Source organism: Balaenoptera acutorostrata, chromosome X (genome assembly GCF_949987535.1).
Source record: "Balaenoptera acutorostrata chromosome X, mBalAcu1.1, whole genome shotgun sequence".
Lineage (NCBI taxonomy): Eukaryota > Metazoa > Chordata > Mammalia > Artiodactyla > Balaenopteridae > Balaenoptera > Balaenoptera acutorostrata.
The window spans coordinates 76,557,814-76,629,902 of record NC_080085.1 but is presented as its reverse complement, the minus strand read 5'-3'; positions in this window follow the sequence as shown (position 1 = coordinate 76,629,902).

The window sequence follows — 72,089 nt, the reverse complement described above, 5'->3', positions numbered from 1 at the left end:
ATGACTATATGTTGCCTATGTCCTATTTTATTCTTTTGCCAGCACCTGAATCCATCTCCAAATTGTCAGTTGAGATTTTTCCAAACGGTGCGGTACCCATGTTATCAATTATTCCTTGAAAAGTGTTTCATCACCAAATATAATTTGGAAATGCTAAGTTAAATATAGTTTTTTGATTACAGTAATTATTGGCTCATTTAATAAAACTATTATGTATTTTGAATCTGCAATATAAGGGAATCATATTCAGTTTTTTTCCATTGTTTTTTTTAACAATGGGATAATTTGTTTTTCTCAGAAAAATGATTAACTCCTCATGAGAAACAAGTTCTACAGAGCACACTTTGAGAAATACTGCTGTATCTTTATAGTTCTTAGCCTTACATTCAAATGGTATTTTTAAACACTTATGTAGGCCTAAGGTGACATGTTTGAAAGCCAGATGTGCACTGCGGGTCATCTGTTAGAAACACCTGCTTTAAATTATTAGAGTATAGACTCTCACAATCACTCTACTCCTTACTTTTCCTAAACAATGATTTGGCTGCAGCGACTACAGATTTTAGGCCCTCTGTATGTATGTTGGTCCTTTCACATTTATGGCCCTTGAATAGAGGGATTTGGGACTAGTTTCCTAAGGGCTAGGTCAGGGGACATTTGAGATACATCCAGTGATGCCCTGAAATCTGTTTTTACTTGCTGATATCATCCAATACTTGAACCTAGGAATGTGGAATTTTGTTCGCTCCTACTTAAAAGTGAGTTCCTTGCTTCCCTGGAGATCCAAGGTGATTTCTGATATAAAGTTCCAGATGCCTCTTTGATATACCAGAGTTCCCAATGTGGATACAAAGGTTAAGTACCTATAGCAATCTATGCTCAGTTAGTCTCTGAAAGAACATAATAATAGTCTTTTATTCCACCTAGTACACACCTTGATTCGATGATGGAAGTACATGATATGAAAGGGAAAAATTAACATTTATGGAACACGTATTATGACCTAGACCCTTTCACAAGCATTATCTCATTTAATACAAACTATTTGTGAGGTGATCCAATTGCACAGATGAGAAAACTGAAACTTAAAGAATTTAGTTTTTGCATCCAAAGTTACTTAGCTGCTATTTGGTACAAGTAATCTGTGCTTTTTCTATAATTACATCATGTTTAATCAACATATTCACAATTGCCCTAATACATAGTGCTTATTTCTTCTTATTTCTGTTTAGATTTTTATTTCTGTTGGCTTAGAATTTACACGAGAACAGAAAATCTTTCTGGATTTAATTGAATAGTGTTGGAATCAAAAGAAAGCTTGAAAGGGTGAAATTGTGTAGAAAATTCTGTTAGTGAAAAGCAACTGAGGTGTAAATAATGTAAAGAAAATTTCTAATTGATTCTAGCATGTAGTTTCTGTCTTTCCATGATAATTTAAATTTCTAATAACTGATTTCAAATCTACTATTGAAATAACATTGTAAAAGCTTGATTTAGAGGGTTCTAAAAAACAGTTTATCCAGTTTTCCCACTCAAATTCTCCCTATGATATTACCTACAAGATATTTAAAGATGGAAATAAAGTGTTGCTATTTTAGACTCATGTTAAATACCACTCATAGTGTAGATGTACCTTCTCTGAAGTCATCCTTGACATCATGGAAGTGTTAATATACACATTGCAAAGGATTTCCCTTCTAGACTCCACAAAGCTTTCATATTTTGAGGATGCTAACACAACAGACAATTCCAAAGGGTAGACACTGACCACAAACAATTGGAGAAGATATATCACAGATACATCTCAATGGGTATAATTGATATTTATCTGGAATACTGCCCCTAAAATACAGCTTTACCTAATTCTCAAATCCAAAACAAGATATTTTGACTAGTATTGTTTCTACATCTAAATGGAGACTATGAGACTATTAAGTTCTACATTAAAAACAAAACAAAACAAAAAAAAACTTTACTCGTTTTCTGTCTGGTAAGGCCCTAGGAGTTTCTATATCTCCTTTCTTCCTTTCTTTCCATAGGCTCAAAGGATCCAATTTACCTCAACAATAGAAAAGTGTGGTAAAAGGCTTTGAATTCAAGCCTCTTGGATTCTACCTCTGCTATTTATGAGCTATGTGTTTTTTTGGGAAGCCCCATAACTTCTGCAAACTTAATTTTCCTAAATATAAAACAAATATATTATTTCCAACATTGTTGTTATAATTAAATGAAATCATTTTTGTAAATGTTTAGCATACTACCTGACACATGGATGCTATGCAATCAATGTTAGGTCAACACTTTTTAAAGCTGCAACTATCTACTCTTTTTCTTAGGGCTCTTCACTTTCTCCTAGACACCCCTTCTTGCTTCTGTCCTAGAAAGTTTTATTACTTTGCCTGTTTTACCAAGCTTCTGTGTGCTGCCAGAGACTCCTCCCCTGTGATTCAGAATATCCCATCCTAAGTAGTTTTTGTCATCTTCATACTTTCTAGAAACCTTTTATATCTTGTCTCTGAAAGATCCATCCTTTCTCCTGGCCCACAGATTCATGTACTCAGTTGATGGCTGGCAGCTTATATACCAGGCTATTTCTACCTATGAGTGAAGCTCAACTTCTTATTATTAATTTAAGTTTGAGCTTAAACTCTTTGGAAGTTGCATGGCTGTAATAACTAACTTTCATCTTTCCTGGAAACCACTTAGGTCAAATCACATTTCTTTTACATGGCTTATTCAAATGTATTTTTCTGATTTAAATAACTGTACTTTTATTTCTGAAGTGAAAGTCAATGGTAGTTTACATCCTATTTGCAAAGACTAAATGGTTGACAAAATTTGAGAAGAATGAGTGAGCTAACCTCTATGGTTTTGTTTTATTATTGAGTGACTCATTGAATGATTCTATATCCTTCAGGCAAGTGAAAATTAGCATTATAATTTTGTAACTAAAAATAGCTTGAACATAAAGAAGCATCAATATGCAGAATATCCATCAAAGTAAAAAAAAAAATTCTGTCACAAACCCATAGATAAGAGCAACAATACACAAACATTGTTTTAAAATAAGTAAGGCATCTCCATCTCTCCTGTTCTTTGAGGAAAAACTATAAAAGATTACCTTAAAATATTGACAGTAGCTGCTTTTGGAATTGAATATTTATGTTTAAATATGTTAGAGAATTGAGGAATTGAGTGCCAGAGAATTATGATATTGTGCTTAAGTTTTCTCATTTGCAAATAGACACCCTAAGATATTAAGTAGATAAATGTTTGAACTACAGATGTTTTAGTGAGTAATGCTCTTAACAATCAACTTGTTATGGTACTGTTTAATAATTTTCTATCAAACTGAATTTAACAAAAATTAAATGATTTTCAAGATGCCTCAATACAATTTCCATGGTTAGTAACAAAGTTATGACTCAAACTCAGGTCTCTTCACCTTATCCCAAATTTTTTTCTGACATACCACACTGCCTATTTATAGAATTTTGATAAATGAAGACAATGGTTAGGTACAGATAGGGCTACTCACTTTGGCATTAGTGCCAAATATGATCTATTGATAAGCCAAAAAATAATAATATACTAAACAAATCTTCAAGAAACAGTACTACAGGGCTTCCCTGGTGGCGCAGTGGTTGAGAATCTGCCTGCCAATGCAGGTGACACGGGTTCGAGCCCTGGTCTGGGAAGATCCCACATGCCGCAGAGCAACTAGGCCCGTGAGCCACAACTACTGAGCCTGCGCGTCTGCAACAAGAGAGGCCGAGATAGTGAGAGGCCCGCGCACCGTGATGAAGAGTGGCCCCCGCTTGCTGCAACTATAGAAAGCCCTCGCACAGAAACGAAGACCCAACACAGCCAAAAATAAATAAATAAATAAATATTTAAAATAGTGTGAAAAAAAAAACAGTACTACAAATCTCTGTCTCAGTAGATACATTAAATTTGGTTGCAATAGCTAGATAAGACTTTGAAAGATAGCAATCAATGAACTAATACACTTTAAATGTACACGTTCTTTATCAAAAGACTAGCTTAAATAATTGATATTTTGGGAAATTTTCTGTTGTAGTCTGTCTGTTCTTCTCCAAATGTTTAAAATTTTATTCTTGGAGTAAACTAATACATCAGAAGACTATATAGCAACATTATATAATGTGACTCCTCTCCCAATCACCACAAATTACTTTCAGTGAGTTGTATTTTTATGTCAAGCTCCTGAAATTTCTCAAAGTATTACAAAAGAAATAGGCATATGAAATATTTTAATGTACTTTCCATAATAGACAAGTTCTCCACCAACACTTCTGTACAAATTAATTAATGTATTTAAATATTTGTATTAGGGAAAGCTGTGCTTCTCCAGAGGTTCAGATCAAATAGATCTATAAAGAGACTTGCAACCTATCAATTTTCAGTCTGCACCCCACTCCCACTTTCCATAATATCTGGTGCTTCCAAGGGCTAAAACTCTGAAGAGTTCTACTGGGCAGTTTGGCATGTGTCTTGCCAGTATCCCTCTCTGCAGGAAATTGAGTTTTTCCACTGATAGGTCAGTTGTCACTGTTTAAATCACATGTCTTCTATATGTTTGATGAAATCTCTTGCCCATTATTTTCTGTCTCCCTTACTCATTGTCCTGTACACAAGTACAGTTTTTTCCTATAATTTTAGATATGTTTTGTAAGGCAAGAAAGCAAGATGTGTGATCAACTATGTTCAACAGAAAGTCTAGTCTAGACATTCCATTCTTTAAATTTAAATGATCATAATTCTTGAGCAACCTGGGAGGGTGGCCAAAATGGCAGAGTAGGAAGACCCTAAGCTCAATTCCTCCCACAGGCACACCAAAATTACAACTATTTACAGAGTAACTATTTATGAGAATGACCTGAAGACTAACAGAAAAGATTTTCTACAACTAAAGATATAAAGAAGTAACCATAACAAGACAGATAGAAAGGGTAGAGATGTGGTATAGTCAAGACCCACTGCCCTGGGTAGGCAGCACACAAAAAGGAGAATAGTCACAATTGCAGAGGTTCTTTCCAAGGAGCAAAGTGTCTGAAACCCATATTGATATGCACAGCCCAGGGAGCCCCAAAAATGTCAGGCTTTGAAGTCCAGCCTGGTTTGGGTACTGAGGAGCTGGAGGCCTGTAGGAAATAGAGACTTTGTTTTTAAAAGACATGTCCCAAATCTCACAAGCTCTGAGTCCTAAGGCAGGGACAGTAATTTGAAAGTGACCCGGGTCAGACTCACTTGCTGATCTTGGAGAGCCTCCTGAAGAGGCAAGAGGCAACTGGAACTTCTCCTCAGGACATAGAAACTGGCAGCAGCCATTTTTGGGAGCTCGTTCTACCAACAGGACACTGGTGCTAGCAAGCACTGTTTTGGAGTCCTCCTTCTCACTTATTAGCACCAGGGACTTACTTGTCCACAAGCAGGCTGGCACAGTTCCAAGATTCCCAGGACCATGAAGCCAGCCACTTGGTGACTCAGCAGGTTGGCACCAGCTTCAGGTCCCTTCAGTCCTGGCACCCAGGTGCTCTGGACACAGCTACTCCAACCAGTGAGCCAGTACCAGCCTTGGCCCCCTCAGACCCAAGCCGGCCATCCCTGGACCAAGCCCTGCCACTAGCACTCAGAGTCCAGCCCCTGGTCCCCCCTGGGCCCACAGCCAGACAACCCAAGACCTGGCCCCACTCAACAGCAGGCCAGCACCAGCCCCAGGACAATCCAGGCCCTGCAGCCACCTGTGTGGGGAATTGGCTCTGCTCACCTGTGGGTCAACACCAGCCCTGGGACAACCCAGGTGGCATCATAAAGAATAAAATACTTAGGAATAAACTTACCTAAGACAAAAGAGACCTATACTGGAAAAATATAAGACACTGATGAAGGAAATTGAAGAGGACATCAATAAGTAGAAAATTATACTGTGCTCATGGATTAGAATTAATACTGTTAAAATGACCATACTCCCTAAGGCAATCTATAGATTCAATGCAATCCCTATCAAAATGCCAATGGCATTGTAACAGAACTAGAACAAATAATTCTAAAATTTGTATGGATGCACTTCCCTGGTGGTGCAGTGGTTAAGAATGCCCCTGCCAATGCAGGGGACAAGAGTTCAATCCCTGGTCCGGGATGATCCCACATGTCGTGGAGCAGCAAAGCCCATGTGCCACAACTACTGAGCCTGTGCTCTAGAACCCGCGAGCCACAACTACTGAGCCTGTGATCCACAACTACTGAAGCCCACTCACCTAGAGCCCATGCTCCGCAACAAGAGAAGCCACTGCAATGAGAAGCCCACGCACCACAACAAAGAGTAGCCCTTGCTTGCCGCAACTAGAGAAAGCCCGTGGGCAGCAACAAAGAACCAAAGCAGCCAAAAATAAATTAAGTAAATTAATTTAAAAAAGAAATGGACTAAAATTATAAAACAATAAATAAATAAAATAAAATTTCTATGGAAACACAAAAGACCCAAAACAATCTTGGAAAACAACAAAGCTGGAGGTATCACACTCCCTGATTTCAAACTACACTACAAATCTACAATAATCAAAATAGTATGATACTGGCACAGAAACAAATAGACACACAGATCAATGGAAGAGAATAGAGTCCAGAAATGCACCCACACTTATATGGTCAATTAATCTATGACAAAGGAGGCAAGAATGTACAATGGAGAAAAGATAGCCTTTTCAATAAATGGTGTTGGGAAAATTGGACTGTTACATGCAAAACAATCAAACTAGACTACTTTCTTACACCTTTTACAAGAATAAACTCAAAATGGATTAAAGCCTTAAATGTAAGACCTGCAACAATAAAGCTCATAGAAGAAAACATAGACAGTGTGCTCTTTGACATCAGTCTTAGCAAAATTTTTTTGGATATGTCTCCTCAGGCAAGGGAAACAAAAGCAAAAATAAACTAACAGGACTAGATCAAACTGAAAAGTTTTTGCACAGCAAAGGAAGCTATCAAGAAAAAAAAGAAAAAAGGTAGCATACTGAATGGGAGAAGATATCTGCAAATGATATATCTGATAGGAGGGTTAATATCCAAAATATACAAAGAACTTGTACAACACAACATCAAAAAAAGAAACCCATTTAACAAATGGGCAGAATACCTGAATAGACATTTTTCCAAAGAAGACATACAGATGACCAACAGGCACATGAAAATATGCTCAACATTACTAATTGTCCAGGAAATTCAAATCAAAACCACAATGAGATACCATTTCACACCTGTCAGAATGGCTATCATCAAAAAGACAATAAATAACAAGTGTTGGCAAGAATATGGAGAAAAGTGTGCCCTTGTGCACTGATGGTAGGATTGTAAAATGGTGGATCCACTATGGAAGAGAATTCCTCAAAAATTTTTAAAATAGAATTTCCATATGATTCATCAATTTTACCTCTGGGTATTTGCTCAAAGAAAACAAAAACACTAATCCAAAAAGATACCTGCACTCTAATGTTCAGCATCATTTACAATAGCTAAGATACGGAAGCAATCTAAATGTTCATTGGTAGACAAATGGATAAAGAAGATGTGATATATATATATATATATATATATATATATATATATATACACACACACACACATAAAAATAATTAAATCTTGCCATTTGTGACAACATGGATGGATCTAGAGCATATTATACTAAGTGAAATGTTAGACAGAGAAAGACAAATAGCACAACATCTCACTTATATGTGGAATCTAAGAAACAAAACAAAACAAAAACTGACTCAGATACAGACAACAAATGGATATTTGACAGAAGGGAGGGGTTAGAGTGGGAGAAATAGATGCAGGGGATTAAGAGTTACAAACCTTTAGCTTTATAAGATATAAGTCATGGGGGTGTAATATGCCTAAGGCATATGGTCAATAATATTGTAATAACTTTTCATGGGGGGAGATGGTTACTAGAGTTATTGTGGTGATCATTTCTTAATATATGCAAATGTGAAATCATTATGTAGTACACTTGAAACTAACAATATTGTACATCAACTATATTTCAATAATAAATAATTGTGATTCTTTACTATTATTGATAACATCATTTTATTATACATGTTCTAAGTAATTTTGGAATAAAGTAAGTAATATGTTTTGAAATAAACATTACCACCACCTTTATACTCTTACTTTAGCAGTAGTTAAATGATAAATATTTCCCTCACTTTCACTGATTGATTTTATTTCATTTATATTGATTTATTTCCCTGATTGATTTTATCAATCAATGATAAAACCCCAATCTTCTGATATTGGATATTGGGGAATGTCACACCTCATTAGTCAGGAGAGTCTTTGGTAGTTATATGACCTTGAGGTGCTTAAATTTTTTGAATCTCAATTTCCCCATCTATAAAATTAGGATTACAATTATAATAGTGCTGACCTCAAAGGGTTGCTGTAATAATTTAATGCATACATTCATGTGAAATGCTTAAAACATGGTCCATTGCATAAAAATTGATTAATGTTAACTATTATTATGAGAAAATTAAGTTGCAAAACATTATGCATAGTATGATCTTTGAAAGCCATAAAGGTCTTCTGCTCAGATCTCCCTTCAAAAATACCTTCTGTTATAAGCCCAGCTGACTTACAGCTTTCAGATGCCAAACTTTTGGATTCACTGTGGTGCTCATGCAGAGACTTCACTTTCCCTAGCATGCTCTCAGGCAATGACTGACATGATTTGAGGGGGCTTGTAAATTTAGCCATTTCTAATCCGTGACTCCTCTAATAGGCTACTCTTGTTTGGAAAATCCCCTCTCAGTCTAGCTGATAAATTTTCAGAACTGTGCTGTGTGGTTGGAAACTCTTCCTTCCCAATCTTTCTTTCTTCCTTCTTTATTTCAGAGGTATCAGATGTACATTTCAGGATAAAGGCTCTCCTTGACTACTCTTTCTCTGTCTCCGTTCTTGGTTCACAGTTTTTTTCCCCAATAAATCTATTTCATATGTAGTACCATCTTTGCATTGGTTTCTCCCAAGATTCAAACTGATACAGATCTGATATATATCAGGAAAACAAAAGAATACATGTTTGGAAAAATTCTGAAGAGTTAAACAAGAAACTGATCAATTGCTTCTAAGAAGTAAAAATGTGAGTTGGAGAATTTGGGTTTTTCTAATTTTTGGTTTATATCCTATTTGAAGTTTGTTTGAAAGAACTACCATAGGACCCAGCAATCCCACTACTGCGCATATACCCTGAGAAAACCATAATTCAGAAAGAGTCATGTACCACAATGTTTGTTGCAGCTCTATTTACAATACCCAGGACATGGAAGCAACTTAAGTGTCTATCAACAGATGAATGGCTAAAGAAGATGTGGCACATATATACAATGGAATATTACTCAGTCATAAAAGGAAACGAAATTGAGTTATTTGTAGTGAGGTGGATGGACTTTGAGTCTGTCATGCAGAGTGAAGTAAGTCAGAAAGAGAAAAACAAATATCATATGCTAACACATATATATGGAATCTAAAAAAAAAAAAAAAAGGTTATGAAGAACCTAGGGGCAGGATGGGAATAAAGACACAGACCTACTAGAGAATGGACTTGAGGACACAGGGAGGGGGAAGGGTAAGCTGGGGCAAAGTAAGAGAGTGGCATGGACATATATCCTCTACAAAATGTAAAATGGATAGCTAGTCGGAAGCAGCTGCATAGCACAGGGAGATCAACTCGGTGCTTTGTGACCCCCTAGAGGTGTGGGATAGGGAGGGTGGGAAGGAGGTGCAAGAGGGAGGGGATATATGTATACATATAGCTGATTCACTTTGTTATACAGCAGAAAATAACATACCATTGTAAAGCAATTATACCCCAATAAAGATGTTAAAAATAATAATAATAATTAAGTAAATAAAAGAACTAAATGCAATCAGAAGCAGCATGATATAATGAAAATACATGGATTTAGAAACATTGTAATTGGGTACTCGCTCTTATATTTTTAAACTGAACAAACTATTTAAATTCTCAGCCTTACTGTTTTCATATGGAAAAATAAGGATAATGATCAGTACTTGACGCTGTGTCTAATATAGAATGCAACAGTTATTTACACCAATTACATCCATTGTCAAAATGACCACTTTTCACTATTTAACCCCCAGATTAACTTTGTACAGAGACAGAATAAACGAGTGCCTATATAACATGATCTAAGTATGTTGAAGGGCCTTATCTCCCCAATAATATCACCTCCATCAGTTTTCCATGATTTGAAGTGCCTGAAAGGAGGAGGGATGTTGAATACTGCCTTATAGCCACGTTATACGGTGTTCGTGCTCTCTTAATGCTCTACCATTTTACATCATCCATAAAATTAGCACTTGAATGACCAAAGTTCACTAAGAGCTTGTTTGATGGGAGTGAGTTATAGAGAATCTCATTCCCAAAGATTAATAGTAGTCCCATTTGTAGAAGCCTATTTTTTCCTTATACCAGAATGCTTTTGTAACTTTGTGGTTTCTGTTATTAACTCTTAGCTAACAGTAAACAAATTATCACAAATTATCTTTTCATCACAGGTACATACTCAACTAGGGGCTCCATTTGTATGGGTTTTACTAAGTATCTGATGAAATAAAATAATGATTTCAATGACTAGTTAAAAGAAAGTTGGACAAATAAAATGCTATTCCTTAAGGTTAAATTCTTGCTTTTAAATTCAACCATTAGAATAACAAATTTTTAGTCTGGGTGTAAATTGTTTCTAAAATGTGGTCCAACTTTAGTCACAGGCAGACATTGACATGCACATTCCATAGGTACCAACAGTTGACAGTCAGACCTTCATTTCTAACAACCTCACTGCCATGGAAAACAAAACTATTCCAAAAATCCTTTCATAAAATGTGAAAGTTCAAAAATGGTGTAGTAGAAAGAAAAGGAATAGATCCTTTACCTCCACATACAACCATCCTCTTTTCTTCCATATTAAGAAAACAAAATAAAAACAGAAATTTAAAAAACAATAAAGCAGAGGGGGTAGCTTCAAGGTGGCGGAAGAGTAAGACGTGGAGATCACCTTGCTCCCCACAAACACATCAGAAATACATCTACATGTGGAACAACTCCTACAGAACACCTACTGAACGCTGGCAGAAGACCTCAGACCTCCCAAAAGGCAAGAAACTCCCCACGTACCTGGGTAGGGCAAAATAAAAAAGAAAAAACAGAGACAAAAGAATAGAGACCAGGGGCTTCCCTGGTGGCACAGTGGTTGAGAGTCTGCCTGCCAATGCAGGGGACATGGGTTCGAGCCCTGGTCTGGGAGGATCCCACATGCCGCGGAGCAACTGGGCCCGTGAGCCACAACTACTGAGCCTGAGCGTCTGGAGCCTCTGCTCCGCAACAAGAGAGGCCGCGATAGTGAGAGGCCCACGCACCGCGATGAAGAGTGGCCCCCACTCGCCGCAACTGGAGAAAGCCCTCACACAGAAACGAAGACCCAATGCAGCCAAAAATAAAAATAATAAATAAATAATAAATTAAAAAATTTAAAAAAACAAAACCAAAATCATAGAATCTGGAAAAAAGTTGAACACCTATATACCCACTGCAGACTTTACAATTAGTATAAAAATAAAAATAAAAATAAAAAAGAATAGAGACCAGACCTGCACCAATGGGAGGGAGCTGTGAAGGAGGAAAACTTTCTGCACACTAGGAAGCCCCGTCACAGGCGGAGACTGCGGGTGGTGGCAGGGGGTCGGGTTAGCTTCATTGCCACGGATCAGAGTGCAGCAACCGGGGTGAGGAGGGCAAAGAGGAGAGATTCCGCAAAGAGAATTGGTGCCGACCGGCACTCACCAGCCCAAGAGACTTGTCTGCTCTCCCGCTGGGATGGGTGGGGGCTGGGAGCTGAGGCTCGGGCTTCGGAGGTCGGATCCCAGGGAGACGACTGGGGTTGGCTGCGTAAACACAGCCTGAAGGGTGCTAGTGCACCACGGCTAGCCAGGAGGGAGTCCGGGAAAAGGTCTGGAACTGCCGTAGAGGCAAGAGACTTTTTCTTGCCTCTTTGTTTCCTGTTGCACCAGGAGAGGGGATTAAGAGCACTGCTTAAAGGCGCTCCAGAGACGGTCGCAAACCACGGTTCTCAACGCGGACCCCAGAGACGGGCATGAGACCCTAAGGCTGCCGCTGCAGCCACCAAGAAGCCTGTGTGCAAGCACAGGTCACTACCCACACCTCCCCTCTCAGGAGCCTGTACAGCCCGCAACTTCCAGGGTCCCGTGGTCCAGGGACAACTTCCCCGGGAGAAGACAGGGTATGCCTCAGGCTGTTCCAACATCACGCCAGCCTCTGTCGCCACAGACTCCCCTTGCATTCTGTACCCCTCCTTCCACACGGCCTGAGTGAGCCACAGCCCCTTAATCAGCTGCACCTTTAACCCCATCCTGTCTGAGCAAAGAACAGATGCCCTCAGGCAACCTACAGGCAGAGGTGGGTCCAAATCCAAAGCTGGAGCTCAGGAGCTGTGTGAACAAAGAAGAGAAAGGGAAATCTCTCCCAGCAGCCTCAGGAGCAGCAGATTAAATCTCCACAATCAACTTGATGCTCTTGGCGCTCCACCCAGGCATCAGGGCTCTGCCATTGAGGTGGGAGAACCAAGTTCAGGACACTGGTCCATAAGATACCTCCCAGCTCCATGTAATATCAAATGGTGATAACTTCCCAGAGATCTCCATCTCAATGCCAAGACACAGCTCCACTCAACGACCAGCAAGTTACAGTGCTGGACACCCTATGCCAAACAACTAGCAAGACAGGAACACAACCCCATCCATTAGCAGAGAGGCTGCCTAAACTCATAATAAGGCCACAAATACCCCAAAACAAACCACCAGACGTGGACCTGCCCACCAGAAAGACAAGGTCCAGCCTCATCTGCCAGAACACAAGCATTAGTCCCGTCCAACAGGAAGCCTACACAACCCACTGAACCAAACTTAGCCACTGGAGACAGACAACAAAAGCAACGGGAACTACGAACCTGCAACCTGTGAAAAGGAAACTCCAAACTCAGTAAGTTAAAAAAAATGAGAACACAGAGAAACACACAACAGATGAAGGAGCAAGGCAAAAACTCACCAGATCTAACAAATGAAGAGGAAATAGGCAATCTACGTGAAAAAGAATTCAGAATAATGGTAGTAAAGATGATCCAAAATGCTGGAAATAGAATGGAGAAAATACAAGAGCAAACAAACAGTGATGAACAACACAATAAATGAAATTAAAAATTCTCTAGAAGGGATCAATAGCAGAATAACTGAGGCAGAAGCACGGATAAGTAACCTGGAAGATAAAATAGTGGAAATAACTACTGCAGAGCAAAATAAAGAAAAAAGAATGAAAAGAATTGAGGACAGTCTCAGAGGCCTCTGGGACAACATTAAACACACCAACAATTGAATTATAGTGGCCCCAGAAGAAGAAGAGAAAACGAAAGGGACTGAGAAAATATTTGAAGAGATTATAGTTGAAAATTTCCCTAATATGGGAAAGGAAATAGTTAATCAAGTCCAGGAAGCACAAAGAGTCTCATACATGATAAATCCAAGGAAAAACATGCCAAGACACATATTAATCAAACTATCAAAAATTAAATACTAAGAAAAAAAATTAAAAGCAGCAAGGGAAAAACAACAAATAACACACAGGGGAATCCCCATAAGGTTAACAGCTGATCTTCCAAAACAAACTCTGCAAGCCAGAGGGAGTGGCAGGACATATTTAAAGTGATGTAGGAAAAAAACCTAGAACCAAGATTACTCTACACAGCAAGGATCTCATTCAGATTTGAGGGAGAAATTAAAAGCTGTACACACACGCAAAAGCTGAGAGAATTCAGCACCACCAAACCAGCTTTACAACAAATGCTAAAGGAACTTCTGTAGGCAGGAAACACAAGAGATGGAAAAGACCTACAATAGCAAACCCCCCCAAAATTAAGAAAATGGTAATAGGAACATACATATCAATAATTATTTTAAAAGTAAAATGATTAAATGCTCCAACCAAAAGACATAGACTGGCTGAATGGATACAAAGGCAACACCCGTGTATATACTGTCTACAAGAGAGCAATCACAGACCTAGGGACACATACAGACTGAAAGTGAGAGGATGGAAAAAGATATTCCATGCAAATGCAAATCAAAAGAAAGCTGGAGTAACAATTCTCATATCAGACAAAATAGACTTTAAAACAAAGACTATTACAAGAGACAAAGAAGGACACTACATAATGATCAAGGGATCAATCCAAGAAGAAGATATAAAAATTGTAAATATTTATGCAACCAACATAGGAGCACCACAGTACGTAAGGCAAACACTAACAGACATAAAAGGGGAAATCAACAGTAACACAATCATAGTAGGGGATTTTATCACCCCACTTTCACCAATGGACAGATCATCCAAAATGAAAATAAATAAGGAAACACGAACTTTAAATGATACATTAAACAAGATGGACTTAATTGATATTTATAGGACATTACACTCAAAAACAACAGAATACACTTTCTTCTCAAGTGCTCATGGAACTTTCTGTAGGATAGATCATGTCTTGGGTCACAAATAAAACCTTGGTAAATTTAAGAAAATTGAAATCGTCTCAGGTATCTTTTTCAATGACAACGCTATGAGACTAGATACCAATTACAGGAAAAAATCTGTAAAAAATACAAACACATGGAGGCTAACAATACACTAATTAAAAACCAAGAGACCAGTGAAGAAATCAAAGAGGAAATCAAAAATTACATAGAAACAAATGATAATGAAAACACAATGACCCAAATCCTATGGGATGCAGGAAAAGCAGTTCTAAGAGGGAAGTTTATAGTAATAAAATCCTAACTTAAGAAACAAGAAACAGCTCAGATAAACAACTTAACCTTACACCTAAAACAATTAGAGAAAGAAGAACAAAAAAACCCCAAAGTTAGGAGAAGGAAAGAAATCATAAAGATCAGATCAGAAATAAATGAAAAAGAAATGAAGAAAACGATAGCAAAGATCAATAAAACTAAACGCTGTTTCTTTGAGAAGATAAACAAAATTGATAAACCATTAGCCAGACAAATCAAGAATAAAAGGGAGAGGACTCAAATCAAAAGAATTAGAAATGAAAAAGGAGAAGGAACAATGGACACTGCAGAAATACAAAGGATCATGAGAGATTACTACAAGCAACTCTATGCCAATAAAATGGACAACCTGGAAGAAATGGACAAATTCTTAGAAATGCACAACCTTCTGAGACTGAAGCAGGAAGAAAAAGAAAATATGAATAGAACAATCACAAGCACGGAAATTGAAAATGTGATTAAAAATCTTCCAACAAACAAAGCCCAGGACCAGATGGCTTCACAGGCGAATTCTATCAAACATTTAGAGAAGAGCTAACACCTATCCTTCTCAAACTTTTCCAAAATATAGCAGAGGGAGGAACACTCCCAAACTAATTCTAAGAGGCCACCATCACTCTGATACCAAACCAGACAATGATGTCACAAAGAAAGATATGTACAGGCCAATATCACTGATGAACATAGATGCAAAAATACTCAACACAATACTAGCAAAAAGAATCCAACAGCACATTAAAAGGATCATACATCATGATCAATTGGGGTTTATCCCTGGAATCAAGGATTCTTCAATATATGCAAATAAATCAACGTGATACACCATATTAACAAATTGAAGGAGAAAAACCATATGATCATCTCAGCAGATGCAGAGAAAGCTTTCAACAAAATTCAACACCCATTTATGATAAAAACCTTACAGAAAATTGCTTAGAGGGAACTTTTCTCAACATAAAAAGTCCATATATGACAAACCCACAGCCAACGTCATCCTCAATGGTGAAGAAGTGAAACCATTTCCACTAAGATCAGGAACAAGACAAGGTTTCCCACTCTCACCACTAATATTCAACACAGTTTTGGAAGTTTTACCACAGCAATCAGAGAAGAAAAAGAAATTTAAAGAATCCAGATCGGAAAAGAAGAAGTAAGGCTGTCACTGTTTGCAGATGACATGATACTATACATAGAGAATCCTAAAGATGCTACCAGAAAACTACTAGAGCTACTCAATGAATTTGGTAAAGTAGCAGGATGCAAAATTAATCCACAGAAATCTCTTGCATTCCAATACACTAATGATGAAACATCTGAAAATGAAATTAAGAAAACACTCCCATTTACCAATGCAACAAAAAGAATAACATATCCAGGTATAAACCTACCTAAGGAGACAAAAGACCTGTATGCAGAAAATTATGACACTGATGAAAGTAATTAAAGATGATACAAATAGATGGAGTCATATACCATGTTCTTGGATTGGAAGAATCAACATTGTGAAAATGACTCTACTACCCAAACAATCTACAGATTCAATGCAATCCCTATCAACATACCACTAGCATTTTCCACAGAACTAGAACAAAAGTTTATAATTTGTATGGAAACACAAAAGACCCTGAATAGCCAAAGCAGTCTTGCAAAAGAAAAACAGAGCTGGAGGAATCAGGCTCCCTGACTTCAGACTATATTACAAAGCTACAGTAATCAAGGCAGTATGGTACTGGCACCAAACCAGAAACATAGATCAATGGAACAGGATAGAAGGCCCAGAGATAAACCCACGCACATATGGTCACCTTATCTTTGATATAGGAGGCAAGCATATACAGTGGAGAAAAGACAGCCTCTTCAATAAGTGGTGCTGGGAAAACTGGACAGGTACATGTAAAAGTATGAAATTAGGACACTCCCTAACACCATACACAAAAATAAACTCAAAATGGATTAAAGACCTAAATGTAAGGCCAGACACTATCAAACTCTTAGAGGAAAACATAGGCAGAACACTCTATGACGTAAATCACAGCAAGATCCTTTTTGAGCTACCTCCAAGTGAAATGGAAATAAAAACAAATATAAACAAATAGGACCTAATGAAACTTAAAAGATTTTGCACAGCAAAGGAAACCATAAACAAGACGAGAAGACAACCCTCAGAATGGGAGAAAATATTTGCAAATGAAGCAGCTGACAAAGGATTAATCTCCAAAATTTACAAGCAGCTCATGCAGCTCAATATCATAAAACAGGAGAGGAGGAGCCAGGATGGCAGAGTGGAGGGACATGCTCTCACTTCTGTTGTGAGAACGCCAGAGTCACGGCTGGCTCCTGGACAGTCGTCAGCAGGAGGACACTGGAGTTCATCAAAAATACACCCCACATCCAAAGACAAAGAAGAAGCCACAATGAGATGGTAGGAGGGGCGCAATCACAGTAAAATCAAATCCCATAACTGGTGGGTGGGTGACTCACAGACTGGAGAACACTTATACCACAGAAGTCCACCAACTGGAGTGAAGGTTCTGAGCCCCACGTCAGGCTTCCCAACCTGGGCATCCAGCAACAGGAGCAGGAATTCCTAGAGAATCAGACTTTGAAGCCTAGTGGGAATTGACTGCAGGACTTTGACAGGACTGGGGGAAACAGAGACTCCACTCTTGGAGGGCACACACAAAGGAGTGTGCGCATCAGGACCCAGGGGAAGGAGCAGTGACCCTGGGGGAGACTGAACAAGACCTACCTGCTAGTGTTGGAGGGTCTCCTGCAGAGGCGGGGGTTGGCTCTGTTTGACCATGGGGATGGGGACACTGGCAGCGGAGGTTCTGGAGGGTGCTCCTTGGCATGGGCCCTGCCAGAGTCTGTCAATGGCCCTGCCAGGGAGCCCAGGTGGGCTCTGGTGTTGGGTTGCCTCAGGCCGAGCAGCCAGCAGGGAGGAAGCCCAGCCCCACCCATCAACAGTCAAGTGGAATGTAGTTTTGGTGAGCTCTGCCCACCAGAGCAACAGTCAGCTCTACCACAGCCAGTCCCTCCCATCAAGCCTCTTGGATAGACTCATCCACCAGAGGGCAGACAGCAGAAGCAAGAAGAACTACAATCCTGCAGCCTGTGGAACAAAAACCACATTCACAGAAAGATAGACAAGATGAAAAGGCAGAGGGCTATATACCAGATGAAGGAACAAGATAAAACCCAAGAAAAACAACTAAATGAAGTGGAGATAGGCAACGTTCCAGAAAAAGAACTCAGAATAATGATAGTGAAGATGATCCAAGACTTCAGAAAAAGAATGGAGGCAAAGATTGAGAGGATACAAGAAATGTTTAACAAAGACCTAGAAGAATTAAAGAACAAACAAACAGAAATGAACAATACAATAACTGAAATGAAAACTACACTAGAAGGAATCAATAGCAGAATAACTGAGGCAGAAGAACGGATAAGTGACCTGGAAGACAGAATGGTGGAATTCACTGCTGTGGAACAGACTAAAGAAAAAAGAATGAAAGAAATGAAGACAGCCTAAGAGACCTCTGGGACAACATTAAACACAACAACATTCACATTGTAGGAGTCCCAGAAAGAGAAGAGAGAGAGAAAGGACCAGAGAAAATATTTGAAGAGATTATAGTTGAAAATTTCCCTAACATGGGAAAGGAATTAGCCACCCAAGTCCAGGAGGGGCAGCGAGTCCCATGCCGGAAGGACCCAGGGAGAAGCACACTGAGACACGTGGTGATCGGACTGGCGAAAATTGAAGACAAGGGGGGATTGTTGAGGGCAGCAGGGGAGGGGCGACAGATGGCATGCAGGGGAACTCCCATAAGGTTGGCAGCTGATTTCTTGGCAGAGACTCTGCAGGCTACGGGGGAGTTGCATGATATACTTAAAGTGATGAAAGGGAAGAACCTAAAACCAAGGTTACTCTACCCAGCAAGGATCTCATACAGATTCGATGGATAAATCGAATGCTTTACAGACAAGAAAAAGCTAAGAGAATTTAGCACCACCAAACCAGCTCTACGACAAACGCTAAAGGAACTTCTCTAAGTGGGAAACACAAGAGAAAAAAAGGACCTCCAAAAACAAACCCAAAACAATTAAGAAAATGGTCATAGAAACATACATATTGATAATTACCTTAAATGTGAATGGATTAAATGCTCCAACCAAAAGACACAGGCTTGCTAAATGGATACGAAAGCAAGACCCATATATATGCTGTCTACAAGAGACCCACTTCAGACCTAGGGACACATACAGACAGAAAGTGAGGGGATGGAAAAAGATATTCCATGCAAATGGAAATCAAAAGAAAGCTGGAGTAGCTATACTCATATCAGATAAAATGGACTTTAAAATAAAGAATGTTACAAGAGACAAGGAAGGACACTACATAATGATCAAGGGATCAATCCAAAAAGAAGATATAACAATTATAAATTTATATGCACCCAACATAGGAGCACCTCAATACATAAGGCAACTGCTAACAGCTCTAAAAGAGGAAATCGACAGTAACACAATAATAGTGGGGGACTTTAACACCTCACTTACACCAATGGACAGATCATCCAAAATGAAAATAAATAAGGAAACAGAAGCTTTAAATGACACAATAGACTAGATAGATTTAACTGATATTTATAGGACATTCCATCCAAAAACAGCAGATAACACTTTCTTCTCAAGGATGCTCTGCACATTCTCCAGGATAGACCATATAGTGGGTCACAAATCAAGCCTCAGTAAATTTAAGAAAATTGAAATCATATCAAGCATCTTTTCTGACCACAACGCTATGAGATTAGAAATGAATTACAGGGAAAAATACTTAAAAAACACAAACACATGGAGGCTAAACACTACGTTACTAAATAACCAAGAGATCACTGAAGAAATCAGAGAGGAAATCAAAAAATACCTAGGGACAAATGACAATGAAAATACGATAATACAAAATCTATGGTATGCAGCAAAAGCAGTTCTAAGAGGGAAGTTTAGAGCTATACAAGCCTACCTCAAGAAAGAAGAAAAACCTCAAGTAAACAATCTAACCTTACACCTAAAGGAACTAGAGAAAGAAGAACAAACAAAACCCAAAGTTAGCAGAAGGAAAGAAATCATAAAGATCAGAGCAGAAATAAATGAAATAGAAACAAAGAAAACAATAGAAAAGATCAATAAAACTAAAAGCTGGTTCTTTGAGGAGATAAAAAAATAGATAAACCATTAGCCAGACTCATCAAGAAAAAGAGGGAGAGGACTCAAATCAATAAAATTAGAAATGAAACAGGAGAAGTTACAACAGACACTGCAGAAATACAAAGCATCCTAAGAGACTACTACAAGCAACTCTATGCCAATAAAATGGACAACCTGGAAGAAACAGACAGAATCTTAGAAAAGTATAATCTTCCAAGACTGAACCAGGAAGAAACAGAAAATATGAACACACCAATCACATGTAATGAAATTGAAGCTGTAATTAAAAATCTTCCAACAAACAAAAGTCCAGGACCAGATGGCTTCACAGGTGAATTCTATCAAACATTTAGAGAAGAGCTAACACCCATCCTTCTCAAACTCTTCCAAAAAATTGCAGAGGAAGGAACACTCCCAAACTGATTCTATGAGGCCACCATCACCCTGATACCAAAACCAGACAAAGATACTACAAAAAAAAGAAAATTACAGACCAATATCACTGATGAATATAGATGCAAACATCCTCAACAAAATACTGGCAAACAGAATGCAACAACACATTAAAAGGATCATACACCACGATCAAGTGGGGCTTATCCCAGGGATGCAAGGATTCTTCAATATACGCAAATCAATCAATGTGATATGCCATATTAACAAATTGAAGAATAAAAACCATATGATCATCTCAATAGATGCAGAAAAAGCTTTTGACAAAATTCAACACCCATTTATGATAAAAACTCTCCAGAATGTGGGCATAGAGGGAACCTACCTCAACATAATAAAGGCCATATACGACAAACCCATAGCAAACATCATTCTCAACGGTGAAAAACTGAAAACATTTCCTCTAAGATCAGGAATGAGACAAGGATGTCCACTCTCACCACTATTATTCAACATAGTTTTGGAAGTCCTAGCCACAGCAATCAGAGAAGAAAAAGAAATAAAAGGAATACAAATTGGAAAAGAATAAGTCAAACTGTCACTCTTTGCAGATGACATGATACTATGCATAGAGAATCCTTAAAATGCCACCAGAAAACTACTAGAGCCAATCAGTGAATTTGGTAAAGTTGCAGGATACAAAATTAATGCACAGAAATCTCTTGCATTCCTATACACTAGTGATGAAAAATCTGAAAGAGAAATTAAGGAAACACTCCCATTTACCACTGCAACAAAAAGAATAAAACAGGTAGGAATAAACCTACCTAGTGAGGCAAAAGATCTGTATGCAGAAAACTATAAGACACTTATGAAATAAATTAAAGATGATACCAACAGATGGAGAGATATACCATGCTCTTGGATTGGAAGAATCAATACTGTGAAAATGAGTATACTACCCAAAGCAATCTACAGATTCAATGCAATCCCTATCAAATTACCAATGGCATTTTTTAAGGAACTAGAACAAATCATCTTAAAATTTGTATGGATACACAAAAGACCCTGAATAGCCAAAGCAGTCTTGAGGGAAACAAATGGAGCTGTAGGAATCAGACTGCCTGACTTTAGCCTATACTACAAAGCTACAGTAATCAAGACAATATGGTACTGGCACAAAAACAGAAACATAGATCAATGGAACAAGATAGAAAGCCCAGAGTTAAACCCACACACCTATGGTCAACTAATCTATGACAAAGGAGGCAAAGATATACAATGGAGAAAAGACAGTCTCTTCAATAAGTGGTGCTGGGAAAATTGGACAGCTACATGTAAAAGAATGAAATTAGAATACTCCCTAACACCATACACAAAGATAAACTCAAAATGGATTAGAGACCTAAATGTAAGACCGGATACTATAAAACTCTTAGAGGAAAACATTGGAAGAACACTCTTTGATGTAAATCACAGCAAGATCGTTTTTGATCCACCTCCTAGAATAATGGAAATAAAAACAAAAATAAACAAATGGGACCTAATGAAACTTCAAAGCTTTTGCACAGCAAAGGAAACGATAAAAAAGAGGAAAAGACATCCCTCAGAATTGGAGAAAATATTTGCAAATGAATCAATGGACAGAGGATTAAACACCAAAATATATAAACAGCCCATGCAGCTCAGTATTAAAGAAGCAAACAACCCAATCCAAAAATGGGCAGAAGACCTAAATAGACATTTCTCCAAAGAAGACATACAGATGGCCAAGAAGCACACGAAAAGCTGCTCAACATCACTAATTATTAGAGAAATGCAAATCAAAACTACAATGAGGTATCACCTCACACCAGTTAGAATGGGCATCATCAGAAAATCTACAAACAACAAATGCTGGAGAGGGTGTGGAGAAAAGGGAACCCTCTTGCACTGTTGGTGGGAATGTAAATGGATACAGCCAGTATGGAGAACAGTATGGATGTTCCTTAAAAAACTAAAAATAGAATTACTATATGGTCCAGCAATCCCACTATTGGCCATATAACCAGGGAAACCATAATTTAAAAAGACACATGCACCCTAATGTTCATTGCAGCACTACTTACAATAGCCACGTCATGGAAGCAATCTAAATGCCCATCGACAGACGAATGGATAAAGATGTGGTACATATATACAATGGAATATTACTCAGCCATAAAAAGGAACGAAATTGAGTCATTTGTTGAGACATGGTTGGATCTAGAGACTGCCATACAGAGTGAAGTAAGTCAGAAAGAGAAAAACAGATATCGTATACTAACATATATATGTGGAACCTAGAAAAATGGTACAGATGAACCGGTTTGCAGGGCAGAAGTTGAGACACAGATGTAGAGAATAAAGATATGGACACCAAGGGGGGAAAACGGCAGTGGGGTGGGGATGGTGGTGTGCTGAATTGGCGATTGGGATTGACATGTATACACTGATGTGTATAAAATTGATGACTAATAAGAACCTGCAGTATAAAAAAACAAACAAGCAAACAAAAAACAACTAATACTAAACTTTCTTTGGGTTATTTGTATGGAAATATGTTAATATAAATGTTTCAGACATTACATGAAATTTCTAAAAATCTTATATGTCCTGGTATAATGTTATAAGTCATAATTCTAGCTATTAATTTAAAATGTATATATCAGAAATAACTAAATATCCTTGTCAATTGCATTATTATTAACTTTCATCAAATCTTTAACCGTGGTCATTTTAAGTCTTTTGTCATTTACAGACAGTTCTGGGTGTACTCTGATGCTTTTGTAAAAATATTCCTATAAAAGGGTTTCATCTTCAAGGAATTCATGGAAAAGACTCTGACAAGTACAGGTTTCTGGTAACTGACTATACTGCTGAACTGAATGAATAAGCATTTTCAGAACTCTAATGAAAAACTGATGAATTCATAAAAGTGCTAACAAAAGATCAAGATGAAAAAATAATTAATTACATAGGACTGAGTGAACTGATGAGGATGATTATAATTTTTGTGACTTTCAGTTTGAATAAAAAAAAATCCCACAAGGACTCAGAGGCAAAAAATATACAAATCAACTTTCACTGCAAAGTAAAGGAGCTGTTACAGTGGAGGACTACTGGACTGAATGTCAATATTATGACATAGTATGAGTGTGTTTCGTGTTTGGTAATTGCAATCATTGTTGCTTTTGTTGTCATCATCCATTTACAATGCTTAGTATTAGTTTATTTATCTCTTGTAAAAATTATATACAGTGTGCGTGTGTGTGTGAAAAACAAAACAAAACAAACAAACAAAAAAAAAACAACCCAATCCAAAAATGGGTAGAAGACCTAAATAGACATTTCTCCAAAGAAGATATACAGATTGCCAACAAACACATGAAAGAATGCTCAACATCATTAATCATTAGAGAAATGCAAATCAAAACTACAATGAGATATCATCTCACAGCGGTCAGAATGGCCAACATCAAAAAATCTACAAACAATAAATGCTGGAGAGGGTGTGGAGAAAAGGGAACCCTCTTACACTGTTGGTGGGAATGTAAATTGATACAGCCACTATGGAGAACAGTATGGAGGTTCCTTAAAAAACTAAAAATAGAACTACCATATGATGCAGCAATCCCACTACTCGGCATATACCCTGAGAAAACCATAATTCACAAAGTGTCATGTACCAAAATATTCATTGCAGCTCTATTTACAATAGCCAGGACATGGAAACAACCTAAGTGTCCATCAACAGATGAATGGATAAAGAAGATGTGGCACATATATACAATGGAATATTACTCAGCCATAAAAAGAAATGAAATTGAGCTATTTGTAGTGAGGTGGATGGACCTAGAGTCTGTCATACAGAGTGAAGTAAGTCAGAAAGAAGAAAACAAATACCGTATGCTAAAACACATATATATATGGAATCTAAAAAAAAAAAAACAAAACATGGTCATGAAGATCCTAGGGGCAAGATGGGAATAAAGAGACAGTCCTACTAGAAAATGGACTGAGGATACGGGGAAGGGGAAAGGTAAGCTGGGAGAAAGTGAGAGAGTGGCATGGACATATATACACTACCAAACGTAAAACAGATAGCTAGTGGGAAGCAGCCGCATAGCACAGGGAGATCAGCTCGGTGCTTGTGACCACCTACAGGGGTGGGATAGGGAAGATGGGAGGGAGGGAGATGCAAGAGGGAAGAGTTATCGGGACATATGTATATATATAACTGATCCACTTTGTTATAAAGCAGAAACTAACACACCATTGTAAAACAATTATACTCCAATAAAGATGTTTTAAAAAACAAAACAAAACAAAACAATAAATCATTCTTTGATATCACAGCCATACTTATAAAATATTATTAAATTGTCTCTCCTTTGTCACCTCCCACTTATTCCTCAATTCATTGCAATCTGCCTTTATCTGCATGGTTTCCCCATTTCAGTGAATGATAACAATCTACCCAGTTACTAAAACCAGATATTTTGAGCTATTATTTTCCCTTTTACTCCAATGTTCATCCAACCACTTGGATTTCTAATTGACATTTCAAAGTTAATGTATCAAAACTGAATCTTTTATCACCAATCCCCAAAACCTGATTTACTTACTGTTTTCTCCATCTCAGTTAGTAGCAACTCCATCCTTCAAGCTACTTAAGCCAAAAGCATCAGGCTTTTTGTTGACTGCTTTCTTTATCTTTCTGATACAATACATCAGGAAATGCTGTGTATATGCCTTTAATAATATATTCAGAATCTGATGACTTCCAGAGCCATTCCTTGCATGAGTTATTTTATAGCTTCATAACTTGGCCTCTCTGCTCCCACCTTTGCTTCTCTATAGTTTATTCTCCACCAATGGCCAGAGTGATCCTTTTGAAATATAAATCAGATATTTCTCTGCTCTAAGCCCTCCAATGGCTCCTCAATTCAACCAGAATAAAAACTAAAAATCCTTATTATGCTCTACCAAGGTCCTACAAAATTTGATCCCCATTCCCTCTCTAACCTTATCTTCTACTTCTCTATCCTTCTCTCATTTCATTACAGTCAATCTGGCCTTCTTGTTTCTTGAACATATCGGGAAAACTCTACCCAAGGTGTTTACACTATCACTTATGTCTGGAAAATTCTTTCCCCAGGTATCTTCCTTCGTCATTCTTTCTATTCTCAGTGAGGCCTATCCCTGACCAATTCCACTACTACCCTGTCACTCTCATTCTTTTTGCCTTCTCTATTTTTTTCTTTTATAGTACTTCTCATCTTCCAGTATACTATAAAATTTCTGACACTATAGCAGAATGTTTACTTCTTACAAAAATTAAACTGATTATGGTACCTAAGAGACACCAACAACTAAGAGATGTGGTGAACTGTGCCGTTCTGAGGTAGTTTCATGACATATTATTTTGTCCACAGTAAGGACTTAAAATGGGGCTCTCAGAACAGGAACTTGGATCTGAGGAGGCAAATAGATGACCATCTCAGAAGGAGCTAAAAGCCAAAAATCAAGAGGCCTTTAAGGAATGAAGTGCAAGTTTCAATTGAGCAATATTTTCTGGAATTCATGCTACATTTTAGACAGTGCTAGTCCCCATAGACAGACTCAAGTTCAGATAGTGGGAGGATAGAAGAATGTTCATTAGTCTGATAAGTAATGAGACCAAAGAAACTTCCAATCGCTATATTTGGTAACAAAATCGAGAGGAGTTGAAGCAAAGTATGCTTCTGAAGAGCAACCTGGAATATTGGTTCTCTTGTTTTACTGGGCATCATTATCATGTGAGAAATATCCTGGGACCATTGAGAATACAGTCCTGGGAACGCTGATAATGAGAATGCTCAAAATAAGGAGCCCTCAAAATTTGTAATTTAAAAAGCTCTTTAAGATGCTTCAAATGGAGTCAATCCTCTGACCTGTTATTCATTTCATTTTGGCTTGCCCACTACAAGATTTGTATATAATCCTGGGGAGAGTTGGGACCTGAAAGAAAGAGTCAAATAGCTTCTGCAATAGGGAAATACAGAATGTGAAGGGTAAATCGACACAGTGTTAACAAAGAAAAGGGCTCAACATTTTCATCCCCTTTACCTTGTAAGCACCAGGAGGGAAATTTTTAGCTGTTTCTTTGCCATCATCTATCCAGTGTCAATCACTTTGTCTGCCATATTGTAGGTGTTTCATAAATATTTATGGAATTGAGCACATAATATTAAAGCACAGGTGATAGGTGTTTTGTGGTTTTTCCCTCTAAGTATTTTGACACTCACTTTTTAACTTACTTTGTAATGGAAGCTCTCTAAGACAGCATCTATTCTTTCAACATAGTCATTAATATGCACTGATAAAATTCAAGAACTTTACTTCTAAATAAGACAAACACTGGTAATCAGAACTGGGTATTTTACCAATTTCCATAGAGAACAATTTGTTGCCCTTTTTCTTGATAAAGAAAAGATCACTGTCTGTCCAGATAATTAAAAGTCTGTGTTCAGATCTTCCATTAGTAAAGAAATTCATACTTGCATGTCCTGTAGTTAGTGCAGGTTGCTTCTGCTCTCCATTCTTTGTTCTTTTTGAGTGAGGAATCTTAAACCATCCAATTTTCAACTAGGTCTCTAAACTGGAAAAGTAATGATACATACAAATACATTATAGTTAATGACAGAAAGCACTTAACTGATAATTAGGCCATTGATATTCCTTTTTGGTCACTAGCTGCTTCTGTGAGCTCTGAAATTGCTGCCTGTCCAATAGTGTTACTATACCACTTTAAGGCAGTCTAGTTCACACCAATGTAAAGTTATACAGACTACTACAATTTGTAACTTTTGCAGATTTCTGATTAGGTTGAGATTTCCTTCTATTGTTTAAATAGTATGAAGTGCTTTAATAGAGTGCATTTTATGTTTTCTAGGACCAACAAGCATTGGAGTGAAAGAGTGTGACAATCATCACCATAATCTATTTATCTAAATCTATCTCTATGTGTTTTTTGAAAACTTCAGTCTCCCTCAGATTCCTCCCAGAGTTCTAACAGTCCCCTAGATTTGTGGCCTGTATGTTAAGTCAAATGTCTTCCCAGGTACAATGTAGTGCCTGTAGTTGTCCTTCTCTCCAGCATTGTTCTGTTGTTTCAGTGACTCTTGTTGTTACTAGTGTCAAAAGTGGAACCTATTTCACAGATGCCAATTTCCACTAAATGTGCAAATGCTGCTGCTGTTTTTGCCTGCTGTAACATCTAGACAACGAGGTGAGATACTTAGCCTGATGACAGTGACATTAGTGCTATGGACACAAATTCCCATTATAGCTAATGCTACTCTCAGAGCCCCATGTCTTCTCATTTTTCCTGTATTCTTTGTGTCCAAGTAGATCCTCATGGGACATTAAGCAGCCATAATAGGTGCCATATTAGTCCCAGGATATCCAGAGATGGGTGAACCCAAGCCTGGTGAGAATTCAAGCAAGCATTCTTGATAACTTACATTGTTGTCCTTATCTACATTACATAATATGATGGACGCTAATTGTAGTGGCAACATAGATTATTAAAATATCCATATAGTACATTGCTTCTAAAAATGGCCATAACAATCCTTCCCATTCTACATGCCCTTTTGCAATATTACATTGCCAGTCCTTCCATCAGGAGGTAGAGTCTCTTTCTCGTCCCCTTGAATCTCATCTGTTCCATGATTTGTTTAGTTCAATAGAATATGGCAGAAGTGATGCTTGTGACTTCCAAGCCTAGGCCGTAAGATGTCTGGCAGCTTTCATTTTCACCCTCTTGGAACCCAGTTTCCAAGTAAAGGAACATGGGCCAATCTACTAAATGATTAGAGACCACATAGGGAGAGAGGGGTTTCAGGGAGAAGAAAACTGACCCAGTTAACAACTAGCACCAAGATTCTAGACATATGAGATTATCCTGGGTCTTCCAGTTCTCTCCAGTATCACGAGACAAGCATCCCTACAGAACCCTGCCAAAATGTCTGACTCAAAGAATTGTGATGAAAATAATGGTCATCACTTTAAGCCACTAAATTTGGGGGTAACTTGGTATGTGTCAATAGGTAACTGAAACATCCTTTTTCTCTGGAAACAGTCTTCAGCGTACAGAGAAGTCTTCAGTGTCCATGTGCACATGACATTTCCTTGACCATGCTTTATAATTGATTGATTCCGGGGTAGAACCCTGACCCAGAGTAAACCAATCAGATGATCTTTCCTAAGAAATCTAAGGAATAAAGAAACACAGAGACTGGGAGCCCTTAGAGCATTGTAACATTAACAAGCAACCAGAAAGAAAATTCTATTTCTCATTTCCAAAGGACTATACTGCTTCTTACTCTCCCAAGCCTTGCTTATTTAACAATTCCTTTAGTTCTGTGAGTTAGCTGAATATTATTCCAATACGTTCTCATACCCTTCATTTTCTTGCATAAGCCATAGAAGTGTAGGCAAAACTTACACATAGCAATTCAAATGTACCAAGAGTTCCTTTTTATTTTCTCTGAATTTGATTTTAACTTTGCTCTGAAGTTCCATTTTAACTAAAGGAGTCAAAACATTTTTATTTCAGCTAAATTCAAGTTCATTCCAATTAGTGCCCCTCATTTCAGTTATCTGGGGCAAAACAAGTTTAAGCGGCTTCTACTCCTCCAATTAACTTGCTTTTCTCTTCACATTATCTCTCCTTAGGTATCATCTGTATGCAAAGGAATGTATATGTTATAATATGGTGGCAGGGGAAAAGGCTGTAGTCTGAGTCTGTTCTTCAGCTTTTCACCTGTCTCCACTGGGTAGCCCAACTTGTATACACTGGTTTCATTTCCAGCACCAGAAGAACTTTATAATTTTTAGTGGGTGGTTATGTCCCTTACATAATAACCTCCTCTTCGCTTACTCTGAATCACAGAAAAAAATTCTATGATCTGACTCAACCAAGCATAGCTCTTGATATATAAAAGACAAGCTATGGAAGAAATAGAAATTCCTTTTATTCCTTCAACAAATCCTGACTCCTCCAAACAATCAGAAGCACTTCTATTTAAGCTTTCTTGATAAGTTCTTTTAAAAAGTCTATTTTGAAACTCAAAGGCAAAAAAAAAAAAAGAATCCTTTGTTCTCAAATATATTCTGTTATTGGGTGTGTATTCCAATATGACAATCAGGAAACAAGAATTACTGAAAATTTTAAAAAAATTAATTAAATATCTTTAAAATACTATACTCATTATATCTGTTGTTTGTTATCCAAATGACCTTAATTGTTACTGATGGCATGACCTAGTCAAAATTCATTTGCCTCATTCCCTTTTCTAATTAGCTAGAAATAGCAAGTCCACATTGGCTCCACAGAATTCAAAATATGAATTTAAACCTAGGCTAACTTAGACATGAGGCAAAATGACTCTTTAGAAAAATAAGGTTGGCAGGATATAGGTAGAATTTTACTTTTTGAATTGGACATGAGCGGGAAGGAGTCTGTTTTAGGCAGAGTCCAGCTAGATGTTCCAAGAATGGCACCTGAGGGAGCCCCATAATCCTAGTTTCAGAAGAGAGTGGTACCAAAATACCTAATCAAAAGAATGAGAAAAAGAAGGAAAATTCAGTGAGGTAATCTGGAACCAGGCAGGAAGGTTATCATTAGGCGGCAGTTTACCATGTGTATTCATATTCTGACTAATGGACTAGACATGAGAGGACAGAATCTGGGAAAAATTTAAATGAGTTGTAGTAGCCAGTCTTAAAATAGAAGGCTAGAATATTAGGAAGGATTGCTAATTGATTAGAACTAAGTTGGGCAAACCAGACAGCTCATTAAAAATATGGCCAACATGAGCCTGGTATGGGAATGAAGAAGATAAACAATAAAAAATACTCAACCGTGCAGCTGAATGCCTAGAGTTCACCTATAGCATGCTGAGCACCTTAGTAAGGGAAGCAGCAGATGATGTATGGCAAATAAAGAACAGAGAAAGCATATAACTTTCAGAACTGTGGTTTAAGAATATTCATCCAGCATATATGACAATAATTGAAATAGTTTGGATATATTAGAGAATGGAAGTTTGGAAACCAGTTGAAAGTTCTTTATTTTAATAATTCTGCAACAGTTATGTTGTAAAATACTGTTATATTTATATATATACCTCTCTTATAATTCCTTTAACAAGCCAAGTTTGAAGTATAAATGCATACACTCCTTAAATAGGAATCTCACATAATTATTACACATCTTTATAGTATTATTTATCCCTTTTGGTGAAATGCACAGTAGCCAAGGTGGAACAGTGTTGATTTGTGTTCATCCTTTGCTCTAGTTGTCAATACAAATTTCCAGCCAGATTTTCCATTATTATAGACCTGCAATAATTCTTATAATTCTTTCTTATGGTCCCTTTATCTGGGCTAACTATAGCAAATTCTTTATTTATGTGTTAGTTTGCTAGGACTACCATAACAAAATACCACAGACTGGGTGGCTTAAACAACATATATTTATGTTTTCACAGTTCTGGAGACTAGAATTCCAAAATCAAGGTGTTGTTGGAAATTTTGGTTCCTTCTGAAGGCTATGAGGGAAAGATTTGTTCCAGGTCTCTCTCCTTGACTCATAGATGGCCGTTTCCCTGTGCCTTTACATCATCTTCCCTCTATACTTAGATAAGTACAAATTTCCTCTTCTTAAAACAGCACCCATATTATTGGGTTAGAGCCCAACATAATGACCTCATTTTAACTTAATTACCTCTTTAAGACTACATCTTTAAATACAGTCACATTCTGAGGTACTAGGAATTAGGACTTCAATATGTGAAATTTTGTGGGACACAATTCAGTCCATAAAAATTCCCATCTAATAATTTTCTTTGCTTTAGGCAGAAGGTAAATGTGGTTTTATAATCTAGGGTAAAATGAAATAAGTAGTTACTGTGTGTTTATTTATTTTTCTATCTTTGAATTTGATTTTTAATTCCTGACATGTTTCTGTTGACTTATCACAGCTTTTTTCTAAGATTTTGTGGTATAAACTCATGATCATTTGATCATTTTATTCCTCATAAATTTTGTAATATGATGTAAAGTATGAACACAAATGAACATGACAAAACTTCCTGGTTATTGACATGCTTATAAGGAGACCCTACTGGATAGTGTGTATTAATTCCAAAATGTTTTTTTCTAATTATTTTACCTTCATTTAATTTAAATCTCTTTAAATAGCCATTTAATTGGTCTTCCCATTTCTAGTCGTTTTTTCCACCAATATATCTTATATGTTGCCACCAAAGAAGATATCAACATGTTACTCTCCTCAGCAAAAATCCACAATGATATGTCCCATTGTATACAAAATGAAATCCAAAATTTCCAGCCTGACATTCATGGTCTCGCATCAGCTTGTCTATCTAAGCCATATCTTCCAAATACTCATCAATACATCAGGCACACTCTTTGACATACATGTGCTCTGCTTCTGTAGCCATGTTTTTACTCATGTTGGTCTCTTTTCCTTCCTTCTAATTTCAGTATGTTAAAGTTTTATGCATATATCAAAGAGCTGTTCAAATGCCATCTCCTCCATGAAGCCTTTCTACATCGTTAGTCTACACCCCCTTCCATGTTCCCCTGTTGCATTTTGCTTAGAACTACATTACAATGTTTATCATAGTCTGCCTTGTATTAGTTACTTATGCACTTATCTGCCTTTTCCATTTATTTGGAAGTTCCATAGATGAGGGGAGGGCAAGCTTAGATCTTATTGATCTTTAAATCCCTCTATCAGAGCACATGGCACATAATAGAAATTTGATAAATATTAACTAACTTGAATAGAAGAATATGAAATACAAATTTCAGATAGCCTGATTAAAATTAATTATATCAATTTGCGAGAGTCAGATTGGCTGGGTTTGGTGATGAATTTGACATTGAAATTTATTTATATCTTTAGAATTTTTGTAATGGAGTCATTTTCTGTTTTTCATGTACACTAGAGATCCCACAATTACTCTTATTTCTTATGAAAACTGTCCAATTCCATCCTCAAATGTAAAACAAATAGATTTCCAATAGGAGTTGCACTGTCAAGAGATAACTGTGGCTACAGAAGCTAGGCAAGTCAAACAGAAAAACACTTTGGTAAATGGGGCCCTCAAAGGCCTATCAGAGCAATTAGCATCTGTTTTAACATTAGCTCTGGCAGAAAGAGTTTCAAAATTATTTCTCATCAACTTTAAAGAGCTTTTATTATAGAAACTCTGAGGTATTTTATATCTCACAGGGAAGAGCTTAATTAGACACAAATTGATGTGCTTGTGCCTGTTGTGAAACTAGAATTTATAACAGACAATTCTGAACCTGTTCTCTGCCTTGTATTATGCCTCAAAAGCATCTGCAAATGCTGTAACTAATCTTCTAAAATAATTGGTAACCAATCTGCACACCATTTACCATTTCCCGATATATAAACTATTATGAGAGCAGGCAGGTGCAATTCTTTTACAGCTCTTCCCAAACACTATTGAGCATCTAATGACCTTAACAAAATTATCTTCATTAGAATCTTGAATGCTAATCCACTTTGTCTTGGTGAGGGCATTATTTAGTAAAATGAGCTTTTGGTAATTTGCAGCCTGAAAAAAAATCTTTGTTTTAGGTACATTGCCCCATAAACGTTTTCTCTTATAACTCTTCAATTTCTCTATGTTTCAGTAAGTTAATTGATACAGTATATTATTAGTAATCTTTGTGTATTTTATTTTGATTTATCTTAGAGATCTAAAGATATTGTAAAAAATACAGAATGATGTATTTTTCTAAAGGTTATGTCAAGACGTGAAAATAAAAACACAAAGTAAGTTCTTCAAAATAAAAACGTCTCTTTACTCCAGCCAAACATCCTTACTTACCTTTCCAGTGGATGAAATTGAAGATTAAATGGAAAAGTAATAAGTGAGTTTCCAATATGAAAGAACTCATTAGTTAACAGAAAAGCAAAACAAACAAGGAAAACAAACAAAACACAGTTTTCTACAAGCCAGATATGGTTCGTGAATAGAGAAACTACTGGGATCCCTTCAAGAAATGTCCACATTCAGCTTGGGATAATTGAGAAAATATTAGATGGTATAATTCCATTGTCCATTAAAAATAGTTTCGTAGGGATGCATAACTATTAGTGGTATCTTAGTTTTTATCATCATAGTGAGCAGAGGCATGGGTCTGCAGATTCCATGACTTATTCCATGACTCATTTGGTTGGCTATTTAAAGAGTATCACATGATGAAAGCAAAGCAGAGACTTGGGGCTTACAGCTGAGAATGTTCACCAGAGAGCCTTATGACTGATTTCAAGAATGCATGGATTCTTCCAACCTAGCAATGTACCTTTCAGGAAATGTACTTAGGTATATTGGTATTCAGTTGCCTCTGTTGCTTCAACTCTAGGGCTTTTTACTTCATTCCTTATTCCCTTGGATATTGAATTTCATACCTTATCACAAAACTTTGCCTTTATCTTCAAATCATTTCATGACCTTGACTTTCTTCCTGTGTTTTTGTTTTTTTCACTTGCCTCCTCAGTTTTTAAATGTCTGGAAAGTTCTACAAGCAAAATACCTACTGGATTATTGTGAATCCTATGAGAGTTTATCCCAGAAGGCCAAAATTTTCAGAAAGTACAACCTAAAGGATTCAGCTATGCATATTTTATGATTAAAATGTTCAAGTAGCTTATTTTAGAGGACTAATACAACACTGACTTTAACATTATTCATAAGGCAGGTTTATTCTCATCACAGAGTACTATTGGAAATTATCTTCTTAAGAAATTACTTGGTTCAAATCCAATCATTTTCAGATCAGAAAATTGAGGACATAGAAGGGAAAAAAGACAAAAGAGCAAAACATAAAACAACAATATAGTTAGAGATAGAGCTGGAACTAAACACAAAAGCTCCAGATTCTGAACTTAGTGCTCATCCTAGTGTCCCATGCTCTCTACCCCATATTCTGTATCAATCACAAAACCTCCATTTAATTTTAGTAGGTCTTCTGTCCACACAACAAATTGTTTGCAGCCAAGTTCTCTTGCATGTAGATATACATCATAGAAAAATAAATACCATTTGAAGTTAATGCATCAGAGAGGCTTCTTAATTTGACCTCACAATTTAAGAGCTATTATTTTAGTCAGGCAGCAGCAGAAAAAGTTTGCTGCCATACGACAATAATGCACATATTGTTGAAGATGATAAATATTACATAATAAAACTAAGAATGTTATTTGGAACAATATATTTAAATGTTCTGAACCCCAGTTTTGTCATCTATAAAATGGTAATATGAAAATAGGTAAGAATATCTAATAATTCCCCTTATATTCAAACATGTATCACTATCCCGGTGTGCACTATCTTTGTGTGTGAAGTTTTATATTTAAGACTCCTCTTGATTACAAATATGAATAACCTTAAGTTGCAAATATAAAAGGGAATTTTCTCAATCAAATATGTCTTTTTTATTAAATTGCACTAATACATTAAGATGGGATGAATAATTAAAAGGACATTTGCACATCAGTTTCTACCTTCTCTATAACCCAACTTTTAACCAGAGTTAGTTTTATTGACAGTGTTCTTCTACCATATCACCTGAAAGAGTACTAATATCTTCAGGTAGCATAAGTGATACATGGGACAAGAAGGAGGTTTTACCAATAATTTGTAAATCTCATATAATAAAAGCACAATGAATGGATTTTTGATGTCATCAATAGCCATGTGGATTTACTATTCAGATATTCCAGATACTAGATTTCTGATATAGTTTGGACTTCTTTGAGACACAATTCACCAAAATGGATGTGGACAAACTAAACCTCAAAGAAATTTTTTTAAATAGTGATTTACTCAAATTGCAAAAGATAAATTCCAATCATGTGTGCATGTTTGTGATGCATATGTATTGAAAAGGGTTGGAAAGAAAAAGACAATCTGCTTTTCTTTCCCTAGTCTAATTACCCTGTCTCCTTGAAGCTCTGCAGGATATAAAAAAAGCAGTGCCTAACTTCCCTGAATTCTGTGTTGTCCTACGTGAGGTTTTTCTCTTTCCCTGATGTTTCACCTGAGTTCTTCTGTTGGTACTTCTTCCTTTAAATTTTTCTCCCTCCTTGAATCTTCCTAACGCACTCTTCCGAATGCACTACCTTCCTAAAATATCATCTGTTATCAAATAACAGAATTCCTGTGTTTCCTAGTAATCTTCAGAACTCCAGTCATCCACTAAAGAGAATTTTCCCTCTAAGATTTTCACCTGTCCAACAAAAGAGGGGCCTAAGTGCTGGACTTAAGGTCTAGTAACTTGGGGTGAAGCTGGACTGTGGAATAGGGGTAATAGGTTTTGAGTAGGGGTTTGAAGAGATTTTGATTGTAGTAAAAATGATCCACTTCTGTGACACTTGAAGCTTATACAATATGAGAAGCCCTCTAAAAAATGATCTCAAATTTATAAATACAAAATTAGGTATCAAAGTGAATATTACTTTACAAAGAGATGGAAAGAACAAATTTTTAAAAGGCTGACAAATAACTCAACTCTCAAAAAAAAATCCAGAAACAGAGCAATGTGAGCAAGACTGTAGGATAGAAAGTCCCAATGCTCATTCTCAAACAGCAACATTAATTTGACCATGATATACATATCACAATACATTTATGAGAAGTCCAGGTTCCAGTTAAGAAGTTGCAGCACCTCAAATGAGCAAAAAAACAATAACAGCCACATTGAAATGGGTAAGAATAAAATATATTAAAAAGGAAAAAAAACAATAAAATGATGAATTGTTTTTCTAAAAATACGAACAAAATTTACACACTTTAACTAGACTAAGAAAAAAAAATCAAATAAAGTCAGAAATGAGGAGGAGCTTCAAGATGATGGAAGAGTAAGACGTGGAGATCACCTTCCTCCCCACAAATACATCAGAAATACATCTACATGTGGAAGAACTCCTACAGAAAACCTACTGAACACTGGCAGAAGACCTCAGACCTCCCAAAAGGCAAGAAACACCCCCACGTACCTGGGCAGGGCAAAAGAAAAAAGGAAAAACAGAGACAAAAGAATAAGGACGGGACCTGCACCACTGGGAGGGAGCTGTGAAGGAGGAAAAGTTTCCACACACTAGGAAGCCCCTTCGCAGGTGGAGACTGCGGATGGTGGAGGGTGGAAGTTTCAGAGCCACGGAGGAGAGCGTAGCAACAGGGGTGTGGAGGGCAAAGCGGAGAGATTCCCTCACAGAGGATCGGTGACAGTCAGCACTCACCAGCCCAAGAGGCTTCTCTGCTCAACCGTCAGGGCAGGTGGGGGCTGGGAGCTGAGGCTCTGGCTTTATAGGTCTGATCCCAGGGAGAGGACAGGCTTTCACTGCATGCACACACCCTGAAGGGGGCTAGTGTGCCAGAGTTATCTGGGAGTGTGTCCGGGAAAAGGTCTAGAGCTGCCGAAGAGGCAAGAGACTTTTTCTTGCCTCTTTGTTTCATGGTGCATGAGGAGAGGGGATTAAGAGCATCGCCTAAACGAGTTCCAGAGATGGGCATGGGGCGTGGCTCTCAGCGCGGACCTCAGAGATGGGCATGAGACGCTAAGGCTGCTACTGCAGCCACCAAGAAGCCTGTGTGCAAGCACAGGTCACTATCCACAACTCCCCTCCCAGGAGCCTGTGTAGCCCACCACTGCCAGGGTCCAGTGATCCAGGGACAACTTCCTCAGGAGAAGACATGGTGCGCCTCAGGCTGTTGCAACGTCACGCCGGCCTCTGCCACCACAGGCTCCCCTTGCATTCTGTACACCTCCCTCCACGCTGCCTGAGTAAGCCACAGCCCCCTAATCAGCTGCTCCTTTAACCCGGTCCTGTCTGAGAGGGGAACAGACGCCCTCAGGTGACCTACACTCAGAGGCAGGGCCAACTCCAAAGCTGAACCCCAGGAGCTGTGTGAACAAAGAAGAGAAAAGGAAATCTCGCCCAGCAGCCTCAGGAGCAGCAGATTAAATCTCCACAATCAACTTGATGTACCCTGCATCTATGGAATAACTGAATAGACAGCAAATCATCCCAAATTGAGGCAGTGGACTTTGAGAGCAACGTTATATATATATATATATATATATATATATATATATATATATATATATATATATATATATTTCCCTTTTTCTCTTTTTGTGAGTGTTTATGTGTATGCTTCTGTGTGTGATTTTGTCTGTATAGTTTGCTTTTACCATTTGTCCTAGGGTTCTGTCTGTCCATTTTTTTTGTTTTGTTTTGTATTTTTTTAGTATAGTTTTTAGCACTTACTATCATTGGTGGATTTGTTTTTTGGTTTGGTTGCTCTCTTTTTTCTTTCTTTCTTTGGTTTTTTTATTACATTTTAATTCTTTTATTATTAATAATTATTCTTTTATTACTTATTTTAATAATTTTATTTATTTATTTACTTATTTTCTAATTTTTATTCTGAGCCATGTGGATGACAGGGTCTTGGTGCTCTGGCCAGGCATCAGGCCTGTGCTTCTGAGGTGGGAGAGGAGAATTCAGGACATTGGCCCACCAGAGACCTCCCAGCTCCACATAATATAAAACTGCAAAAATCTCCCAGAGATCTCCATCTCAACACCAAGACCCAACTCCACTCAACGACCAGCGAGCTACAGTGCTGGACACCCTGTGACAAACAACAACCAAGACAGGAACACAACACCACCCATTAGCAGAGAGGCTGCTGAAAACCATAATAAGGTCACAGACACCTCAAAACACACCACCAGACACGGACCTGCCACCAGAAAGACAAGATACAGCCTCATCCACCAGAACACAGGCACTACTCTGCTCCACCAGGAAGCCAACACAACCCACTGAACCAACCTAAGCCACTGGGCACAGACACCAAAAACAACAGGGACTACGAACCTGCAGCCTGCGAAAGGAAGACCCCAAACACAGTAAGGTAGGCAAAATGAGAAGACAGAGAAACACACAGCAGATGAAGGAGCAAGGTGAAAACCCACCAGACCAAACAAATGAAGAGGAAATAGGTGGTCTACCTGAAAAAGAATTCAGAATAATGATAGTAAAGGTGATCCAAAATCTTGGAAATAGAATAGAGAAAATACAAGAAACCTTTAATAAGGAACTAGAAGAACTAAAGAGCAAACAAACAATGATGAACAACACAATAAATGAAAGTAAAAATTCTCTAGAAGGAATAAATAGCAGAATAACAGAGGCAGAAGAATGGAGAAGTCACCTGGAAGATAAAATAGTGGAAATAACTACTGCAGAGCAGAATAAAGAAAAAAGAAAGAAAATAATTGAGCACAGTCTCAGAGACCTCTGGGACGATATTAAACACACCAACATTAAAATTATAAGGGTCCTAGAAGAAGAAGAGAAAAAGAAAGAGACTGAGAAATTATTTGAAGAGATTATAATTGAAAACTTCCCTAATATGGGAAAGGAAATAATTAATCAACTCCTGGAAGTGCAGACAGTCCCATACAGGATAAATCTAAGGAGAAACAGGCCAAGACACATATTAATCAAACTATTAAAAATTAAATACAAAGAAAAAATCTTAAAAGCAGCAAGGGAAAAACAACACATAGCACACAAGGAAATCCCTGTAATGTTAACAGCTGATCTTTCAGCAGGAACCCTGCAAGCCAGAAAGGAGTGGCAGGACACATTTAAAGTGATGAAAGGGAAAAACCTAAAACCAAGATTACTCTACCCAGGAAGGATCTCATTCAGATTCGATGGAGAAATTAAACCTATACAGACAAGCAAAAGCTAAGAGAATTCAGCACCACCAAACAAGCTTTACAACAAGTTCTAAAGGAACTTCTTTAGGCAGGAAACACAAGAGAAGGAAAACACCTACAATAACAAACCCAAAACAATTAAGAAAATAGGAATAGGAACATACATATCGATAATTACCTTAAATGTAAATGGATTACATGCTCCCACCAAAAGACATAGACTAGCTGAATGGATACAAAAACAAGACCCGTATATATGCTGTCTACAACAGACCTGATTCAGACCTAGGGAAACATACAGACTGAAGGGAGGGATGGAAAAAGATATTCCATGCAAATGGAAATAAAAAGAAAACTGGAGGAGCATTTCTCATATCAGAAAAAATAGACTTTAAAACAAAGACTATTAAAAGAGACAAAGAAGGACAATACATAATGATCAAGGGATCAACCCAAGAAGAAGATATAGCAATTGTAAATATTTATGCACCCAACAAAGGAGTACATCAATACATAAGGCAAATATTAACAGCCATAACAGGGGAAATCGACAGTAACACAATCATAGTTAGAGAATTAAACACCCCACTTTCTCCAATGGACAGATCATGCAAAATGAAAATAAATAAGGAAACACAAGCTTTAAAGGATACATTAAACAAGATGGACTTAATTGATATTTATAGGACATTCCATCCAAAAACAAGAGAATACACATTTTTCTCAAGTGCTCATGGAACATTCTGCAGGATAGATCATATCTTGGTTCACAAAACAAGCCTTGGTATATTCAAGAAAATTGAAATGGTATCAAGTATCTTTTCTGACCACAACTTTATGACACTAGGTATCAATTACAGGAAAAAATCTGTAAGAAATACAAACACATGGAGGCTAAAAAACACACTAGTTAATAACCGAGAGATCACTGAAGAAATCAAAGGGGAAATCAAAAAATACCTAGAAACAAATGACAATAAAAACACAACGACCTAAAGCCTATGGGATGCAGGAAAAGCAGTTCTAAGAGGGAAATTTATAGCTATACAAGCCTACCTTAAGAAACAAGAAACGTCTCAAATAAACAACCTAACCTTACACCTAAAGCAAATAGAGAAAGAAGAACAAAAAACCCCAAAGTTAGCAGAAAGAAAGAAATTATAAAGATAAGAACAGAAATAAATGTAAAATAAATGAAGGAAACAATAGCAAAGATCAATGAAACTAAAAGCTGGTTCTTTGAGAAGATAAATAAAATTGATAAACCATTAGCCAGACTCATCAAGAAAAAAAGCGAGAAGAGTCAAATCAATAGAATTAGAAATGAAACAGGAGAAGGAACAACTGAGACTGCAGAAATACAAAAGATCATAATAGATTACTACAAGCAACTATAGGACAATAAAATGGAAAACCTGGAAGAAATGGACAAATTCTTAGAAATGCACAACCTGCTGAGCCTGAACCAGGAAGAAATAGAAAATATAAACAGACCAATCACAAGCCCTGAAATTGAGACTGTGATTAAAAATCTTCCAACAAACAAAAGCCCAGGACCAGATGGCTTCACAGGTGAATTCTATCAAACATTTAGAGAAGAGCTAACTCCTATCCTTCTGAAACACTTCCAAAATATTTCAGAGAGAGGAACACTCCAAAACTCATTCTATGAGGCCAACATCACCTGATAACAAAACCAGACAATGATGTTACAAAGAAAGAAATGTACAGGCCAATATCACTGATGAACATAGATACCAAAATCCTCAACACAATACTAGCAAAAAGAATCCAACAGCACATTAAAAGGATCATACACCATGATCAATTGGGGTTTATCCCAGGAATGCAAGGATTCTTCAATATACGTGAATCAATCAATGTGATACACAATATTAACAAATTGAAGAATAAAAACCATATGATCAGCTCAACAGATGCAGAAAAAGCTTTCAACAAAATTCAACAACCATTTATGATAAAAAAAAAACCCCAGAAGGTAGGTATAGAGGGAACTTACTTCAAAATAATAAAGGCCATATACGACAAACCAACAGGCAACATTGTCCTCAATGGTGAAAAATTGAAAACATTTCCACTAAGATCAGGAACAAGACAATATTGCCCACTCTCACCACTGTTATTCAATATTGTTTTGGAAGTTTTAGCCACAACAATCAGAGAAGAAAGAGAAATAAAAGCAACCCAAATTGGAAAAGAAGAAGTAAAGCTGTCACTGTTTGTAGATGACATGATAGTATACATAGAGAATCCTAAAGATGCTAACAGAAAAATTCTAGAACTAATCAATAAATTTGGTAAAGTAACAGGATACAAAATTAATGCACAGAAATCTCTTGCATTCCTATACACTACTGATGAAAAAGCTGAAAGTGAAATTAAGGAAACAGTCCTATTTACCATTGCAACATAAAGAATAAAATACCGGGCTTCCCTGGTGGCGCAGCGGTTGAGAATCTGCCTGCTAATGCAGGGGACACGGGTTCGAGCCCTGGTCTGGGAAGATCCCACATGCCACGGAGCAACTGGGCCCGTGAGCCACAACTGCTGAGCCTGCGCGTCTGGAGCCTGTGCCCCGCAATGGGAGGGGCCGCGATAGTGAGAGGGCCGCGCACCGCGATGAAGAGTGGTCCCTGCACCACGATGAAGAGTGGCCCCCGCTTGCCGCAACTAGAGAAAGCCCTCACACGAAACGAAGACCCAACACAGCTAAAAAAAAATAAATAAAAATAAATAAATAAATAAATAAATAATGTCGCTTAAAAAAAAAAAAAAGAATAAAATACCTAGGAATATACCTACCCAAGGAGACAAAAGACCTGTATACAGAAAACTATAAGACACTGATGAGAGAAATTATAGATGATACAAATAGATGGAATGATATACCATGTTCTCGGATTGGAAGAATCAACGTTGTGAAAATGACTCTACTACCCAAAGCAACCTACAGATTCAATGCAATCCCTATCAAACTACCACTGGCATTTTTTACAGAACTAGAACAATAAATTTCACAATTTGTATGGAAACACAAAAGACCCCAAATATCCAAAGCAATCTTCTGAAAGAAAAAGGGAGCTGGAGGATTCAGTCTCCCAGACTTCAGACTATACTACAAAGCTACAGTAATCAAGGCAATATGGTACTGGCACAGAGACCGAAATATAGATCAATGGAACAAGATAGAAAACCCAGAGATACACCCACACACATATGGTCACCTTGTTTCTTATAAAGGAGCAAGAATATGCAGTGGAGAAAAGACAGCCTCTTCAATAAGTGGTGCTGAGAAACCTGGACAGCTACATGTAAAAGAATGACATTAGAGCATTCCCTAACACCATACACAAAAATAAACTCAAAATGGATTAAAGACCTAAATGTACAGTCAGACACTATCAAACTCTTTGAGGAAAACATAGGCAGAACACTCTATGAAGTAATCACAGCAAGATCCTTTTTGACCCTCCTCCTAGAGAAATGGAAATAAAACAAAAATTTTAAAAAATGGGACTTATTGAAACTTAAAAGCTTTTGCACAGCAAAGGAAACCATAAACAAGACCAAAAGACAACCCTCAGAATGGGAGAAAATATTTGCAAATGAAGCAACTGACAAAGGATTAATCTCCAAAATTTACAAACAGCTCATGCAGGTCCATATCAAAAAAACAAAGAACCCAGTCCAAAAATGGGCAGAAGTCCTAAATAGACCTTTCTCCAAAAAAGATATACATATTGCCATCAAACACATGAAAGAATGCTCAACATCATTAATCATTAGAGAAATGCAAATGTAAACTACAATGAGATATCATCTCACCCCAGTCAGAATGGCCATCATCAAAAAACCTAGAAACAATAAATGCTGGAGAGGGTGTGGAGAAAAGGGAACACTCTTGCACTGTTGGTGGGAAAGTAAATTGATACAGCCAGTATGGAGAACAGTATGGAGGTTCCTTAAAAAACTAAAAAGATAATTACCTTACAACCCAGCAATCCCACTACTGGGTGTATACACTGAGAAAACCGTAGTTCAAAAAGAGTCATGTACCACAATGTTCATTGCAGCTCTATTTACAGTAGCCAGGACATGGAAGCAATTTAAGTGTCCATCAACAGATGAATGGATAAAGAAGATGTGGCACATATATACAATGGAATATTACTCAGCCATTAAAAGGAACAAAATTGAGTTATTTATAGTGAGGTGGATTGACCTAGAGTCTGTCCTACAGAGTGAAGTAAGTCAGAAAGAGAAAAACAAATACCGTATGCTAACACATATATATGGAATCTAAAAAAAAAAAAAAAGAGTTCATGAAAAACCTAGGGGCAGGACAGGAATAAAGACACAGACCTACTAGAGAATGGACTTAAAAGACACGGGGAAGGGGAAGGGTAAGCTGGGACGAAGTGAGAGAGTGACATGGACATATATACACTACCAAATGTAAAACTGATAGCTAGTGGGAAGCAGCCGCATAGCACAGGGAGATCAGCACTGTGCTTTGTGACCACCTAGAGGGGTGGGATAGGGCAGGTGGGAAGGAGGCAGATGCAAGAGGGAAGAGATATGGGGATATATGTATATGTAAATCTGGTTCACTTTGTTATAAAGCAGAAACTAACATACCATTGTAAAGCAATTATACTCCAATAAAGATGTTTTAAAAAAATATAAGAATTTAAGAAGAGACATTACAACTGATGCCACAGAATTTAAAAACATCATACAGAAGTACCAAGAACAATTATATGACAACAAATAGGACAACCTAAAAGAACTGGATACATTTCTAGAAACATACAACCTATCAGGACTGAATAATGAAGAAATAGAAACTCTGAACAGATTGATAATAACTAAGGAAATTTAATATATACTCAACCCCCCCCCCAACTAAGAAAAGCCCAGGACCAGGCAGCTTCATGCTTGGAATCTTCCAAAATTTTATAAAATTTTATTTTTATTTGTTTTGGTTTAGTTTGGTTTGGTGTTTTGTTTTGTTTTGTTTTTTTACCGTCCCATGCAGCTTGTGGGATCCTAGTTCCCTGACCAAGGATTGAACCCAGGCCCTTTGCAGTGAAAGGGAAGAGTCCTAACAACTGGACTGCCAGGGAATTCCCTCTACTAAACTTTTAAAGAAGAATTTATACCAATCCTTTTAAAACTTTTCCAAAAAACTGAATAGAAGGGAACATTTTCAAATTTTTTCTTTGAGACCAGCATTGCCCTGATGCCAAAGGCCAAAGACACCACAAGGAAAGAAAACTATAGGCTAATAACCCTGATGAACATAGATGCAAAACTTGTCAACAAAAACTAACAAACTGAATTTGAAAACACATTGAAAAGTCATACACCATGATAAAATGAAATTTGTCTCTTGGATTTGAGGATGGTTCAAAATATGGAAATCAATTAATGTGTTACACCACGTTAACAAAATGAATGATGAAAATTACATGATCATCTCAATAGATTTAAAAAGGGATTTGAAGAAGTTCAACATGTTTTTATGATAAAGGGTCTCAACAAACTAGATATAGAAGGAATGTACCTCAACACAATAAAAACCATGTAAGTCAAGCCCACAACTCACATCATATTTACTGGTGAAAAACTAAAACACTTCCCCCAAGATCATGAACAAGAAAAGGAGGACCACTGTTGCCACTTCTATTAAACATGGTACTGAAAGTTCTAGCCAAGGCAATTAGGCAGTAAAAATAAATCAAAGGCATCCAAACTGAAAAGGAAATGAAGTTATCTCTGTTTGGAGATGACATGAACTTATACATACAAAAAACCCTAAAGCTTTCATGAAATATTAGTCAGACCTAGTAAATAAATTTAATAAAGTTGCAGGATTAAAAATCAGCACTCAAATATAAGTTGCCTTTCTACACACAAAAAATTATTCAAAAATAAAATTAATAAAACAAAACCATTTACAATAGTATCAAAAATATAAAATCCTTTGGAATAGACTTTTTGTGTGGTAACACAAGATCTTTACAAATATTTACAAATACAATATTGTATAGACTCTATGTTGTATAGTACATCTCTAAAATTTATTCATCTTATATAACTTAAAATTTGTACACTTTATCCTCAACATTTATCCCTTACCCCCAGTCCCTGGCAAATGCAATTCTACTCTCTGATTCTGTGAGCTTGACTACTTTAGATCCTCACATAAGTGGCACCATGAAGTATTTGTTCTTTTGTGATTGGTTTATTTCACTTAGTATAGTTTCATCCATGCTGTTGATGATGGAAGGATTACCTTCTTTTATGGCTGAATAATATTCCATTGTATATGTATATACAACATTTTCGTTTTTCATTCATCCATTGATGGACATTTAGATTCCTTCCATGTTTTGCTATTGTGAATAATGCTGCAATGGACATAGGCGTGCAGATATCTCTCTTAGATCTGGATTTCAGTTATTTTGAATACATACACAGAAGTGGGATTTCTGAATAATATGGTAGTTCTAATTTTAATTTTTTAAGAACCTCCATAATTTTTTCCATAGTGGCTGCACCAATTAACATACCAACTAACAGTGTACAAGGGTTCTAATTTCTCCACATATTCTCCAACTTTTAATACCATTTCTTTTTTAAAAATATCCATCCTAAGAATATGAAATGATATATCTTGTGGTTTGATTTTCATTTTCCTTGATGATTTTAATGTTGAGCAACTTTTATATTACTATTGGCCATTCATATGTCTTTTCTGGAGAAACATCTATTCAATTTTTCTGCTTTTTATTTTTAAAAGGGTTATTTGTGTTTGTACTATTGAGATGTAGTAGTTCCTGATATATTTTGAGTATTATCCCTTTATCAGACATATCATTTGCAAATATTTTCTTCCATTCTGTATGTTACCTTTTCATTTTGATGATTATTTTCTTTGCTGCTCAGAAGATTTTTAGTTTAATGCAATGCCTCTTGTCTATTTTACTTTTGTTGCCTGTGCTTTTGCTGTCTTTTTCAAAAACTCATTGCCATGGCTAATGTCAGGAAGAATTTTCCCTATATTTTCCTATAGAAGTTTTACAGCTTCAGGTATTTCTTTTCTATATTTAATCCATTTGTGCTGCTTTTTGTGTGTGTTATAAGATAAAGGTTGAATTTTATCCTTTTGCTAGTGGATATTCAGTTTTCCCAGCACCATTTATTGAAGACATTATTCTTTACCCATTGGGTATTCTTGGCTTCCTTATGAAAGATCAGTTGACTATATATTGTGGATTTATTTCTGGATCCTGTATTCTTTTCCATTGGTCTATTAATATGTTTTTATTCTAGTATCATATTGTATCAATTACTGAAGTTTTGTAATATAGTTTGGAATCAGAAAGTGGGATGCCTCCAGCTTTATTCTTCTTGATCAAAATGTCTTTGGCTATTTTTGGTGTTTTCTGTTTCCATGTCAATTTTATTATGTTTTCTATTTTGATAAAAATGCCACTGGGTTTTGATAAAATTGCATTGAATCTATAGATAGCTTTGAGCAGTATGAATATTTTAAATACTAATTTTTTCAATCCATGAACATGAGATATCTTTTCATTTATTTGCATCTAGTTTAATTTGTTTCATCAGTGTTTTGTATTTTTCAGTGTACAGGTATTTCATCTCCTTGGTTAAGTATTTTATTCTTTTTGATGCTTTTGTAAATGGATTGTTTTCCTAAATTTTTTTCTAATTTTTCATTCTTAGTATATAGATATGTAACTGATTTTTGTATATTAATTTTGTATCCTGTAGTTGCACTATACTTGTTTACTAGTTCTCACAAATTTTTATGGAATCTTTAGGGTTTTCTACATGCAAGATCAAGACATCTACAAATAGAAATAATTGTATTTCTTCCTTTGCAGTTTGAATGCCTTTTATTTCTTTATCTTGCCTTGTGGCTCTGGCTAGGATTTCAAGTACTATGTTGAATAGAATTTGTGAGAGTAGACATTCTCACCGTGTTCCAGATCATAATATAATATTAGCTGTGGGCTTGATTTTTATGGCATTTATTATGTTGAGGTACAGTCCTTCTTTATCTAGCTTGTTGAGAGTTTTTATCATGAAAACGTGTTGAATATTGTCAAATGCTTTTTCTACATCTTTTGAGATGATCATGTGCTTGCATAATTCATTCTGTTTAATATGGTGTATCACATTGATAGATTGGCTTATGTTGTACCATCCTTTCATCCCATGGTCATGACACTTGGTCATGGTGTATGATCCTTTTAATGTCCTGTTGAATTCAGTTTGCTATTATTTTGTTGTATCCATGTTTATTAGTGTTATTGGCTTATAGTTTTATTTTCTTGTGGTTTCTTTGTCAGGCTTTGGTATCAGGGTAGTGCTGGCCCCAGAAAAGGAGTTTGAAATATTTTCCTCTTCTTTTTTTTGGATGTGTTTTTAAATGTTTGGTTTTGATTCTTTACATGATTGGTAGAATTCACCTGTGAAGTCATCTGGTCTTGGACTTTTCTTTGTTGGAGACTTTTTATTACTAATTCAGTCTCCTTATTTCTTATTAGTCTTTTTAGGCTTTCTATTTCTTCATGATTCAGTCTTGGTATGTTATGTATTCCTAGGAATTTATTCAGTTTTTCTAGATTGTCCCTTTTGTTAGCATATAATTGTTCATAGTGGTCTTGTATCATCTGTTACACTTTTGTGACATCCATTTTATTGTTTCCTCTTCCATTTCTAATTTACTGATTTGAGTTTTCTCTCTTTTTTTCTTAGTTATTCTAGCTAAGGGTTTGTCAATTTTGTTTATCTTTTCAAAAAATCAAGTCTCTGTTTTGTCAATTTTTCTATTGTGTTTCTATTCTCCATTTACTCTTGCTTGTATCTTTATTATTTTCTTCCTTCTAATTTTAGTTATAGTTTTACCTTGTTTTTCTTGAGGTACAGGGCTTGGGTGCTTGAGATCTTTCTTCTTTTTATAAAAGTAAGCAATTATCACTCTAAACTTCCTTCTTAACACTGCTTTTGCTATATCCCATAAGTTTTGGCATGTTCTGTTTTTATTTTCACTTGTTTCAAGATATTTCCTCATTTCTCTTTTGATTTCTTCTTTAAACAAATGGTTGTTCAAGAGTATATTGTTTAATTTCCACATACTTGTGAAATTTTCAGTTTTCTTTCTGCTATTGATTTCTAGTTTCATTCCATTTTGTTCAGTAAAAATATATGATTTCAATTTTTTCTTAAACTTAAAACTTCCTTGACCTAACGTGATCTATCCTGGAAAATATTCCATGTTTGCCTGAGAAAAAAATGTGTTTTCTGTTGCTTGGGTAGAATGTTCTCTATATATTAGTTGATTCATTTGTTCTATAGTGTTGTTCAAGTACTCTCTTACCTTATTGATTTTCTGTCTCTATGTTCTCTTATTGAAAATGGGGTATTAAAGATTCCTACTATTATTGTTTTATTCCCTCTATCTCCCTTTAATTCTCTCAATGGTTGCTTTATATATTTAGGCACCCTTCTATTTGATTTATACATATTCATAATTTTTTATATTCCTGTTGAATTTACACTTCAGTATCATGTTTGCCTCTTATGCCAGGTTTTCATTTAAAATTTAGTTTTTCTGATATATGTATAGCTACCCTTGCTCTCTTTTGGTTACCATTTGCATGGAATACCATATTCTGTCCCTTTATTTTCAGCCTAAATGTGTCCTTAAATCTAAAGTAGTCTCTTGTAGACAGCATATAGTTGGATCATGGTTTTTGTCCTTTCAGCCTTACTATATCTTTGTATTGGGGAGTTTAATTCATTCAGATTTAATGTAATTATTGATAGGGAAGGACATACTACTGGCATTTTAAATTGTTTTCTGAATATTTTGTAGTTCTTTTCTCTCTCTCTTCCTCTCAGTTATTTCTTTAAGTAAGGTTTTTGTCTTTTTTACTTTTCTCCTTCTCTGCTTTTCATAATGTATATATTGGTTCACTTGATGGTGTTATATAAGTCCCTTAGGCTTTCTTCACTCACTTTCATTTCTTTTTTTTCTTTTTGTTCCTCTAGCTGTATAATTTCAAATAACCTCTATTCCACTTCACTGACTCTTTCTTCTGCTTGACCAAATATGTTGTTGAAGCTTTCTACTGAATTCTTCAGTTCAGTCATTGTATTATTCAGCTCCTGTTTGGATCCTCTTTGGGTGTTTTTTCATGGTTTTTATGGTTTCTATTTCTTTGTTGTTCTATAATTTTGTTCATGCATTATTTTTTTGATTTCTTTTAACTATCTATCTGTGTTCACTTGTAGCTCACTGAGCTCCTTTAACAATACTATTTTGAATTATTTTGTCAAGCAGTTCATAGATCTCTGTTTCTTTAAGGTCAGTTCCTCGAGCTTTGTTTTGTTCCTTTTATGGTTTCATGTTTCTCTGATTATTCATGACCCTTGAATAGACTTGCATTTGTGTCTGCCTATTTGAAGAAGCAGTCACTTCTTCCCATCTTTACAGACTGGCTTCAGCAAGGAAAGCTTTTCATCAGTCAGCCCAGCAATAGATTCTGAGTAGGCCTCTCTCTTGACAGGGTCCATATTTGACCCTGCTTCTGTGATCTGCAAGAAGGACCATTACTAAGACCTGTGTACCAGCTGTTCAAATCCTTGTGCTGGTTGTTGAGAGTCCCTGTCCCTTTTCTTTGTTCTTAGCTACCCCCAAATGATCTAGCCATGCTTATTCCCTCAGTATTCTGTGTAAGATGTGAGAGAAGAAGACCATCGAGTAGTACCTTGAAAAGTGGTGAAGTTGAATGCTCACTTTTCTCTCTTTTCCCCACAAAAAAAAACTTGCAAGCCATGGGAATGTCTCTTGGTGTACTGCTGTACTGGCTTGGAGGAGATGTGATGCAAGTAAAGTGAAACTTTTCTTCTTACTCTTTCAATGCATCTTTTCTTGTTTCTGTGTTCCACTGGTGTGTTGTAGTCTCTCACCTGGATTCTGGAGCACTCATGAAGTTATTTTTCCATGGATAGTTATTAAATTGGTGTTTCTCTAGGAGAACATGGGTTAGAGCCTCGTAACCCACCATCTTGATTATGTCACTCCCTTTGTAACCCTTAGTAATACACTTAACCAAGGAGATGAAAGACTTGTATACTGAAAGCTACAAAATATTAACGAAATAAATTAAGGAAGACACAAATAAATAGAAAGACATCCTGTGGTCATGGATTCAAGTACTTAGTATTGCTAAAATGATTATATTACCTAAAGCTATATAAAGATTCAATGCTATCCCCATCAAAACATCATTGGCAATTTTTACAGACATAGAAAAACAATCCTAAAATTCTATGTAACCACAAAAAAGCCGCAAAGGTCAAAGCAGTCTTGAGAAACAAAAGAAATCTGGAGTATCACACTTTCTAATTTCAAAATATATTACAAAGCTACAACAATCAAAACAGTACAGTATTCTATGTTGTACCACTGAAACTAATATAATATTGTAGGTCAACTATTCTTCAATTTAAAAAAAAAGTATAGTCCTGGAATGATGACAGACATATAGACAAGAAGAACAGAATAGAAAGCCCAGAAATAAACTCATGCATGTACATGCAACTGATCTTCAACAAGGGAGTCAAGAAAACACAATGGGGAAAAGAAAGTTTCTCAACAAATGGTGCTGGGAAATGGTTCTATGGTATCTCATACCACACACAAAAATCAATTCAAATGGATTGAAGACTTAAGTGTAAGATCAGAAACTGTAGAATAATTACTGTATACAAAAACATAAGGGAAACACTTCTTGATATTGGTGTTGGTAATGTTTTCTTGGATGTGACACAAAAAGCACAGACAACAAAAGGAAAAATAGACAAGTGGGACTATATCAACTAAAAATTTTCTGCACAATAAAGGAAATAACCAATAAAATGAAAAGACAACCTATGAAATGGGAAAAAAATATTTGCAAACCATATATCTGATAAGGCACTAATATATAAAATATATAAGGAAATCCTAAACCTCAATATTAAAATAACTTACCCTATTAAAATGAGCAAAGAAAGTGAATAAACATTTCTCCAAAGGAGACATACAAATGTTCAACAGATATATAAAAAGGTGTTCAATATCAGTAATCATCAGGAAAATGTAAGCCAAAACCACAGTGAGATGCCCCCATCCTTTTAAGATGGCCATTTTTAAAGGAAAAAAAAACACACATAAGATATCAAGCATTGGCAAGAATGTGGAGAAATTAGAACACTTGCACACTAATTGTGGGAATATAAAATGTTGAAGCCACTATGAAAAACATTATAGAGATTTCTCAAAAAAATAGAACTACAATATGGTACAGCAATCCCACTTCTCTGTATATATCCAAAAAATTGAAATCAGAGTCTTGAAATGATATTTTCACTCCCATGTTCATTGAAGCATTATTCACAGTACTCAAGACATGGAAACAATGTCAATGTTCATCAGTGAATGAATGGATAAAGAAAATGTGGTATTTACATACAATGAACTATCATTCAGCCTTTAAAAAGATGGAACTTCTGCCATTTGCAATAACATGGATGAACACGTAGGGCATTGTGCTAAATAAATTAAGTCACTCAGACAAGGACAAATGCTGAAGATTCCATTTATATGAGATATCTATAATACTCAGAGAATATACTATACTACAATAGTCAAACAGAGAATCAAAATGTTGAATGGTGATTTCCAGGGCCTCAGCAATGGGAGAAATGAACAAGGGGTATAAAGTTTTAATTATACAAGATGAATAAGTTCTAGAGATCTGCTGTAAAACATATTACCTATAGTTAATAATACTGTATTGCATACTTAAAAATGTGTTAATAGGGTGAACCTCAAGCTAAGTGTTCTTACCACAGCAACAACAACAAAAAGAAAATGAAAATGCTATATCTGATAAAATATGATAAAATAAAATAACTGATAAAGCACTTTTGTCCAAGAATCATTAAGAAAATGTAAATAAAAATGAGAAGATACTATTTTGCCTCACTTGAATGACTATAATAAATAATGCAGCTATAATAAATAATACAGATTTATAACAATGTTGGCAAGGATGTGGAGAAATGGGAATTATCATACATTGCTGGTGAAAATGTAAAATGGTGCAGACATTATTGAAAAACAGTAGCCATTTCTTTAAAAGTTAAAAATACAATTACAATACAATAATTACAATAATAATAATTATTGTATGCTTGCATGTGATGGTTCATAACAACATTATTCATAATGTCCAAAAATTAAAACAACCTAAGTATCTATCAACTGGTGAATAAATATATAAAATGTGGTATATTCATACAATGGAATATTATTCAGCAATGGAAAGGAATGAACGATTGACATGTTATCACATGTGTGAACCATAATAACCATATGCCAAGTGAAAGAAGTCAGACACAAGAGACCATATATTGCACAATTCTGTTCATATTAAATGCCCAGAAAGGGAAAATTTATGGAGACAGAAAGTAGGCTAGTGATTGTGTGGAGCTAGGGATAGGAAAGAGGATTAACTGTAAATGGACATGCGAGATCTTACTGCAGGGATGAAAATGTTCCGAAACTAAGAGTGATGGTTACACTACTTTATAAATTTACTAAATATAATTTTACTATTAAAATAAAACCCAGAAACATAGCATAGTGTTTTATTAATAAATGTCTGACATTTTTATAATACTTTTCCTCATTTCTCACTGCATAATCTTTGAATATCTAACTATATTGCAGTGATTTTTTAATGTCATTGTCTACACAGATACTAGAAAGATAACTTATTCTTTCTTCTTAGGTATTCCTAAAGGTATCCCTAAAATGTATTCACATTTACAAACATTCTATCTGCTTTATTAATTTGAAATTTTGAATTAAGTTCCCCAAGAATTTGCAAAGATACAACAGAGAGTTTCCATGTATTCTTCATCTAGTTTCCCCTAATGATAACATCTTACATAGCTATAGTGCCATATCAAAATCAGGAAATTGGCACTGATACAATATGTGTGCACCATCCTATGTCAATTTATTATATGTATAGATTCTTGTAACAACCACCATAATCAAGATACAGAACTACTCCACGGTCATATGTGCATCTTGTGATATCCTTTTATAGCCACATCCACATGTCTCTCCAACCAAACCCTGGAAACCCTGGAAACTTGTTGTCCATCTCTATCATTTTTGTCATTTTGAGAATGTTAATTAAAGGGAATCATACAATATGTTACCTTTTGAGAATGGCTTTTTTCACTTAGTATAATGCCCTTGAGAGTCATCCAAATGCTTGTGTGTATCAACAGTTTGTTCCTTTTTATTGCTGAGTAATTGTCCATGTTATGGATGCATCACGATTTGTTTCACCATTTACACATCATAGGACAGTTTAGTTGTTTCCATTTTGGGCCAATACAAATAAAACTGCTCTGCACAATAGCATATAGTTCTCAGTGTGGATATAACTTTTCATTTATCTGGGATAAATGCCCAAGAAAGCAATTATTGGGTCACATGGTAAGTGCATTGTTAGGAGTGTATGTTTTCAGGAGTGGTTGTACCATTTTACATTCCCACCAACAATGGATGAGAGATTCAGATGTTACATCTCCACCAGCATTTGGTATTGCCACTATTTTTTATTTTAGCTGTTTTAATAGATGTTCAGTGATATCTCTTTGTGGCTTTATTTCTCTAATAACTAGCGATATTAAATATCTTTCATATATTTATTTTCCATGTGTATATTCTCTTCAGTGAAATGTTTCTTCATGCCTTTTGCCCATTTTCTAACTGGATTATTTGTTTGTCTGTTTGCTTCTTTGTTTTACTCTTAAGTTTTCAGAATTTTTAATAACATTTAGACCTGAGTCCCTTATCAGATATATAGTTTGCAAATATATTCTCCCAGTCTGTTGCTTTTCTTTTCATCCTCTTAACAAGTCTTTCACAGAGCAAATGTTTAACTTTGGAGGAAGTCCAACTTATTAATTTCTTTTTTTCTTTTATAGATCATTCTTTTGGTATCATGTCTAAATACTTTTTATCCTGGCTCTAGGTCCAAGAGATCTTCTCCTGTATTTAATTCTAACAGTTTTATAGTTTTAAGTTTAACATTTATATCCATGATCCATTTTGAGTTAATTTTTGTAAATGTGAGAGCTTTAATTCCAGGTCCTTTTAGCCTACTATTGTACAAATGCTTCATTACCATTTGCTAAAAAGGTTGTCCTTCCTCCATTGAATCAGAGTTGCACCTATGTCAAAAATCAAATGGTCATACATATGTATTTCTATTTCCGTTCAATTTGGTTCCATTCATCTATGTGTCTACCCCTCCAACAATAACACACAGTCTTGATTACAATAGCTATATAAGTCTTGTAATTGGGTAGTGATTCCTCCTATTTAATTCTCTTTTTTCAAAATCATTTCAGCAATTCTAGTTCCTTTTTCTTTCCATATGACTTTTAGAATAATCTTGTCTATACCTATAAAATATCTTGCTGTGGTAGCAATAGCATTATGTTAAACCTGTTTATCAATTTAGTAAAAATTGATATCTTTACTATGTTGAGTTTTGCAATCTATAAACAGGCTATATATTTCCATTTATTTATGCCTTATTTGATTTATTTCAGCAGTGCTTTGTAGTTTTTGACTTACAAGTCCTGTATAAATTTGGTTAGATTTATGTCTAACCATCTCATGTTTTCAGTAATTGTAAATAGTATTGTATTATTTTAATTTTTGTTTCTTCATGTTCCTTGCCAGTATATGGAAATAAAATTCATTTTCATATTAATCCTATATCTTGTGAGACCTTCTCCCTTCAATCATGTTTGACTCTGGGTTCTCTAAGTCCCTATTTTATCACATAATAATATTCTCTGTGACATCAAGTATGTGCCTAATACAGCGTTATAGTGTTCCTTAATTGTCTCCAGGAATTCATCTAAGACTTTGACAAATATTCTACAAGTTTTAATGATGGTGATATCTTGATCTAACGAGTGGGTGTAAATAGAAGATTTTTCAGTTAACAACAAATTCACGTATTCCTACCTGAAAGATTACCTAAGTGTTTTGTTGATTGAAATATTGAGGACTTCAAGTTGTGTGATCAGTCAGTGAAAATAAGAACTAAGTCGCTTCACTTTTCAGCAAGCTTATCCTTTACTGTTAATATCATGTCTACAAATGCATCAAAAATTAATATCTTTGGTGAGATTCCAAGGGATTCTCAACTTCTATTCAAGGTGGCTTGCTGCTCATTTCATTTCTGTTTCTCTCTCTTTCTATAAGCCCACAGGAATCTATTTCTCATCTGAGTTAAAACATTTTCCTTTCCTATTTCTTTGGTAAGCTCCACTGTGCTTGTGAATTACCTTCCATTAATGGGTGATGTTTTTGTTAAGCAATATAAATAATTCAGTTGAATTTAGTGCAACACAAAGAATTATTGTCAAATTCACACATATACAGATGATGAGGCAATGAGGCAATGACAAATACATCACAACTGCTTCCTGGTTCTTCAATTATAAGATGAATTCTGATTTCAGAGATGTTAAAATGTGACAAATGTGTATCTTACAATCTATGAAATGTTGTGGAAGAAGGAGCTCTTTCCAAAAATGTCTCCATTAGAATTTAACCTCTAAGAGAGCAAGACTTTATCATCTCTTTATCAGTTTATCCCCAGTACCTTAAACAATGCCTGACATATAATAAATATGAAATAAGTATATGTTGATGCATTAATTGTAATTAGAATTTCGAATATTCAGATTATTCAGCTTCTTCCAAGTCAACAGCTATTGATCATTTTCCCATTGAGAAACCATTTTCAACTCACATTTTGGTGTTCAGTAAAAAACCAAACCAGCACTTACATCTTCCATTTTGAGTGAAGTATCATTTGTAATTATTTACTTTAGTCTCTGGCTTCAATGCAGTACTCTATAGTAAATTATCTGTATCATCAGAATGGATGTGCAATTAAGACTGGACTAATAATTTGGTCCTGAAATGATATGTGAAATAAACATAGATAAGGAGAGAAAAAAACACCAGATTTTATTATTTCTTCCAGATGGATGTGAAATGTGTTTTTGACACTTCTATTTTTGATTTGCAGCTTAGATCATTGCCAATACGGAAACACTAAATCAATCATTTCATCATTCAGTTGCTTCAATATCTTTAATTACTGATTATTGTATAATCAATAGTCTCATCTGTGCAATTGATCTGTACTGTCATGAATTCACTCAACATTGCCAAAAGATACTGATTTTGATCCATTCTTTTTCATCATATTTGCAATGGTTGAAAAATGAACACTGACTAATAACCATCACACACACACACACACACACACGCACACACAAGGCTAGTGGCTTCTTAAGCTGACAGTTCCATTTCCTCTTCTAATGTCACTGCTAATTATATAAGAAGCTCTGCTTCGGTTGTGAATAATATTAAAATATTCAGTTGATCCACAGTTTTCTATTTCTCCTCAGTGAGTCAAAGTTTTTTTTTCTGTCCTCATGTGTTAATCACACAGAAGACCTTGGTTAATCAAGGTAACTTTAAAAATAAGAAAAATATAATATGCTAACCTGCTACTGGGTCAGTTTTGCTAGTGATATTTGATCCTAAGTGGATCTAAAGTATCACTGCTGTATCTGTGACTCAGCATCTCTTTAAACTGGTGTGTGTGGTGTGCTACTGCCAAGTAATCTAGACAAGCTCTCTACTCAAAGTTTGGTGTGGGAGCCTGTGTTGATCCACCAACTATTATCAGCTGGCAACCAAGTAAGCACCAAAATTGAAAGGAAATATTTAAAAATATTTAAAGCAATCAGACAGTAATTATATACATATTGAATGTAATAATAAAAATATTTGGAATTATATTCTGTATGTTATTTTCTCATTTAATTTCTATGAATTTATTTTTAGTTTATTGTACAAAATATCAATCTGAAACAAATTGGAATTAATAAATTTGGTTCTTCCACACAGATAGTTTAAGAACTACTCTTCTAGACTGTTGGGGTTTTTTTTTTTTGAAACTAAAGTTCAAAGCCTTCAAATACTAATTTGTTAGTAAGTTCTCAGTACGATTAGGTCCTTTTTTTTGCAAGCAAATATAATTAAATTTGACTGTTTTACATTTACACTTAAAAGTGAAGAATTGCCAAGAGCTCAATTATAAAACATATTCTCTAAGAGCTTTTTATTGTTTGAAATATCTGATTCTCTGGTACTTGTTCATAAGTTGTCCCTGGCAGTGGTACAGTATCACATCCACATTACTGTATCCAGTATACGGTTTTATGAAGTCAGTGGTCAAGTGTAATTAAATATATAAAATATTAAATTACTTCCTGATATTTCTGAACAAACCCAGGAAATTACTAGTGTTTTGAATCAAATTATAAGTATCTTAAGAGATCTGTTTCTTGTTTTCCTATCCTAAGATCTGATTTCTATACCTAAATTGAAACTGCTGAATAATCTACCATGTAGATTAGATTGTCATTTTGATTTTTATATATTTTTAAAATAAAAATGAGAAGTTTCAATTGATGATACGTATTAGTGGTGTTTAATAGACTATGGATATGTGATATGATTTATAAAAATTAATGAAAAATAAGTATATGACAAATAATCTTTGACAAATGGTAAGATTTACAAATATGATAATAAAGGTTGGTCATCAGAAAAATTATAAAGTTTGTTGATCATCTCTTTACCCTTTTACTCCCAGATGCTCAGTTCCTGAACAACCCTCTATATACCTGGTTATATTGTTGTCATCATACGTCACCTTTCTCCTACCTCATTCCATTAGGGCCCTAATCTCTGTCATGAGGCAGTTTAGGTATAGTGGTCAGAAACTTTGGAACCAGACATCCAGGTTTGAACCCCAGCTTCTCTATTTAGTAGCTGGATAGCTTTGAAAAAGTATTATTTAACACTTCTGTGCCTGGATTTTGATACTTGTAAAGTGGGCATAATTGCGCTTAACTCACAAGCTTGTTATAAGGATTATTAAAGCTCTTATAAAGTGACTGGTACAGAGTAAACAATGGGTAAATGTCATCATCAGTAAGTGGAAATAAGTCATTGAGGATAGTGATTGGCAGCTAACTAAAAAGTAATTTCTTTCAGATAACCTAACCAGAATGATTGGCATCTGCTGTGTTCTGAACATTTGTGTCCTCTTCAAATTCATATGCTAAAATGTTACTGACCAAATATGATGGTGTTAGGATGTGGGGCCATTAGGGAGGTGTGTATGTAATGCAAGTGCAGCCCTCATGAATAGAATTACTATTCTTATAAAATAGACCTCACAGAGGAACCAAGATGGCGGAGTAGAAGGACGTGCTCTCACTCCCTCTTGTGAAAACACCAGAATCACAACTAGCTGCTGGACAATCATCGACAGGAAGACACTGGAACTCACCAAAAAAAGATACCCCACATCCAAAGACAAAGGAGAAGCCAAAATGAGATGGTAGGAGGGGCGCAATCAGAGTAAAATCAAATCCCATAACTGGTGGGTGGGTGACTCACAGACTGGCGAACACTTAGATCACAGAAGTCCACCCACTGGAGTGAAGGTTCTGAGCCCCACGTCAGGCTTCCCAACCCGGGGGTCCAGCAATGGGAGGAGGAATTCATAGAGAATCAGACTTTGAAGCCTAGTGGGAATTGATTGCAGGACTTCGACAGGACTGGGGGAAACAGACCCCACTCTTGGAGGGCACACACAAAATAGTGTGTGCATCAGGACCCAGGGGAAGGAGCAGTGACCCTGGGGGAGACTGAACCAGACCTACCTGCTAGTGTTGGAAGGTCTCCTGCAGAGGTGGGGGGTGGCTCTGTTTCACCGTGGGGACAAGGACATTGGCAGCAGAAGTTCTGGGAAGTACTCCTTGGCGTGAACCCTCCCAGAGTCTGTCAATAGCACCAACAAAGAGCCCAGGTGGGCTCCAGTGTTGGGTTGCCTCAGGCAAAACAACTAACAGAGAGGGAACCCAGCCCCACCCATCAACAGTCAAGTGGATTAAAGTTTTACTGAGCTCTAACAACCACAGCAACAGTCAGCTCTACCCACCACCAGAGCCTCCCATCAAGCCTCTTAGATAGCCTCAACCACCAGAGGGCAGACAGCAGAAGCAAGAAAAACTACAACCCTGTAGCCTGTGGAACAAAAACCACATTCACAGAAAGATAGACAAGATGAAAAGGCAGAGGGCTATATACCAGATGAAGGAACAAGATAAAACCCAAGAAAAACAACTAAATGAAGTGGAGATAGGCAACCTTCCAGAAAAAGAATTCAGAATAATGATAGTGAAGATGATCCAGGACCTCGGAATAAGAATGGAGGCAAAGATCGAGACGATGCAAGAAGTGTTTAACAAAGACCTAGAAGAATTAAAGAGCAAACAAACAGAGATTAACAATACAATAACTGAAATGAAAACTACACTAGAAGGAATCAATAGCAGGATAACTGAGGCAGAAGAACGGATAAGTGACCTGGAAGACAGAATGGTGGGATTCACTGCTGCGGAACAGAATAAAGAAAAAAGAATGAAAAGAAATGAAGGCAGCCTAAGAGACCTCTGGGACAACATTAAATGCAACAACATTCACATTATAGGGGTCCAAGAAGGAGAAGAGAGAGAAAGGACACAAGAAAATATTTGAAGAGATTATAATCAAAACTTCCCTAACATGGGAAAGGAAATAGCCACCCAAGTACAGGAAGCGCAGAGAGTCCCATACAGGATAAACCCAAGGAGAAACATGCCGAGACACATAGTAATCAAAGTGGCAAAAATTAAAGACAAAGAAAAATTATTGAAAGCAGCAAGGGAAAAATGACAAATAACATATAAGGGAAATCCCATAAGGTTAACAGCTGATTTCTCAGCAGAAACTCTACAAGCTAGAAGGGAGTGGCATGATATATTTAACGTGATGAAAGGGAAGAATCTACAACCAAGATTATTCTACCCAGCAGGGATCTCATTCAGAGTTGATGGAGAAATCAAAAGCTTTACACACAAGCAAAAGTTAAGAGAATTCAGCACCACCAAACCAGCTCTACAACAAATGCTAAAGGAACTTCTCTAAGTGGGAAACACAAGAGAAGAAAAGGACCTACAAAAATAAACCCAAAACAATTAAGAAAATGGTCATAGGATCATACGTATCGCTAAATACCTTAAACGTGAATGGATTAAATGCTCCAACCAAAAGACACAGGCTTGCTAAATGGATACAAAGACAAGACCCATATATATGCTGTCTACAAGAAACCCACTTCAGACCTAGGGACACATTCAGACTGTAAGTGATGGGATGGAAAAAGATACTCCATGCAAATGGAAATCAAAAGAAAGCTGGAGTAGCTATACTCATATCAGATAAAATAGACTTTAAAATAAGGAATGTTACAAGAGACAAGGAAGGACACTACATAATGATCCAGGGATCAATCCAAGAAGAAGATATAACAATTATAAATATATATGCACCCAACATAGGATCACCTCAATGCATAAGGCAACTGCTAACAGCTATAAAAGAAGAAATCGACAGTAACACAATAATAGTGGGGGGACTTTAACACCTCACTTACACCAATGGACAGATCATCCAAAATGAAAATAAATAAGGAAACAGAAGCTTTAAATGACACAATAGACCAGATAGATAGACTTGATATTTATAGGACATTCCATCCAAAAACAGCAGATTACACTTTCTTCTCAAGTGCACACGGAACATTCTCCAGGATAGATCACATCTTGGGTCACAAATCAAGCCTTAGTAAATTAAAGAAAATTGAAATCATATCAAGCATCTTTTCTGACCACAACGCTATGAGATTAGAAATGAATTACAGGGAAAAACACGTAAAAAACACAAACACATGGAGGCTAAACAACACACTACTTAATAACCAAGAGATCACTGAAGAAATCAAAGAGGAAATAAAAAAATACCTAGAGACAAATGACAATGAAAACACGAGAATCCAAAACCTATGGGATGCAGCAAAAGCAGTTCTAAGAGGGAAGTTTATAGCTATACAAGCCTACCTAAAGAAACAAGAAAAATCTCAAGTAAACAATCTAACCTTACACCTAAAGGAACTAGAGAAAGAAGAACAAACAAAACCCAAAGTTAGCGGAAGGAAAGAAATCATAAAGATCAGAGTGGAAATAAATGAAATAGAAACAAAGAAAACAATAGCAAAGATCAATAAAACTAAAAGCTGTTTCTTTGAGAAGGTAAACAAAATTGATAAACCATTAGCCAGACTCATCAAAAAAAAGAGGGAGAGGACTCAAATCAATAAAATTAGAAATGAAAAAGGAGAAGTTACAACAGACACTGCAGAAATACAAAACATCCTAAGAGACTACGACAAGCAACTCTATGCCAATAAAATGGACAACATGGAAGAAATGGACAAATTCTTAGAAAGGTATAACCTTTCAAGACTGAACCAGGAAGAAACAGAATATATAGAACAGACCAATCAAAAGCACTGAAATTGAAACTGTGATTAAAAATCTTTCAACAAACAAAAGTCCAGGATCAGAAGGCTTCACAGGTGAATTCTATCAAACATTTAGAGAAGAGCTAACACCCATCCTTCTCAAACTCTTCCAAAAAATTGCAGAGGAAGGAAGACTCCCAAACTCATTCTATGAGGCCACCATCACCCTGATACCAAAACCAGGCAAAGATACTATAAAAAAATAAAATTACAGACCAATATCACTGATGAATATAGATGCAAAAATCCTCAACAAAATACTGGCAAACAGAATCCAACCACACATTAAAAGGATCATACACCACGATCAAGTGGGGCTTTTCCCAGGGATGCAAGGATTCTTCAATATACGCAAATCAATCAATGTGATATGCCATATTAACAAATTGAAGAATAAAAACCATATGATCATCTCAATAGATGCAGAAAAAGCTTTTGACAAAATTCAACACCCATTTATGATAAAAACTCTCCAGAAAGTGGGCATAGAGGGAACCTACCTCAACATAATAAAGGCCATATACGACAAACCCATGGCAAGCATCATTCTCAATGGTGAAAAACTGGAAGCATTTCCTCTAAGATCAGGAACGAGACAAGGATATCCACTCTCACCACTATTATTCAACATAGTTTTGGAAGACCTAGCCACGGCAAACAGAGAAGAAAAAGAAATAAAAGGAATACAAATTGGAAAAGAAGAAGTAAAACTGTCACTGTTTGCAGATGACATGATACTATACATAGAGAATCCTAAAAATGCCACCAGAAAACTACTAGAGCTAATCAATGAATTTGGTAAAGTTGCAGGATACAAAATTAATGCACAGAAATCTCTTGCATTCCTATATACAAATGACGAAAAATCTGAAAGAGAAATTATGGAAACGCTCCCATTTAACATTGCAACAAAAAGAATAAAATATCTAGGAATAAACCTACCTAGGGAGACGAAAGACCTGTATGCAGAAAACTATAAGACACTGATGAAAGAAATTAAAGACGGTACCAACAGGTGGAGAGATATACCATGTTCTTGGATTGGAAGAATCAATATTGTGAAAATGACTATACTACCCAAAGCAATCTACAGATTCAATGCAATCCCTATCAAATTACCAATGGCATTTTTTACAGAACTAGAACAAATCATCTTAAAATTTGTATGGAAACACAAAAGACCCCGAATAGCCAAAGCAGTCTTGAGGGAAAAAAACGGAGCTGGAGGAATCAGACTCCCTGACTTCAGACTATACTACAAAGCTACAGTAATCAAGACAATATGGTACTGGCACAAAAACAGAAACATAGATCAATGGAACAAGATAGAAAGCCCAGAGATAAACCTACGCACATATGGTCAACTAATCTATGACAAAGGAGGCAAAGATATACAATGGAGAAAAGACAGTCTCTTCAGTAAGTGGTGCTGGGAAACCTGGACAGCTACATGTAAAAGAATGAAATTAGAACACTCCCTAACACCATACACAAAAATAAACTCAAAATGGATTCGAGACCTAAATGTAAGACCGGACACTATAATACTCTTAGAGGAAAACATAGGAAGAACACTCTTTGACATCAATCACAGCAAGATCTTTTTTGATCCACCTCCTAGAGTAATGGAAATAAAAACAAAAATAAACAAATGGAACCTAATGAAACTTCAAATCTTTGGCCCAGCAAAGGAAACCATAAACAAGACCAAAAGACAGCCCTCAGAATGGGAGAAAATATTTGCAAATGAATCAACGGACAAAGGATTAATCTCCAAAATATATAAACAGCTCATTCAGCTCAATATTAAAGAAACAAACAACCCAATCCAAAAATGGGCAGAAGACCTAAATAGACATTTCTCCAAAGAAGACATACAGATGGCCACGAAGCACATGAAAAGATGCTCTACATCACTAATTATTAGAGAAATGCAAATCAAAACTACAATGATGTATCACCTCACACCAGTTAGAATGGGCATCATCAGAAAATCTACAAACAACAAATGCTGGAGAGGGTGTGGAGAGAAGGGAGCCCTCTTGCATTTTTCTTGGGAATGTAAATTGATAAAGCCACTATGGAGAACAGTATGGAGGTTCCTTAAAAAACTAAAAATAGATTTACCATATGATCCAGCAATCCCACTACTGGGCCTATACCCAGAGAAACCCATAATTCAAAAAGACACATGCACCCCAATGTTCATTGCAGCACTATTTACAATAGCCAGGACATGGAAGCAACCTAAATGCCCATCAACAGATGAATGGATAAAGAAGATGTGGTACATATATACAATGGAATATTACTCAGCCATAAATATAAACGAAATTGAGTCATTTGTTGAGACGTGGATGGATCTAGAGACTGTCATACAGAGTGAAGTAAGTAAAAAAGAGAAAAAGAAATATTGTATATTAACGCATGTACGTGGAAACTAGAAAAATGGTACAGATGAGCCGGTTTGCAGGGCAGAAGTTGAGACACAGATGTAGAGAACAGACATATGGACACCAAGGGGGGGAAACTGCAGTGGGGTGGGGATGGTGGTGTGCTGAATTGGGCGATTAGGATTGACATGTATACACTGATGTGTATAAAATTAATGACTAATAAGAACCTGCAGTATTAAAAAACAAACAAATAAAACAACTAATACTAAACTTTCATTGGGTTATTTGTATGGAAATATGTTAATATAAATGTTTCAGACATTATGTGAAATTTCTAAAAATCTTATATGTTCTGGTATAATGTTATAAGTCATAATTCTAGTTATTACTTTAAAATGTATATCTCAGAAATAATTAAATTTCCTTGTCAATTGCACTATTATGAACTTTCATCAAATCTTTAAAAAAAAAATAGACTCCACAAAGACCCCTCACCTCTTCTGCCAGTTGAGGACACAGTGAGAAGTCTGCAATCCCAAATAGAGCCCTCACCCAAACATGCTGTCACCCTGATCTCAGACTTCCAGCATTTAAAACTGTGAGAAATAAATTTCTGTTGTTTATAAGCCACCAAGTCTGTGATATTTTCTTATAGCAACTCAAACAGACTAAGACGCCATCTTCACCAAGTTAAGCCCCCAATCCTTTCTCCCACATTCCTACTTTCTACCGTCTCCCATATCAGTGCAGTGTAAGTTGTAGCTCAGCAAATATGAAGAAGTTCAAGTGCAAAAATAAGTCATGGAAATATATAGTTTTGGCTGCAATAATTCTTTGGTCAGACAGAAAACTATATGCTAGTCTTTCTCCCTATAGATGACACTAAGTTCTTCCATCTAAGAAACTAAATGGAAAATGGTTTTCTATGCACAGATTTTATGGATCTAGGTTTCATCAGGAACAAACAGTTCTGATAGAAACTATTTTATTGACATACTTTTGGTCAAAGGAAACAGTGTTATTAAAGGGGGTTGTAAATGGCAGATTTTTAGTTCTACTTGCTGTAAGTTATCAATAGACAACTCTAGTAACTCAATAATTTGAATATCTAAAATGGAATTTCTGGGGCTTCCCTGGTGGTGCAGTGGTTGAGAATCTGCCTGTCAATGCAGGGGACACGGGTTCGAGCCCTGGTCTGGGAAGATCCCACATGCCACGGAGCGACTAGGCCCGTGTGCCACAGTTACTGAGCCTGCGCGTCTGGAGCCTGTGCTCCGCAACAAGAGAGGCCGCGACAGCGAGAGGCCCGCGCACCGCGATGAAGAGTGGCCCCCACTTGCTACAACTAGAGAAAGCCCTCGCACAGAAACTAAGACCCAACACAGCCATAAATAAATAAATAAATAAATAAAAATGTTTTTAGAAAAAGAATTAAAATGGAATTTCTGATGATTTAAACAGATTGTGTGGATATTCACTTATGAATTGTCTGTGTAAGTGGGAACACAAATTAACTGATGAATTAATTATGAATTGTTTATGAAACATATTAATTATTTAAGCAATTAATAATTAATCATTGCAGAGCAAATATTTTCAAATGCTTAAGCCTTTATAATTCTAAAATTAACAATGATTCACCATAAATTCATTAAATATTAATTAAAACATATCTGCTTCATGCCCATTATTAGTAACATTGAGTTGGCCAAAAAGTTCGTTTGAGTTTTTCCATAACTTTTTTTTTAACATCTTTATTGGAGTATAATTACTTTACAATGGTGTGTTAGTTTCTGCTTTATAACAGAGTGAAGCAGCTATACATATACATATATAACCATATCTCCTCCCTCTTGCATCTCCTTCCCACCTTCCCTCCGCCACCCCTCTAGGTGGTCACAAAGCACCGAGCTGATCTCCCTGTGCTTTGTGGCTGCTTCCCAATAGCTATCTATTTTACATTTGGTAGTGTATATATGTCCATGCCACTCTCTCACTTTCTCCCAGCTTACCCTTCCCCTTCCCCGTATCCTCAGTCCATTTTCTAGTAGGTCTGTCTCTTTATTCCCATCTTGCCCCTAGGATCTTCATGACCATTTTTTTTTTAGATTCCATATATATGTGTTTTAGCATATGGTATTTGTTTTCTTCTTTCTAACTTACTTCACTCTGTATGACAGACTCTAGGTCCATCCACCTCACTATAAATAACTCAATTTCATTTCTTTTTATGGCTGAGTAATATTCCATTGTATATATGTGCCACATCTTCTTTATCCATTCATCTGTTGATAGATACTTAGGTTGCTTCCATATCCTGGCTATTGTAAATAGTGCTGCAATGAACATTGTGGCACATGACTCTTTTTGAATTATGGTTTTCTCAGGGTATATGCCCAGTAGTGGGATTGCTGGGCCGTATGGTAGTTCTATTTTTTAGATTTTAAGGAGTCTCAATACTGTTCTCCATAGTGGCTGTATCAATTTACATTCCCACCAACAGCACATGAGGGTTCCCTTTTCTCCACACTCTCAGCACTTATTGTTTGTAGATTTTTTGATGATGGGCATTCTGACCACTGTGAGGTGATTCCTCACTGTACTTTTGATTGGCATTTCTCTATAATTAGTAATGTTCAGCATTTTTTCACACGCCTCTTGGCCATCTGTATGTCTTCTTTGGAAAAATGTCTATTCAGGTCTTCTGTCCATTTTTGGATTGGGTTTTTTGCTTTTTGATATTGAGCTGCATGAGCTGCTTGTATATTTTGAAGATTAATCCTTTGTCAGTTGCTTCATTTGCAAATATTTTCTCCAGTTCTGAGAGTTCTCTTTTCATCTTATTTTTGGTTTCCTTTACTGTGCAAAAGCTTTTAACTTTAATTAGGTCCCATTTGTTTATTTTTGTTTTCATTTTCATTACTCTAGGAGGTAGGTCAAAAAAAGATCTTGCTGTGATTTATGTCAAAGCGTGTTCTTCCTATGTTTTCCTCTAAGGGTTTTACAGTGTCTGGTCTTACATTTAGGTCTTTAATCCATTTTGAGTTTATTTTTGCGCATGGTGTTAGGGAGTGTTCTAGTTTAATACTTTTACATGTAGTTGTCCAGTTACCCCAGCACCACTTATTGAAGAGACCATCTTTTCTCCGTTGTATATCTTTGCCTCCTTTGTCATAGATTAGGTGACCATAAGTGCATGGGTTTACCTCTGGGCTTTCTATGCTGTTCCATTGATCTATATTTCTGCTTTTGTGCCAGTACCATACTGTCTTGATTACTGTAGCTTTGTAGTATAGTCTGCAGAAAGGGAGCCTGAAATCTCCAGCACTGTTTTTCTTTCTCAAGATTGCTTTGGCTATTTGGGGTCTTCCATGTTTCCCTACAAATTTTAAATTTGTTTGTTCTCTTCTGTGAAAAATGCCATTGGTAATTTGATAGAGATTATATTTAATCGTAGATTGCTTTGGATAGTATAGTCATTTTCACAATATTGATTCTTCCAGTCCAAGAACATGGTATATCTCTGCAACTGTTTGTGTCATCTTTGATTTCTTTCATCAATTTTGTATAGTTTTCTGAGTATAGGTCCTTTGCCTCCTTAAGTAGGTTTATTCCTAGGTATTTTAATCTTTTTGTTTCAATGATAAATGGGATTGCTTCCTTAATTTCTCTTTCTGATATTTCATTGTTAGCGTATAGGAATGCAAGTGTTTTCTGTGCATTAATTTTGTATCCTGCAACTTTACCAAATTCATTGATTAGCTCTAGTAGTTTTCTGGTGGCATCTTTAGGATTTTCTATGTATTGTATCATCATGTGCAAACAGTGACAGTTTTATTTCTTCTTTTCCAATTTGTATTCCTTTTATTTCTTTTTCTTCTCTGATTGCTGTGGTTAGGACTTCCAAAACTATGTTGAACAATAGTGGCAAGAGTGGACATCCTTGTCTTGTTCCTGACCTTGGAGGAAATGCTTTCAGTTTTTCACCATTGAGAATGATGTTGGCTGTGTGTTTGTTGTATATGGCCTTTATTATGTTGAGGTAGGTTCCTTCTATGCAGACTATCTGGAGGGTTTTTATTATAAATGGTTGTTGAATTTTTCAAAAGCTTTTTTTGCATCTATTGAGATGATCATATGGTTTTATTCTTTAATTTGTTAACACAATGTGTCACATTGATTAATTTGTGTATATTGAAGAAGCCTTGCACCCCTGGGATAAATCCCACTTGATCATGTTGTATGCTCCTTTTAATGTGTTGTTGAATTCAGTTTGCTGTTATTTTCTTGAGGTTTTTTGCATCTATGGTCATCAGTGATATTGGTTGGTAATTTTCTTTTCTTGTGATATCTTTGTCTGGCTTTGATATCAGGGTGATGGTGACTTTGTAGAACCAGTTTGGGGGTGTTCCTACCTCTGCAATGTTTTGAAAGTGTTTGAGAAAGATAGGTGTTAGCTTTTCTCTAAATGTTTGATAGAAGTCACCTGTGATGCCATCTGGTCCTGGACTTTTTCTTGTTGGAATATTTTTAATTAAAATTCAATTTCATTACTTGTGAATCATCCGTTTAAATATTCTATTTCTTCCTGGTCCAGTCTTGGAAGGTTGTACCTTTCTAAGAATTTGTCTGTTTCTTCCAGGTTGTCCATTTTATTGGCACATAGTGGCTTGTAGTAGTCTCTTATGATCCTTTATAATTCTTCGGTGTCAGTTGTAATTTCTCCTTTTTCATTTCTAATTTTATTGATTTGAATCCTCTCCCCTTTTTTCTTGATGAGTCTGGCTTAAGGTTTATCAATTTTGTTTTTTTTTTCTCAAAGAACCATCTTTTCGATTTATTGATCTTTGCAATTGTTTTCTTCATCTCCATTTCATTTATTTCTGCTCTGACCTTTATGATTTCTTTCCTTCTATGAACTTTAGGTTTTTTGTTGTTGGTCTTCTTCTTTCTCTAGTTTCTTTAGCTGTAAGGTTAGTTTGTTAATTTTGAGATTTTTCTTTTTTCTTGAGGAAGGATTGGATTGCTATAAACTTCCTTCTTAGAACTGCTTTTGCTGTGTCCCATAGGTTTTGGTCATCGTGTTTTTGTTGTCATTTGTTTTTAGGTATTATTTTAAAATTTCTTCTTTGATTTATTCTGTGATCTCTTGGTTATTTAGTAATGAATTTTTTAGCCTCCATGTGTTTGTGTTTTTGACAGTTTTTTTCTTTCCTGTAATTTATTTCTAATCTCATAGCATTGTGGTCAGAAAAGATGCTGGATATGATTTCAGTTTTCTTAAATTTACTGAGGTTGATTTGTGACCCAAGATGTGATCTATCCTGGAGAATATTCCATGTGCCCTTGAGAAGAAAGTATAATCTGCTGTTTTGGATGAAATGTTCTATAAATATCAATTAAGTGTATCTGATCTAATGTGTCATTTAAGGCTTGTGTTTCTTTATTAATTTTCTGTCTGGATCATCTGTCCATTGGTGTTAGTGGAGTGTTAAGTCCCTCACTATTATTGTGTTACTGTTCATTTCCCCTTTTATGGCTGTTAGCATTTGCCTTATGTATTGAGGTCCTCCTATGTTACGTGCATAAATATTTATAATTGTTATATGTTCTTCTTGGATTGATTCCTTAATCATTATGTAGTGTCCTTTCTTGTGTCTTGTAATAGTCCTTATTTTAAAGTCTATTTTATTTATTATGTGTATTGCTACTCCAGCTTTCTTTTGATTTCTATTTGCATGAAATATCTTTTTATGTCCCCTCACTTTCAGCCTGTATGTGTGCCTAGGTCTGAAGTGGGTCTCCTGTAGGCACCATATACATGGGTCTTGTTTTTGTATCCATTCAGCCAGTCTGTGTCTTTTGGTTAGAGCATTTAAGCTATTAACATTCAAGGTAATTATCAATATGTATGTTCCTATTACCATTTTCTTAATTGTTTTGTTTGTTTTTGTGGATCTTTTGCTTCTCTTGTGTTTCTGGCCTAGAGAAGTTCCTTTAGCATTTGTTGTAAAGCTGTTTTGATGGTGCTGAATTCTCTTAGCTTTTGCTTGTCTGTCAAGCTTTTGATTTCTCTGCCAAATCTGAATGAGAGCCTTGCTGGTTAGAGTATTCTTTCTTGTAGGTTTTTCCCCTTTCATCACTTTAAATATATCTTGCCACTCCCTTCTGGCCTGCAGAGTTCCTGCTGAAAAATCAGATGATAACCTTATGGGGATTCCCTTGTATATTATTGTTTGCTTTTCCCTTGCTGTTTTTAATATTTTTTCTTTGAATTTAATTTTTGTTAGTTTGATTAATATGTGTCTGGGTGTGTTTCTCCTTGGGTTTATCCTGTATGGGACTCTCTGTGCTTCCTGGACTTGGGTAACTATTTCCTTTCCCATGTTAGGGAAGTTTTCATCTATAATCTCTTCAAATATTTTCTCAGTCCCTTTCTCTTTCTCTTCTTCTTCTGGTACCCCTATAATTTGAATGTTTTTGTATTTAATGTTGTCCCAGAGGTCTCTGAGACTGTCTTCATTTCTTTTCATTCTTTTTCTTTATTTTGATCCATGGCAGTTATTTCCACCATTCTATCTTCCAGCTCACTTATCTGTTCTGTCTCAGTTATTCTGCTATTGATTTCTTCTAGAGTATTTTTAATTTCTGTTGTGTTGTTCATCACTGTTTGTTCTTTAGTTCTTCTCCGTCCTTTTTAAACATTTCTTGGTTTTTCTCTATCTGTGCCTCCATTCTATTTCTAAGATTTTGAATCATCTTTATTTTCATTACTCTGAATTATTTTTCAGATAGATTGCCTATTTCTTCTTCATTAATTTGATCTTGCAGGTTTTTACCTTTCTCCTTCGTCTGTAACATATTTTTTGTCAACTCATTTTTTTTGATGGGTGGGGCTGTGTTCCCTTCTTGCTGGGTGTTTGCCCTGAGTCATCTAGCACTGGAATTTGCAGGCAGTTTGGTGGAGTTGGGTCTTGTTGACGAGATGAAGACCTGTGGGATGCCTCACATTGATTAATATTCCCTGACATCTGAGGTTCTCTGTAATCCATCTGTTTGGACTCAGTGCTTCCACCACAGGAGCTCAGGCCTGACCCTCGGCCTGGGAACCAAGACCCCACAAGCCACACAGCATAGTAAAAAAAAAAAAAAAAAAAAAAAAAGGCAGCAAACTAAAAGGAGCAGAAAAATAACAAAGAACAAAAAGTTAAATAAAATTAGAAAAATAAAAATATATATTAAAAATTAAAAGTAAAAATCAAACAACAACAACAAAGCAAAACAGAACATCAATAACAAAAAAAAAGAAAAAAAATGCAGAAATGGCCTTGGTAGTGAGGACTGGGGTGGGGAGCTGGGGCTCAGGCCTGGGACCCTCATGGACAGAAGAGGACTTGGTGGGAGGAGGAGAGACTTAGTCTCAGGACTCACTCTGACTGAGGGTGCCCCAGAGGGCAGAGATTTGGGCCCAGGACCCCAGCTGGCTTGCCAGAGCCTGAGCACGGGGGAGAAACTGGCTGCCTTCCCCTCCGATCTCCTGAAAGTC